This window comes from Amblyomma americanum, chromosome 11 (genome assembly GCF_052857255.1).
Source record: "Amblyomma americanum isolate KBUSLIRL-KWMA chromosome 11, ASM5285725v1, whole genome shotgun sequence".
NCBI classification, from domain to species: domain Eukaryota; kingdom Metazoa; phylum Arthropoda; class Arachnida; order Ixodida; family Ixodidae; genus Amblyomma; species Amblyomma americanum.
The window spans coordinates 40,530,670-40,589,782 of record NC_135507.1 but is presented as its reverse complement, the minus strand read 5'-3'; the positions used below and the strand labels follow the sequence as shown (position 1 = coordinate 40,589,782).

The window sequence follows — 59,113 nt, the reverse complement described above, 5'->3', positions numbered from 1 at the left end:
AGGACAGCAGGAGAGCACACACACGCCCAAGCGCCAACTTACATCTTAATTGTTTGGCTGCCACTACGCCGAATTTACACGAAGCAACACGCCCCAGGCTGTAAACAATACTATTGTCCATGAGTTTATAAAGCGGACAACAACGGCTTAGTCTGGTTACAGATCCAGTTTTCCTCTCGTTATTATTAGTTTCTACGAGAAAAAAAAACCATGAAGCTTTGGAAGGCTTTTCAATCTGATTACCTTATCTTCGAAAGTGCACAAAAGTCTATTGAATGACACATTCATAATGACGGGGCTTTTTTTAAGGCCATTGCTAAACGAAAACTGGCAGAAGTAATCCTACATCCCTGACAACGTCCCCCACTCAGATAGCCTTCAAAATGAACAAATTTAATGTGTATAGAACTCAACAGTTTGGAAGTGTGGATGGAATCATTTGGCTCCAATGTTTCTTTGCACAAAGGCATTCAAATAAATGCATGCGAATGCATTTTTAATGCATTAATGGCGGTAAACATGCCCTGCTCGATACAGCACCGGTAACTACCTCTTACTCTTAGTCAAAGAAAATCTGCTAGATTCTTCGATGTTGTCTGTAGATGAATGAATGGGAACGGAACCAAATCACTGAAATTATTTTTTGTTCATATCGATGTTTCGTCTCTCTCACCTGTTGGCACCAAGCCCTTTCTTCCCAAATTTTTAGAGTGTGCGGTGTACACGCTGTTACTCGGCCCTGGACCTGTCATCAGATGACCGCATTTCTGTTACCACTTTATGCTGGTATATTATTTTTCACCAGTATGAGCGCGTAACTAAATGCCCTCACCTGAATAGAAGAAATGTCAGTAAAGTGTGATCATGGCTGCAAGGTGCACTAAATCATGCCACTTCTCTGCTTGCGTATTGCGTTTGATCCCATTGATTGCAGCAATGCGCATAGTTAAGGCAAGGCTGAGCAATGGGTGCTCTTGGCACGCCAGACTAGAGGTATAACCTGACGTCAGTGATAGCCCACGCAGAGAAACAATATAACGGAAGACGCGCACACAGGAGCAAGAAGGTTTTGAGCACGAGTGGCATTCCATTCTTCTCATCAGGCAGATGACAACACTGCTCTGTGACCAGCGTGTTAAATACCTTTCTGACAAAGACACTCTGCGTCTCACATAGTGAATATTTTGCCTTGGAAAAATCCTTTGCAGCGAGGAATTGATGAAACTTTTGAAATATTGGTAGGACCACGAGAAGATTGGAAATTTACATCGCATATCGAACCTGTTTGTCGTTCTGTTGCCATTCGAGTAAAATAAAAAATCGAGTTTCGATAATCTCTGTAGGTTCGAAAAATATCCAAATGTTCGGCAGCAATCGATAATCTCGCACTATTATAAATCAGACCGTAGGAAGACCACAATATCTGGGTAATTTATCCGAGGACACGGTTTAAAGGGCCAGAAAAACATTACGAAGGCACCCTCTCTTTTTCCTTCTCCACCGTATCACCACTTTGACCTACATATTCGGACACAGTTATGCTTGGACAATCTGTACATCCCCCTATACGACACATGACGGGAAAATCGTGACGGGCTTCTTCTTAGAAGACACAAAACACGAAAGCCTGCTGCTTTTTTTTATCCTTCCATATTGCGTTACATACTTAACACACACACTCATGGCTCTCGGCCTGTCGCCTTCATAAGACTCTTAGCATCGACCCCGCCATTTTGTGTCGGTCAATTGTGCCATGCGTAAAGTCAACCTGGGAAATTTCGCACGGGGTTTTCATAAGAGGACCGACTCAGAAGTCATCGGCAGGCCCAGCGACAATGTAAAGATCGCCGCGTATTGTTGGATTGTAGCCCGTGAACATCACCCGTGCTTGTGACGGCAGGCATTACGACGATTCGAGTCACCTTTTCGCGGGGCCAAAGAATAGCCTGGCCGCGCAATTTCGGTTTCTTAGCTTCGCTGTCAGATACCGGCGACTGCGGCTTACGGTTGCGCATTCTCCATTCGTTCCAACCTATCTGCGAGCCATTTTATCACTTGCGCGTCCTTGGTGACTTCTATTTCTTTTCAAGGGCAGTACCACCTTTTGAAAATCAACAGCGCACGTCGTCAATCTCTTTACACGATGAGGGCTCCTCACTTCGTTTAACCACAATTTTTAAAGCTTTTCTCTTTTTACCTTGTGTGGGGGAGCGGGAGCTTAATGCTCGGACTCGCCCCATGAATAATTCAGCACATATTCCGCTCCTTTCAAGTCAGTATTATTAAGGTTATACTACCCATCATGCTACTTTCAGTTGCCAGTGGCCGCTATGAGCATAGCAGGCGCAGAATTTCGCAAAGCCACCCTGCCTCAGATTCAAAGTGAGAAGGAGCTAAATTTAGACTGAAGGTTCCTAGTAACGCCATCGTGGTTCGCCTGTCTCTTTCCTCTACCGGCGTCACTGCGGGTGTTGCACTTTATGATCTTGGCGCCGTTGTTACAATTTTTCCGCATCTCAACTACCCACGTCACTATTCCCCTGCCGTCGAGTCTTTAGCTCTTGTTCCGCGGGTGCCTAATCGTAGTTTGTGTTCAAGTTTGTAGAGGCGTTCGCTAACTTTTTCCTTGTCCTGCCGGGGAGGACCCATGTTTTATGGCATGGTAGAGCACCGATTTCGCGACGCCGCGCGCACAATCCACTAGCCACGATTCACATACTGCATATGCACGGAGTACACGCACATGAGAAAACACTGCGTTAACATCGTACCACAGATGTTGCAGCGCACGATGAAAAAGTAGAGATTTAACGGCGCCGTACAGCCGCACGGCAGGTACGGCAACGCGCTGCCGTTGGTATCATTGTTGTGCTTGTCTAGCCACATTTACGTACGCTCTCAGCTACCGTTTTACCGTGTTTGCCCTACGGCGGTGTTAAAACTCTCCAACACTCACATTACAGATAGGACAGGCCGGCTCATCTTCACACTAATAACTATGTCTATAGTGTGCTATCTCTACAACGTAACCGTTGGAAAGGAAACATCCCGCCAGTCGAAAAGAAGAATTCAGTGTGTAGTTGTGCAAGGGGAGCATCGCAAATGTGAATTTGGTGAAATATTTTTTGTTAGGAAAAGAAATGCCGAAGTAACTATCACAGATATCTCGGTGGACACCCGAACCGCGCCGTAAGGGAAGGGAGGAAGGAGGGACTGAGAGACGAAAGGGAAGGAAGAGGTGTCGTAGTGAAGGGCTCTGGAACAATTTTGACCACGTGGGGATCTTTAACGTGCACTGACATCGCACAGCACACGGGCCCCATGCGTTTCGCCTCCACAGAAATGCTGCTGCCGCAGTCAGGTTCAAATCCGTATACTCCAGTTTTTCTTTTCCAGTTTCAGATACTGAGCGGAAGCTAACTAGGTAAGAAATGCACTGGCATTCGTCACACCGTAACGCTTGTGACCCCATAGAATTTTCGCATAAACGGCGCTTCCCTTCAGGTTCTTCTAAGAGGCAGGAGCACATCACCCAGCACCTTCCTTCGACTTGTGGCAATAAGCTTTTGTCGGTGGTATATAAATTACAGGAAACTGGTAATTAAGTAAACAGGCCGCAATTTTGGAGCAGACAGTTCTGTGCCGGGCGTCCAGAACAAAATCTAAAAATGCAATTTTACTGATGTTTTTTAGTACCATGGATTTAGTTTTCACCTCTAATTTCGTTTTCGGAACTCGCGCATCTAGCCACAACTTCATAATTCATTCCCAAGTGAATTAACGTCCTCTGTAGTGATATTGTTATAGTTAGGGATGATTCGGGAGTACAAACGACACACTTGAACAATGTTTTCTGCTTGAATATACTTTCCAGCTTGGACTTCTAATACCGCTATTAGTACGTTTTCAGACTTTTTTATAGCATGCTTTCTTAGGAAATTGTAGAGATTAAGCAGCGCAAGGTTTAAAAGCTCTAACCGTACAAAGTATTCTTTTAAAATAACCAGTCATTTTTATTAATTAAAGCGAAACAGATGAGTTGGGCAAAGGCTTGCATTTAAAGAGTGAAAATGTTTCTAATTTGTGATAACTACATAGAAAGCTGTCACTTAAAGACTTAATATGTGTGTGGGCTGAGTGCACTTACAGTAAGCTGTTTTGCGGATGCTCATACGAAAACATCCAATGCTCACGCATTGAATGTTGCACAGCAGCATGTTGCACAGCTCTCTTCAGCGGAGTGCACTTATTGAAACCATGGATGGCGGTTTGGCGTTCCTAAGCACTGAATATTGTGCGAGACGCTGATTTCTGCAGGTGGATTCCCTCGCCACCTATCAGAAAGCGCGAGAGAGCTGTGAGTGACCCAGGGAGCCAGTTATCAACTTCGCGCGTCTTAAACTCTTTCATTTTCGGAGCTAGTTTACCAATTGTGCGCAGGCGCACTATGTTTTCGTGCAGCATTTCAGGAACAATGCTACCAAAACGATGTCCACGCCAACGCATGCGACGCACATCTCTCTGTTACAACCGTCACATAGCTCAAAACGCGAAGATTAATTTTATAGCAGGATTAGTTGATGAAGAGGATGATGAGTAATGCACGGAGCGATAGCATTGCAGTTTAACAGAAGCGACCAAGGCAACAACAACAACAGAAGCCGTGTTCGGCGTGCGGCGATAGCCTTGTGCTCTCGCGTAGTGGTCAGTGACGCTGATCTGTTCAGGCCGCCGCGGGTTAGCATCCCAGTCGCGGGTATTCATTTGATCTATTTTTAGTTGTTTGTTTATTTATTAATTATTAAAAACTCTAAAGCCACTCTGGTAGTGGGTATTACAAAGGGGGGGGGGGGGGGGCACAAAACACAATAATGACATTTTCTGAGAAACGAATGCGGCAACAAAAAAAAACACCATAAAATACGCAAATGCCAGTGTTATAAGTGGGATTAAGGCTCGCACAATACAAAGATAACACAAGATGAGAATAAAGCGTATAAATTGAAACAGCTGGGATTTATAATACTAAGAGCAGCAAGAAAGGAGAAAATTTGGAAAACAGTATCCAAATGTACGGCACAAGGTGTTAGATTTGTCCTGAACAAAAACAAGTAATCCTGAATAGCACAGAGATGGCACATTCTGATATGAGTACGCTGCATTTGATGAAATTGATTGGCGTGAATTTCAGTGGCAATAGCTGATTGTAGGTCACTCCAGTAAACTATGGTTCTGGGTTTGAAAGATTGTGAATAATGAGCCGAGGGACACGCCGGTAATTTGACTTTGTAAGGGTAATATCGGCGACGAAAAATCACGTGGGGTGACTGAAAGAAGTCATCGTGCAAACGGTCATGATGATAAAGTTTATGAAGGAGCGATAAACGAGCGTGTTTCCGTCGTAGTGATAGGAGATCTAATCACCACGTCTTTTTAAGGATGTAACGCTGGAGTACGGGAAATAATCGGGAAAGAAAGGAAACGCGAAGCACGGCTTGGCAGGGATTCAGTATTACGTATGATGTAGTCTTGGCTCAGGTCCCAGATGACACATGCATATTCAATTTTAGGTCTGATTAACGTGTTTCATGATTCCAAGAGTACGGTTAGCAGATGCAAGAGTAACGTTGATGTCATGATGCCACATTAGATCCATTTACAAATTGATTCCTAGGTATTTCTGTGTGGTAGTAAAAAGATCGACAACGTTGTTATCTATAAAGTATGAGGTTGGAATACGTGGAGGAGTGTTTAAATGACCTGAACTTACGTTCAGTGTGATTTAAAGTTATTTGCCAGTCTGAACACTATTTAAGAACTTACGTTCAGAGTGATTTAAAGTTATTTGCCAGACTGAACACTATTTAATTACTGCTTTTAGGTCTGATGGCAATGCTCGATGGTCAGTGTCAATAGAAATTTTACGGTAAATTACTTTCTTTCCCTTGGCACGAAGCCGCATACACTGCAAAACACTATTCATTCTATTTGGCTCAAACCTCGTGAACCACAAGCATTGTAGGATCTCGCTCGGGTTTTAGCTATTTTAATATTATTCCCGCACTAATAATGAAATCGTTGTTCTGTATCCGAAAGATAGCTGTTTTATAACTACTGGTTTCTTTAATAACCTTAGTTTGAGAGAAAGAATTCAACAATCATAAAGAAAGCAATATTGGTTTCATTAAATCACACCTGAAGGAAAGCTTCAATACTTCGTTTGCAAAAAAAAAAGCATTCTTCAATAGCTAATCTTTGAAACCGATTTCTCTTCTAAAGCCTGAGAATTTTGAGTATTGAACAGTTTCTTCTTGTCGGACTTGAGTACAATCCTTGCAGCACGGCTTATATTCTATAGCAAGTACTCAGTTCCAAGGAGGTCACCTAATGCTCAGCTGCGTGCTAACCAATTAGGCCCGTCTCAAAAATGACTTTAGAAATTAATTCTAAGACAAGTGCTCAAATCACCGCTTCTGTGCGGAAGGAGGCTCCTCAATATTTTGGGAATTTAATCGAATGATAATCAAAACGCCGTTTTTCTGTTGTTTTCAAAAATCCAAAATTTCTGTCCCACACCATTTTATGAAATTTGGTATAGGAAGACAAAGCAGGACTTCTCTTGACGTCTGACGACTGGTAGGTACAAGGCATGCGGATATCCAGCGCGGAAACAAGGGGTGAAGGCGCTCCTGCTCTGGAATATGTCAGGCAAGTAGTTTTACTCCTTGCAGGAAATATAACACAAGCACTTACGCGGCAGCTGTTCTCGGCTTCCCTGGTGAGAAACGTTTCAGTGCTGCAAGAGTGTGCACTGCTAGGCAGGAGAATGTAAAGCGAACCTCGCACACCATAAATCCTAATGTTTTCTTTTCCTTCTGTGCAGTCCTTGTTCGCGTCGAAGGTTGGAGAAGAATAAAGTGACCGAAACTATAGCTTTTGATGTCACCACAATGGACGCCCACGTCTCACGTTCAGGCGGTCGCTAGGCAACAGTCCCTCTGTCGTTTCTGCAACTGTGGGTCACCTCTTCCCCCGAGTTTCTGAGATAATCACAATGAGACCGGGAAAGCTTTGAACGCTTATTATCAGTGGAACACTGAAGAAGTAAGTGTGAAAAAATTTTTCAAAAATGAAGAAATTTAAGCGTCACATGGCGAATGGCAAAGCTAAACACGGAAAAAGCCGTGTGCAGGACTAGGAGCGTTATGTATAGGGCGTAATGGGTCGTTCACATTGAGTGAAGAGCAAAGGTGAGCAGCCTTGTCTAGAGCGCCCCGCCGGTACGCTGTGCAGTAAGGCAGCGCCATCTAACGTCAGGCGCTCGGCTCCAGTTAGACGCCCACTGCGCCTTCGCGGCAAAATGAGCAGGGTGTCTGCTCTTCGTTTCATTGTCCTGTTATTTACTTGTGCTTTCCCTTCCCGCCACCAGGGCCGCGCTGCATGCTTATACGGCTTTAATTGGGCTTGTCCACGGTGGCAAGTGCAGTGCAGGGCCGCCATGATATACGCGTGTAACGAGGCGGCCGGGCAGGAGCGCGCTAGTGAGGGCAGGTGACCACGCGTTTTTGGCTACGCACCACGCTATGCGGCCGTATTGTGTGTTCACGAGTCTATTGCGCTGTGTGTTCAGTAACGACAAATTGTGCATTTTGTATCCGTACACAGCAGCGAACTTGGCTATCTCTGCGAGTGAGTGCACAGGGCCATGGGGGTTGTTACGCCGGTGTGGACAGGTAGGACATCGTGCCCCAGATGTGGACGGTCGTTCTGCACTGGAACGAATGCTCAACACGTAGCGTGTATCCGACCTGCAGTGCGAGAAAAGTAACCACATATAGTACTGCACTATTACATGAACGCAAGTGTGTGCCGACTGCTGCAAGGCAGGTTACCTCTGTGACTGAGATAAAGAGAGCCATGTGGAAACATCCCCCGTGGTTAAGATGTGATCAAACAAATCGGCAGAAGTTTTCTTTGTGGTATAGTTTTTCTCTGCTGACCTCAGTATTGTTTTATCGTTGATACGACGTCGTTGTGTCCATTAGACGATTCGTTTGAAAGCAGCAAATTTTAAGTTTCGGTACTTCGCTGCGCTAGATTAGTGGTGCGATGTTCTGCAACAGAGTAAAAGACATTATTGGCGATAAGGAATGAAGCACGGACGATGGCCCAGAATTCCGGCCGTACTCTATGTGATTCTGTACAGAAGATACGCATCGAAAGACTGAATGCAATAAGAGTCCGTGAAAAAGATGTAAAACATTTTTAGAATTATCTAGAAGGCGCAGTTAGTCCAAATATAATACTGAGAGAAAAATGCCGCTCAAGTACTGCAGCTAAGTTCAAGCAAAAGCTGCAAGAAGGCTGCGGTATCAGAGGGATTGCGCCCCTTCACAAAGAATAGCTCTTGCAAAGAGGCCCAGTCCTATAACAAACATATCAGCTGGAACGTCAGCTGCATGCTAAGTTCGCAACTTATGTTATTGCGCTTCCCGATATAACGAATGTTATTGCATGGTTGAAGTAGTTGGAGCTGCATGTGTTATTTAGCCCTGCCCTGTACTCGTAGTTTTTCATGCATCATTATTTAATTCGTTCAGTCATTCCTTCATGCCTGCTCAATTTCTCTGCTCTTATTTAAATAATCGATTTTGAACCTACTACCTTGCTTTGTCCCTGTTCCTCTTTGTTTCTTTTCAATCGCACAGTGATACATCAAATCTCAGTTTCTGATGTTTTTTTTTTTATTTTGGTGGTCTGTATTCCACATCTCTGTGTCACCTAAATAAATGTGCGGCTCCTTTTTTTAAGCGCATCCAGGCATTTTTCCCGTCGTATCAGAGAAGAAGCACTTGTATTTATGCTGTAAACGTTCTGAGACACAGCTCAAGCGGTGTCGCAGTAGTACCAAAAACAAAAGCATTTACCAAGTGCAAATAGCATCATATCTTTGACAAATTTAATTGAAATAAATTTAAGAGCAAACAACGGCTCGTACTTTAGTGCGCTAGCACAAGGGCTACCACTCCTGGATTTCGCCGTTCTCAGTGCGAAGCCTCCGCGTGCACATGGGTTACCATAGAAACTCCTTCCCCCAGCCCGGCGTCCTTTCGTAGAGAAACGTATGCGGATGGACGCGGCGTCGGAAGAGGAGGAGGCAGGAGGAAAGAATTTTTTAGACCGAAGAGTGTTTGTGGCGCGCAAGCTCTTGGGCCACCGCACGACCCCACTGCACTCAGGCGTTCATGGGTCCATGATGGTCCATGACGTCGGCTGCCCGGTCTGTCGCGATCATCTGCGTGTCCGGGTCCGAGGTGCGCTACAGCGCTTCCCATTCCTCCCAGCTTGTCGCGTGCTGCGCGCCCCGCGGGGATGGATCCGCAAGGCATTGGAAGAGGATGTGGGTGAGGGTGGCGTGGGGTTGGGTGCTGAAGGAAGAGGAACAGAATGCGGAGGTTCTCACTTTGGGTCGCACTGGCCATGCGGGCTCTGAAACGAAAGAGAACGAAAACCCAGGAGCCGTAAGGCTCTCAGTGTGCAGGCATACAGCGAAAGCTGCACGTGCAGGTGCAGAGTATGGGCACGGTAGACGCGAGGTATAGTGACGACTGTTCCTCTCAAGACCGTTTCAGTGTGGCACCTTAGAGGTCTATCCAAATCTCCCGGTATGAGCGGCTAAGTTCGCGCGAACTAACCCACACCCATCACTGCCTTTTTGTTCAGTATGCTAGCAGTAGACAAATATCTCAACGTAAAATGTCCATTACCAAACGACACGATTTGGTCACGCACCTTAGTCGAATTTATCCAGACCAAGCTAAATACCCCGTGATTTTTACTTGCGTATCAGCAAATTTTTTAAACAATTTGCTAAATAGCATTGCGTCAGAAGTCTTTCCAGTAGCATAAAATTAGGTTATGAAAACTGGCTTCATTTTACTACGTTAGATAAGATAAACATAGTGGGTAAACAATAACCATAACGTACTTTCCTTAAGACAACCGGATTTTCGCTACCTTGTTGTTCATTCTTGTGCGATAGCAGCGTAACTGTAGCATAAATTGCATTTTGAATGTGGATGCTTTATATCCATGAAGTGCACAAAATATCGGATGTCTGAATACAGGACCCCTTTAAAAACTTGCACTGGAGTTATGGGGTGCCCCTTTTTAAAAGTAGTAGTGTATTTATAGCTTGCAAGGATGGTCTACTTGGCAGCCTGCGCTCAAGACCATGTGGTCAGAAGTAATGTTTCGTTTGGTTTATGGGGGTTTAACGTCCCAAACTGACGAAGGTTTTGAGGGATGCCGTAGTAAAGGACTCCAGAAATTTATACCCCCTCGGGTTCTTCAACGTGCGCTTGCCTCGCACAGTGCATGTGCCTCTAGAATTAGAACTCGGGGCATATTTGTAGACTGTGCACCGCCAGTTCTCCATTTTACAAAATCTTCATTTGCTTTAATTACATGCACACTCAGCGCTATGCTTGGTGTTTCTGTAATTCAGATGGGCACGTAGGTGAAAGTTATCGGCTGAAATTGGCGCCAGCTGCTGTTGCATTCTGTCCTTGGCGCGGATATAGCAGTATTACAACGACCATGCTTCCCATGAAGGCTTCCGTAAATCATTTCTAAAGGGAAGGTTTCTAGATTTGCTCGTGTTCGCAACTAGTTTTGCATTCCCCTGCAAGCTCAGGGTCCACTTTAGCATGTAGCCCAAGCGTGCGTCAGTTTGTTGCACCGTCCACAACACACGCATCACCGAAAAAATATTTTATGCTCTTTTACGTGACTCGTTCGCCAGCTGCGCGCTATGCCGTCCATTTCACCCTTCTAACCTAAACGAAAAAAAATGCATGCGCAGCAGGCTCTTGCATGATCAGTGACTTAATCTTTTCATATTGTAAATCATTCGGCACCTGCATTCCGCACTATAAAAAACGCTCTTCAAGCGTCATGGTGAGCTTTCTCTAGAAATTGAGGCAGGAACCGAAGCCTCAATTAAAACCGAGGTTTAGTAAGCACCGTATTGAGCATTCCTCACAAAGGAAAACAGCGCCAACTTGTCAAGGGCTCATAAAGGGAAGACGAGACACTGGCGCTGCCTCTGTGTCCTTGTGATGTTTGCGCTGTTTTCCTTGGTTATAATTAAGCAAATATCTCGAGATGTGTCACTCATGTTCATTTCTATTATCTCCATCAGCCAAAGCTTGTATGCTGCACGATAGTGGCATGTCCTACTGCTCAACAATTAGTGCCGTCGTAAAAAAAAAAAGAGCACCGCTCTTAGCAAAGCAGATTGCATAAACTCATCACCCCAACGTATGCTCTGCTGCCAACTGCTACGTATGGCTTTATATGGCATCCACTCCGCTTTTACGAGGCACCACAGCCTCTCTTATGTCTACATTACGAGCCTACTCCATGCCCATGCCTTCATCTCGATTCCAGCCAGTAGACCTGTTAAGTCGGGAAAAAATGCCCTGAACCGCACTTCTCTCCTCGTTTTTTTTTTATTGTCAATCTCATTATTAGCCTTTCTATGCGTCTTCACCAGCGAAAGTGTGTATACTGCACGATAATGGTATGTCCTAATGATCAGACCTATCCTGTTTCATTAAAGTCCTCCTCCTTTTGGATACGTCACCGCTGTATCCTCAACTGAATTTCAGGTCTCTTCATTAGTGTCTCAGTCACTGCCGCGTTGGCAGTATTGACGGGACGTAACTATTCTTAAGAAAGTAAAGAAAGTTCAATGTTTTCCGATTTATTTTTCCAAGCAACTCCTACGTGAGATCGTCCGTGTTCAGCTGCAGCGTGTCTCAAGGGCTAAAGAAAAGCAGCCAAAGGCAGACTTGAACACGGATTGGTTATATAACCGAGAGAGAGCGAAAGCGGCTGATTAAATGCATATATAATTATTGCTGGAGCGTACTGTCCCGCTCCTGCAAGGCATTTGATAGTCAGCGAAGAAACTGCGCTAAAACTACATTGACAAGACAGTGAACGGGAGGACAATAATCTGCTTGTGACTCTCACATTATCTCTGTCATCTGTTATTTCGGCGCAGTGTGCCCGTTTCATTATTTTTTTTGCGCCCGGAAAGAGGCCCACAGGCTTACTATTCATAAACGTAAGCTTAAAACACCACTGCGCAGCGTAAATTATTACAAACGATTTTGTAATTGCAGTTTTGGTCTCGCTAGAACCAGTGCTGAAGTACGACTTGACATAAGGGTTTTCATTTTTCATTTTCATTTTATTACCTTAAAGGCCCCAAAAGACGGGTGTTACATAAGGGGTGGCAACAATTAAAAGTACAAATTCACAATAACAGGAAAGTTTTTACATTTTCAGCGAAAAGACTTGGGCAATGATGGTGGCAACGTTATTTGGGAGGCCGTTCCAGCCAACACGATCCCATTCCACTAGACACATTCGTGATAATGACGGCGTTGCCGGCAAGCGCTTGTTTTTCCTCGAAAAAAAGATTATACCAGGACGACACAAAAATTGGGGCTAGTCCGCCTTTGACTTGACGTAGTTCACAGCTAGTTTCGCTTGTAAAACTTCTAAAAAAACGCAGTAAATTCAGCCTTCAGTAAGACGCAGGTGCGGTTCAGTTGATAAAACTCATGCGGGGCAAGTTATAATTTTTTGCCCTTGCGAATGCTAACACTCATTGCAGAATTCCGTGAATAAAAATAAGCTCACTCAATGAAGCCTCCACAGAACCTAGGCAATGCACGTCAGGTGTCACATGGCGCATGGCAAATCCATAATTGCATGAATACTTATCCTGCCCTAATTGAAATAATCGATCACTATTCCTCTCTAGCTGCTTTCAGAAAAAGAGCTAAATCCTATTTTTTTTTTTGCACAATTGTAAGACTTTCTGAAGGTTTTCTTGTGTGCTTGTGCTTTGTGCTTCCTGCGGGGTGTCATTGAGTTTGCCTAACAGGGATTTATGTACTTTCATCAGTAATTGATGCATATTTTGGAACTTGTCCTGACACATTCTGTTTATTGTGTAAAACAAAGGAGTTTTAAACGGATTGATATTTACCGACTTGCATGCTTCGATCTAATTTGATTTGCTGCCAGACCGCCGCGTTGGCTCAGTGGTTATGGCGCTCGGCTGCCGACTCGAAAAACGAAGGTTTGATCCCGGCCACGAAGGTCAAATTTCAATTGAGCCGAAATTTTAGGGTCCCGCGTACTGTGCGATGTCAGTGCAAGTTGAAGAGCCCCAAGTGGTGGAAATTTCCCGAGCCCTTCGCTACATTGTCCCTCATAGCCTCAGTCGCGTTGGGACGTTAAACCCCCTAAACCTAAACCAAACCTTATTTGCTGCCATTGCCTCTCCAGTGAAATTATGTTATTATATTGTGTTAATTTTATGTCGAGTACCAGATGTTAGTATCAGCTACGGCTGCTTTTGTGCTTGTGTTGCCGAGTTATGAAGGCGCAGGGGCCTAGTCAGGTGGTCCTCGTTACGCCTTTTGCCTCTCTTCCATGGCTCTATTGTCAAAAGCATAAAGAAATCAAATTAAAATGTGGATATGAACGAACACGGCTTTATTGTTTCTAAATAGGCAGCTACAGCTTCGAAGCAATGTTAGGTAACGAGGAAACTCTTCGACGTAGCGTTTGGTAGCCGAAGCGAATAAATTCCAGCATGAAGGAGGTTTCACAATGGTATCACGCTGTTGAAAGCTTCTCGGTTCGCAGCCAGATACCCTTGTCCGGAACCAATAGGATGAAGCTGGCACGAAAGCTACCCGCCGTCTGAAAAAGTGGGGCATAAATTCAGTATGACAACTTCATTATTCTTTTACACAGCTTATCCTTCTTGCTTCGTTGGCACTCTGTTAATAAGTATAAATTTTTTCACAATCTTATAATTACAACTAAATATCTGGAAAACTGAATTCTTCAGCATATGTCAATCCATGCACAGTATATTTTTTCCTTACTGGACTGTGTGAGCTATTTTTCATATTGTGTCAGTTACATAAGCCAAAGAAGGCCCCATCGCAGCAAAGTCAATCAACATATAACAAACGAATTGGGTGTAATCTAAATCAGGGAATGGTGAAGCAAGATAAAGAGCGAATTAATGATTGAGTATTTAATTTCAGGTGTGGCACATGGTCTGAATAACCAGGCCCATAAAATACCGGATAATTCAAACTCAAGCGAAGAAATTAGCACACAAGCTATACAGTTTGCTAAATATGAGAACATAAAATAGCGAGGCAAATATAAAATTTAATTACTCAGTCTATGAGGCTGAAAAAGTTCATGTGGAAAGGTGTAAGCGTGTAAGTGAAAGGGTAAGAAATTTATGACCAGGGAAGGATATGGCCTGTTTCATCAGGCGTGGTGGCTGTTTAAGCGAGAAAATAAGGATAGATGATGCGAGCGAGAGGTGATATGAGTGGTCTCCGGTATAAAGTAAATGGATGTGTAGTTGTTGCCAATAGATTGAGAGCGCCGGCGCTAGTGGAGGAATGTTATTAGTTGATAAAGGAGAATGCAAAGGTGTCAACGTAGAAGGTAAGTACGAATGAAGTGTGCAAGAATATTGATTGTTAATGTGCTCAGGAACAGAACAGGTATCATGGACGCATGATCGAAACGAAAGGCTACTACTGAGTGACTGAATGAATGTATAAAAGAGCCAGTAAAGAATGAATGTGGGTGCAGGTGACAATAGTTGGGAAGGATCTTTTGACATGAAATCTTGTATGTGGGGGAACGTGCCAATAAGAGGATCGCTACTCTATCGAATCTTTATTTACCTTTGGTTCTCCTTCACTTGGGGTCAACTTATGCCGGGAGACTAGCGTGGCCAGCGTTACCCTCATAATGAGCTCCGAGTACCGCGATGCGATGCAATTCCTGGGTCCAGCACCGAAGGGTAGGTATGCCATTGGCGTTATTTTATGCTTGTTTTCACTGCTGAATCTGTATTATTCGTAAGAAACAGAACAATTAGGGGAAATTCTCCACATACTCTACCGGCTCTCGTAGAGCTTGGTATTTGCAAAAACAAGTGGTTATCATTTCACAGGGAATGAATACCTGCAATTTTTATCCTGGCTACTATACCTATTTTCGGTCCACAACACGATTCACTCGAAAAAACGTTACCCGCTGTCTTCCATAATAGTCATTTACTTATGTAACCTGCTCGGTACAATGACAGGGTAGCTTATGCAAAATAATTCGCCAAGTATGCGGAAAATTCTAGAATTTTACGTATTTGGCGAACATGCGGCAAACTCTACTTATACTGTGGAGGAATGTCATTCCTGGCTCAAGGAGTAGCCACCTGCACAGAACATATTTTCACAAGTCGAGCTTTCTGGGGGCAAAAATTTTGAAAATTTCAAAATTTTAAGACACTCTTACGGGAATATAGAAGGTAAAGGTCCAATATTCTGATATGTAGAAAAATTTTTTTTTGAAGTGTTTCATTGGTCGCATCGAACAGTTACGACTGTCACAAAAAACCAACTGGGAACCGTTTTGACGATAGCAAAAACGTGAATAGAAAAAAAAGTGCAAGATTACCGTCGCGTGTTCTGTGAGTATATTGATTGCTACAGTGACATCTTACATTATATGAAAAAAATGCATTCATAAACGGTTTCCTGCTCAAAAATGTTTTTGTCCAGAATTGCTGAGTATGTCTGCGCCATTCGGGGATGGTGAGGAAGGAAAAACTTCCTTCGGCCACACCTATATAGCTGCATTAATTATGTTGTGCGCTCATCCGAGAGTAGCTTTACGAGTGCGAATGTAGACATTGAAGTCCTTTTAGAGTTTAAGGTATTTAGACAGAAAAGATAAACACTTCTTCCCATTTTTTTTAGAGAAAGCCGATTGTACATCCCTCATTGATACGTTGCGTTTCCTTCATATGGCAATTGTATTCTTGGCGCATTTCAGTCCATTCAACAGTAGATGGACTGGTGTGTTCTTTTCCAGCTATTACTATATCACACAGCTTTCTTTCGATAACGGCATCGATTGTGCAGTCTTTCGGAACCAATACCTCCCACGTGCTCCTGTTAGCACTATGACGCTAAATTCATTGCCACCAGGGGTGCTAGCGCTGAAAACAGTCCCTAGCCGTGTGTTCATCTGGTTTCCTTCAGCTTATTTAGTGGGTGCCCTGGTACTTTACTCGTACTTTTACCGCTCCAACTTACTGCAGTGTTAATCTTAGGCACTGAAAAAAGTCTCTGCCGTTTTCTTTTTCTTTTTATCGGACCGAATCTTAATTGCATGGTTTTTCGTTATTCCTTTTATTGCTGGCGCCTGTACGTTCCCTCATGCGAATTGCAACGAAAGCTGCTTGTTCCTAGTAGCGCAGAACTGGCAATCATGGTGAGGCTTTAAGTGTTATCATAACAAGCACTGAGACAAAGTGATAATTACGTGGCGTTAAGTTCGACTTTCAGGAATCGGTTTCATTCACCGCTCTGAAAACAAGTTTTTCCTTGCAACTTCTCAACTTCTTCAAATTGAGCTTCCTGTTTTACAACAAAAATACGCAGAAAAGGAAATCGCATTGGATAGAAATATTGCAAAAGCGCTGCAGCCGTTTGCATTTCCACTAGCTTCAGTTATTCGTTTTCCCACCTCGTGAGTGCTGTATCCTAACTGATAATGAGCTTTAACGATGAGGATATAACCCAGAGCTAAATGTCGGCATATCTTTCCATTAAAGACTCTTTTAAATCCGTTATTCGACTTACTGTCCTATGGGAGCTCCAAGAAAATTATAAGAGTTCTTTGGTTCTTTGCGTCAGTCCGTGTTGGTTGTTGAAACCGTAAGGCCTTGTAATTATTTTGGGCTACGTTTGCACCTTTTTATTCCTTCATGTATAAGCTAATATTTAGCATTTAAGAAACTGTTGGGCTCCCTTAAATGTGTTTTATTGAGCAACGCAGCTCCGTATTATATTCCCCTGTTGTGTTTCAATGAGTTTCGTTATAATAGCGGCAGGGCGGCGCTGTTCTGCATCCTTCTACAGAAGCTACAGATAATTTTCTCTGTTAGTATGCAATTGCTTGGCCTAGTCCTGCTTCATGTTAACGCTACTACTTGTGACAGACGCCGAAGGTTAAATAACGGTTTAAAGCGTACCTGTCAGGATTGAATTTCTCCGGTTCACTCCAAAACTTTGGGTCGTAGTGCATCCTGAGCACGGGCACCCCTATGACAGTGTCCTTTGGAAAACGAATGCCTTTGTATTCGTAATCCTGGTCGCAGGCACGCTGCACAAACCTAGAAAAAAATTTACATTCTGTAAACGGCTGAAATACAATAAAAGGAAAACGGAGTAAAAAGTAATTTTGGACTCGATTGACTGGTTACTGATTCTAATGATATCAGAACACTCTCGCCGGAAACAGAGATTTCATTTTCTAGAAGCCGCAAACAACAGCAACAGCGTCTGTATCACAACGTTTGACATGCATGCAGGGAAGGAGAGTCCAGCCGCTGCTAAGCGGCGGTATAGACAAGAAAAGAATAACTCTTCCGATCCTGAGATTGTCGTCTGGTAGTTGGCTTGAACCGAATAAGAATGCTGGAATCTGTGTGCACGTGAAACAAGGTATAATCGCTGTCAGACATCTCCCTTCGATGACGGTGAATAATAGTGAAACCTGCTGTGTTAGGCTTCTGGAAAGCGGCATTATCATCCAAGGAGTCTACGTGGCACCGGGAGCATCTGTCAAGCAGACCATTGATGTGGTTATTACGTGTATACCAGCCTACGGCACGGTTTCACAGTTGTGTGTGACTGAGTGATTTCAGCAGGAAACAGGACTCTCTTAGTCGTCAGTGTATGAAATAAAAGTTTGACTTTAATTTAGCTTCGGACCCTCAAGTGCAGACTACAGAATGAGGAACTACTGTAGAGCTTGCATACTAAACAGGCTCTACCAAATCAAAGTACTGTATCGACAAAATTAAGACCACTGCATGCTACTTCACAGATCATCGGGCAGTCTTCGTCTCTGTCAAGCAAAGTAAATAAAAGATGTGTATACCCAACGTCTCTCATTGCTAAACACAACAAGCTTAGCCAGGGAAACGTACCTCTCGCTACGTATATCCTGGCATAGTCGAGCTAAGCCACTGCCAATGTTTGTTAAAAAATTAACATGCCAACAAAGAGGCAGAGGAACATATTTTCGAGTAATTATTCAAGGAAATAGTCCTCAGTTTCCTTTTAACGCTTGTGCACTTAAGTTTTATGTATTTAAAGACTAACAGCTACTTGAGGTAACAGGAAAGAACTAATGGTAATTAAATGTGCATGTCAGTGGACTGCACAGGCTGCCTTATTATTTTCATTTTTACAGCAGCTTGAAAGAGCAGCTAGTTTCCCTCTACTTCTCTGGCTAATTAATCTAAAAAAGGTACAGGAATGAGACTAGGATATTGTTAGTCTCCGAGCCTTTAAGACGGAGAAAACAAAGAAAGAATATAATGACAGATAATTTTGTGATGCTGTTGCCAATTCTCATGTTTTAGTTATTTCTCTATGCATGAAAATTCGCCTTTACGCATGAGGGAGCCGTGAGAAGCCGAATCTCAAGTGTAAGAATCACATTTCGGTTGTAGGTTTTCTTCCTCACAACGATGCCTAAGGCATGAATATGCATGGATGGCCACGTTATGCTCGTCAACAACCGTCCAACAATTTATTATCGAGTTTCTTCGTTTACATGTTTCAGTTTCGGTTCCAACAGCCGAGCGAGTAAGAGAAGGCACAATATAATCGTTACTTCGTTTTTATTAAGTACAGCATTTATGCCAGCCTGTCCCAAAAGCAAGACCTCAACGAGTGAAGAAGCAGCGGTCTTTATCGCAGTTTATATTGAGCTTCATGTGACCTATGTCGACCTTTGACGTCACAGCCATCCCTCGACACTTGGAACGAAAGCCGAAACTAGTTAGAGAAGAAATTCGGAATGTAAACATTTATTGCTGGTACACGTATACCACATGGCGATCCTCGCATATTATTGTCTTGCGCACCATTATTTAGAAGAAAACACGGAACAAAACAATGTGTCTACTCTCCTTTAAGCGCTGCAGTTTGACCATTTTACGGGTGAAAACCTTCTCTAGTCGCAGCTACAGCCGCAGGATATTGTAATAAATGTCCTTTATGTCCTATCTGTGCCCAGAATCCCCCTCCTCCCGCCTTCCTTTTAGCTCCAAATGCTGTCACATTTACACCGCAACCTTTAACTTTCCTCCCCGTACATAAATCAGCCAACTGAAGCGGTCCTGCATTACACATAACTCGCATACTGCAGCGCGTCTACGCTATCTTGATTACGGGTGCATTGTTTCTTAACTATGATGTAAAACTAAAGCAGGATCCGGAAGGGCGAGGGAATGGAGGAAGGGAATCCGTAGAGGAAGAGGAGTTTAGGTTAGGTTATTTTTGTTTAAATTTCCAAAGCGACTCAGGCTATGAGGGACGCCGTATTCAAGGGCTCCGGAAATTTCCACCACCTGGGGTTCTTTAATGTTCACTGACATCGCAGAGTACCCGAGCCTCCAGCATTTCGCTTCCATCGAAATGCGTCCACCGCGGCCGGGATCGAACCTGCGTCTTTCGGGTCAGCAGCCGAGCGCCATCAACACTGAGCCGCGGCGGCGGCGGCGGCTAAGGAAGGGGAGTATTGGCGCCCATCACTGAAAGCAGTAGTTAGTGGGAACGGTTGTTCGTTTGGAACAGAGCTGGCTGCAACTTTTGTAAGCAGGGCGATGCTCTTTAAACCGCGGGGCCATAACGCGGAAAACTTTGTGTTTAAGAAATCGAAAAAATTAAATGTACTTGATTTAGTTATTATTTAGTGCTTCGAACGCATTCTTTTGGGAAATTTTGTTTCCTACGTACACTGTACTTTCTCGCAGCAGACGAAAATAGGTTCCAGTCCTCCTTTTTGGTTTCGCGCTCAGAGCTTCGTTTGAAAATGCCTTACCCATGAAGTGAAGGGTACATCCGTAGGGCTTCTGATATCACCTGACCGAGATATTCCATTCCGCATATGTTGTCGTACGTCAACTCCCCCTGCGCAATAAAAAAGAAAACAGCAGGTCGGCATTGCATTAAACATTTCATACCGTCATACAAAACCTCTGTCTTACTGCTGAAGACTTGGCGGTGTGAGTAAATACGAAGTATAGTGTATAGAGCTAGTATTTCGTGAGTAGGTAAAAATAAATCGCGCTCTGTTATGCTCACGGATTCCTAAATCAAGTTGCGTTTTACAGTCCCCATTTCAAACTTGTGCTCTTGGTTTAGTGTGGCAGTAGCAGCGAACAGACACGCCACTGGTCTCGTTTCCAGCAGCAAAATTTCGGGACTAGTTTATTCATTTGTGGCTCGCGCTGGCTTAAATTTGGGCTTTGTTAGGGTCGAAAAGTCAAGAAGCCTGTTTACTTGCGTGTTTTGTTGCTCACGTAAGACAAATTGGGTCTTCGCGCAACATGAATTCGGGCATCTAATATAAAAACCCACGAGACACAAAAGCTTTTTGGTGCTTAACAGACTGCATGGTCACATTTAAGGTGTGTCGATCATCATGAACCAGGGTTTAAAAATAGTCTTTACTATTTGCTTTCACCAGGGCAAATGATGAGGCAGTGAGAGCCTTAGGGCTCTGGAAAACACGTTATTTCTGCTCAGAACTTTTTTTACAGATATGTGGCGGGGCATAATCACCACAGAGAATAGATAAGCAGGAACAAACAGGAGCTAACTCACATCTTTTGTCATTGCTTCCCTAACTTCCTGTCTGAGACGGTCTTGAACGTCTTGATGCATTGCCAGGAGGTAGGTGGCAAACGTGAGTGGTGTAGCAACTGCATCAATCCTGGAAGGAGATACTTTAAAAGTTTATTATCGCATTCTTCGAGCGACTCAGGTTCAAGTACTGCTGTCCTCGGAGAAGTAAACCTCGTCTTTTCGAAGCAAACCCATTGAAGTCTTAAAAAGAGAGCAACGTTTCAAGACGCAATATTTTGTGTGCACACGTATGCTGCTGAACACAAAGTTCTTCTTCTTTATTTATTAAAAAAAAACTGCTTGATAACCACTCAAGCTCACAACAAATTTTGTTCTGTTCTAAACGTAGCGCATCATTGATCGCGGTGAGATTTTAAAAAGTCCCGTCTGCCCAACGCTAATAACCGCACGCGAGAAATTTTAATTTTTTACTTCTCTTGTTCTCAAAGAACGCTTTGTAGCAAGGTTTGGTACGACTCTCTAATGGTGATTTTTTTGTTTTCTGTTGGTTGTTGCACGATGTACTGTACAGCAAACGTGTTCGGATATGCTATAGTGGTTGCCACTTCTGTCAAGGATGGGATGGCATCGTCAGAAGAAAATGCATTTAGCCTTCTCGCCCAGGACAAATTCTGGATATTTTTGCCCCATATAAACTTTTCTACTGATACCACTACTAACACTGCAATCCGACATGCCCACAACTGTAGATTATACCTGGTACAGTGGCACAGTGTCATCGTCCTCTGGAATCCAACCCAGCACTTCTTCTACAGCTGCTTGCTGCAGCTTTCCTTGAGGAATAGGACAGCCAGGACGTGCGCTTGTCATTAGTCACATATATGTGAAACGTATTTTGCCTCCTTTAATGGCACGATCTCGGTGGTAGTGACTGCTTACAAGACATCTCTATTTTACTGTGACTCGAATTGTTTGCTACACAGTGGTCAGATGGCTTAACTATACAAGGCTCCCCTTCTTTATGAATGTTCATTTCGAACGCGTAACAGGCTTTGCTACAGGATAAAAGTATCGACAGCAGCTTGGGTATGTTGGTTATTAATTTGCAATGAAACAGCACAGAAAGTTGGAACAAGACAGGTCTGTCTCTTGCCCTGTCTTCTTTAAGCGCCTGTCTCATGTGCTGGCTCGTCGTTTTGCGCTGTTCTATCATAAATGAATAACAAATATGCTCAAACTGCTGTCCTGGCAAAGTTCATTTCTTGTTCTTCGGGCTCTTTTCAATAAGAGGATCGTGACAGCGCCTGCCTCCTGACTTGTAACTTCGTTCTGCGCTGTTCAAAAAAAAAGGAGAAAATTTAAAACTTGTTTCGCGCCAGTCATAAAATATGGATCTCAATCATCTTTGACACCTTCATTGTCATTACGTTTTCATACTTGACTTCATTCTAGCGATTCTCCAAGACGTTACCCGGCAATTTTATGTTTTACATTTCGCGGAAAATACAATGATTTTGTTCCCTCTAGCCATGGGACTTTGAACTTAAGGAACACCAAAGCGTAAAAAAGAGCCCAGAAAGATTGGGATTTTCTACTAAAACTACGCATTCCAAAATTGGGTAATTACTGTCAGATGTCACGAGAAATGTGTTCGTTTGTGATTTAATAAGCAATATTAAAAGCGGTATGAAAACCATTGGCTTTAAATATTATTAAATGAGTTCTTCATCAAGAAATCAACAAATGCTGTGAACAAGGACTATATAATCTGCTCCTGAGAAACTGTCCACCAGTTTAATTGAAGCTTTCATGTCGAGCTCAGTAAAAGGTTTTACGAGGCGGGATAGCGTCCCAGAGCAACACAGGCGGTGAAGGACGCCGCAGAAGGGCTCCGGATAATTTCAATAACTTGGGGTTTTTTAACGTGCACTGACATCGCACAGTACACGGGCCTTCCAAGTTTCGCCTTCACTGAAATACGACCACTGTGGCCGGGATCTAATCCGCGTCTTTCCGGTCAACAGCCGAGTTCTATAACCACTGAGCCACCGCGGCGGCTATTTGTGCTTCGTACATGCATTGCACCAGTAGCACGAAACGCAGCGCACAAATTTAAAAGCGACGCAGTGCGGTAAAAAAGAATGATGGAAATTGGCATGGCGAACAACGACCACGTATTTTTTCTCCGGATGTCTAATTTTTTCTTCTCTTATTCCTAACTTGTGGGTGTGAGGGTACATGAGCGATTTTGCTTTATCCCGGAAATGGAAAATGCCCGCCGCGGTGGCTGAGTGGTTTGAGCGTTTGGCTGCTGATCCGGAGTACCAGGGTTCGAACCCGACCGTGGAGACAGGGTTTTGATGTAGGCAAAACGCAAAGGCGCCCGTGTGCTGTGCAATGTCAGTGCACGTTAAAGATCCCCAGGGAGTCGAAAATATTTCGGAGCCCTCCACTACGGCACCTCTCTCTTCCTTTCTTCTCTCAGTCCCTCCTTATTCCCTTCTCTTACGGCGCGGTTCAGGTGTCCGCTGAAAAGTGCATCTGCAGTACGAAAAAAAAGCGCTAAAAAAGGTACTCACGCTGCGATTATGAATAGGGTGCCGTTCGCCAGTGTTCGAGTGCGGCATGTTAGATGCACCTTCCTGTCCCCAGCTTAAAAGATAAGTGATAAAGCGCATGCGTTTGCCACCATCAGCACAAAGTTCGAATTACACAAGAATGGTAGAAAAATATGCCAACACCAAAGTGAGAAAACATTTCCAGCAAAGGGCTATAGCAATTCATGTCCATTCGAAGAGTCGGTGGAACAATTACACTTAATCGTAATGCGTCCTATAAGCACATTTGTCCGCCATAAATGCGTGTTCATCATCTAAGTCTTGTTTTTGCTAAATGCTAGGTAGCAGGTAAAGTCCCGAGCAGAACCTCAGCATTTTCGCGGAGGTGCAATCAGGATACTTCTATGATACAAATGTCTGAATTTCTGGCGGACGAGAACAGCAGCAGCTTGCCGGTAAGGCGTTCTTGAAAGACGGATTGAGAGTGTGGTTTGCGGGAGCTGCTGATGTTTATTATGGCACATGAAAGAATGGGAAATAAACTGCCTGAATTCCGCGCTCTGGACACTTTTCAGCCTTATTTGTTTTTATACAAGATTTTTTACTTGCACAATTCATTCCGTTACGTAAACATGCAGCTTTGAGTGCGGCAAACAGCTCATTGCCAACGTAATGACTGAAGAACGACCAAACGAAGTCGAAATACGCAAGGCGTTGATAGCATAAATGATGGGTTATGAAGGGAGATAGTGCAGATTAAAGTGCAGGACCCGAAAGAATAGAAGTAGTGGGCGGCAGTGATGAAGCAAGACGAGTTGTTCATGCATTTTTTAATCTTTTTTGGCAGGCTTTCACCACTGTTGTCTAAGTATTCCTTTCTTGCAATGCGAATATCTGTCCCCAAGTGCTGTCGACGCCATCTGCATTCAAGGTCTTTTTCAATGTTTCTTCACTAATCTTGCTGCAAGCAATATGCCGCTTCATTCTGTATGCACTGTCCATATGTAATCTTTCAAGCTCACTGCTTTAGGTGAAATATTTCATGCGGAATACCTGTCTTCCCGCCACTCGCTTCATAAACACAGTTGTACGTTTTGAACAAGGTCGTGTTTTCTAAACATTCATCAATACTGAAACGCTGCGCACACAACATCAATTTTCTTCATTCCTAAGGAAGTCAAACCGTGAACTCACATTTGCTTTCTTTCACTGGCTCAAAATTAATTTGTGGGCTGTCTTCGGATTCAGCATTCAACAAGATTTGTAAGAGATCCGCTTTTTTGGCCTATTTCAGGGAGAGAGATCGTAATTTTTAATGTATTATTTCGGCTCAGGTGTACCAAAATGAGGCGCTGCATAGGATAGACGGACGAAAAAAAGGCAACTGCCACTGACACAAAGGGAACAATAAAAAACTGTTATCAATTATAGTGGTGCTGAATGTGGCAGACAATGAAGTGACTAGATCTCGGATAGCAAAGTTTCACAGAAAGTGGAAAAAATTACATGCGCATGCACCCTCTAGCACGCGAACCCACAACCTCCTCATATTCATTGCAGTGTTTTATATCTACTGCGTCAAGGCTGGTGCAGTTTCACTTTCTGTTTGTTCTTCTGAGTATACGTTTTTCTTTGCCAAAGAGTGTTCACCAGTTGCACCCCGCGAGCAAGCGGCGCATGCAGAACATACTCTCATACCCTAAGGTTTGGTGCTTGTTAATGTTCGAGACTTGGTCACATGCAACACAATAAAACTTGAATGTAGAATGTGAGAGCGCTGCCCATGGCATGCAGAGGCAGTGAATGTGGATTCTATAGGTTGGCGGCATGTGGTCATCTATTTCATTCTCTGTACACTTGCAGTCTAACTAAAATATTTACACAACAAATTCTTCACTATGATGCACAAAACTAAAAGCAAATGCTACTTGCGAATGTGTATGCGACCGTTTGCTATCTTTCATTTGTTTTTAGTGCTGTGTTTGAGACCCCCTTGAGAACGGTTAGTTTTCACGTGTCATTTTTCGCACACAATCGCGCATGCAAAAGGAAAAAAAAGCCCAGCTTTGCTGAGGGAATCGAAATGCAAAAACATAGCCATCCAGATAAGCTGTAAGCCATACTTGAGTCCTGGAATACCGGAGCACCGAGTTCATGAGCATCCTCAGAAGCAATTTGAATCAGCAAACAAAAATGTTGATGGGGCTCAGCGTTCTGAAGTCCAGATGATGCACTACGATTGGGAGCAGAGCCTACACTGTGAAAGAGTGGCTTTTTCTCGTAGATAAGCTTGAAGCCTACAGTACAGCCCAAGAAAATTTACAGTTGCCCTTAGCAAACAACGTGAGCGATTTTTACTGTATACCTACCACGCAACATTAGGCCTTCTCTGGATTAGCGCAGAGCATAGCGGAGCATAATTTAACAATGTAACAGATATTTTTAAGTTTTTTCCTCGCACAGTATGGGACCGGAACGATGCGTTACTGACAGTTACTCAGCATATTTTAAAAAATGAGTAATTTTGTGCTTGCTTGTTCTTGATTTCTTCATTATTGCTTTATAAAATAATCGAATGACCATCTGCTTGGACCCAAGTGTCTGCAGTACATACTAAAAAAAAAACTAATAAGTAAATAATTGCTTTAAACGTCGTACTTCCAAATTGTTCAGGGGCTGTAAGTGTTAAGTGGTGAATTCAGCTTTAATAGGCGTGGAGTATCTTTGCTTTATTTGGGAGATTAGTTAGTGTTCCCACTAAACAATAAACTTTCCATTCAGGCCGGGGACAATCACATGCCGACGGTTTAAATTTTACCAGACATACAAGCTGTGTGAGCATTGGTGCATTAGGAACTATAGCCAGCTCTTTTAGGGTAGCTATATTCCTAAGTACTGTAGATAGTTTGCTTACAATTATCTGTTGTTTCAAACTGACAGGCAGTGTTCTCTGGTCATGATTCTGTATATTCGCTGTAATAAGAACATCCGCGAAGTATATAGATAAAAAATAAGCCCCTTTTTTAATAATCAGTGAGAAGATAAGAATTCCCCTTTCCACTATATTGCAGGGTTCTCTGGTCATGATTCTCTATATTCGCTGTAATAAGAACATCCGCGAAGTATATAGATGAAAAATAAGCCCCTTTTTTAATAATCAGTCAGAAGATATGAATTCCCCTTTCCACTATATTGCTTGGCTTAAAACTCTTCTTCCCAAACATTTCCACAACCCATTGTCACAACCACTGATAATAGCTATCGCAATGAGTAAAGAAACTCACCCCATTGATCCTTCGTCGTTCTTCGAAACGAGGGCCAAAATACGCAAGAACGGTGTCCATGGGAACACCCCGGGACAAGCCGTACTTGAGCAGTGGCTTGAAAAGGAACGGCAGCTCAGAGATGGAATCTGCACGAATGACAGCAAACGCAAATGGCGTGCTTTTAGGCGTGGCACGTTGAAGAAAATTAGAAAAAACCTATTTCTCCATTTCGAATCTGACCTGCACAGCCGCCGCGTGCCACCTTTGCAGACCGTTTGCTGCGCTGGCACCAATACGCAAGTCTCAATTCTCCGATCTTTGCACCTTCACAATGAGGACGTGACGCACGCCGCATGAAATGCAAATCTACAGTACAGTTTCCACCCGCCGCAGTGGCTCAGGGGTTAGGGCGCTCGGCTACTGATCCGAAATTCCCGGGTTCGAACCCGACCACGGCGGCTGCGTCTTTATGGAGGCAAAACGATAAGGCGCCTGTGTGCTGTGCGATGTCAGTGCACGTCAAAGGTCCCCAGGTGGTCGAAATTAATGCCAGAACCCTCCCCTACGGCTCCTCTTTCTCCATTTCTTCTTTCACTCTCTCCTTTATCCCTTTCCTTGAGGCGCGGTTCAGGTGTCCAACGATATATGAGACAGATACTGCGCCATTTCCGTTCCCCCAAACCCAACGCACCAACCAACAGTACAATCTCCACCTGCGGCTACTTTAAGGAGAGCATTCTTGGAAGGAATCTGGAAACGACGAAAGCCAGCCTCTGACCTGATTTGCTCAAAAGAATCCTGAGAGAACAGGATCAGCCCAGCACGCGCTAACGAACATTTTGCGTCGATTCTATATTTCGAGCAAATTCTAAATTCTGCGACAAAAGCAGTGAGGACGGAAAGCGTTGAAACTATACGTCTCCTTCTCCAGAGATTGTACAGATTTTGTCAGAACTTTGGAGCCCACCCAATGCTGATTGGTCGCTTTGCCGCAGGTGCGACCGATAACAGCAATGTTTCGTTATGAGACGTTCAACCACAATATGCCCGGTGCTCGGGACGCGACTCGCCCTACCGCTGGGCTCCGTGATAATGCCTGACTACACATCTTACGCATAAGTCCTCAGCACTGAAATGTGATCTGTCTCTCAGAACATGGTTTTATGGTTTATGGGGTTTGACGTCCCAAAGCGACTCAGGCTATGAGAGACGCCGTAGTGAAGGGATCCGGAAGTTTTGACCACCAGGGGTTCTCTAACGTGCACTAACATCGCACAGTACACGGGCCTCTAGAATTTTGCCTTCATTGACCGCCGTGATCTGCATCGAACCCGTTTTGTGCAGCGCTTCAGAACATGGCATGACCTGGCGTGTAAGATTGCATTTTTGGGCACAGAGCGGAAAACAATTACTTCCAATTATTTAGTATTCACGCGGGCTCTTCTGACGGGCTCTTCTTGCAGCAAGCTTTCCTAAAATGCTGCAATAAATGTTAGTAATCCCTGAAGCATTTTTGAAGAGCCAGTTCTGCGTAGACTACTGTATGTGGCACTATGCTACTGGAAAGTTAATCATCGCAAAGAAAACAATACTACGTGAATGACAAAAAAATGGCCTTTTCTGACATTCGCACTAAAAACCACATTTTCGTCGTACGCTCTATGCTCTCACTGGAGGTGTTAAACTGTCTTCTCTAAATGAGCCGCAACACTACATAGTCGATTATGGAGTGTAATGCTATCAATTCTACAAACGAAAAGTCAGCCCATGCTATGTCTTTGATAATTGCATGTGCAAAGGCAGCAAAAACTGGGTAGGGCGAAACGAAAACGACAAGTCAAGGGTTGTACACACACGAGCACTCAGTCACTTTTGTGGAACAAGTATTTTTGTATAGGTGACCGTGTTTCACGCTAATCCTTTATCTTGGATGTCATTTCTCAGATTTGTTTATGATTGCCCACTTTCCTTATATTTTGCTTTATTGATAAGATTTCGGTGCTAAACGTTGGCAGTCTAGATATTGTTTTAGATATTTTAGATTAATGAGGTGCTTGCCAAACCTTCACTTATTTCATCCACTTCTGTGGCGCCGTATTGTATTCTTGATTCTATATTCGGCATTCAAAATCCACGACATACCTATATAGCAGGTGCCTCGAAACTATTCGGCTTGAGGGCCGCAGTGTCAATTTGTGAAGGCGATGGGGGTGAGAAATAATGAAGATAAATAAAAATCGATTGCAAAATATCAATAAATACGGTTTTCGGGTATAAATAATCGCTTCCGCCACACTTTAAACGCTTTGTTGAAATTTCAAGGCAATGAAGAACAAATATGGAGGATAACTTTCAACGGTATTACGCACTATTACACAGAAATGCAGATACAACAATATCGAAACGTACCGAAACATACCGAAAATTTAGTTATTCGTTTGCTCATTGTAGTAGGATGAGATTTGGCGGACATTAGCTCTTGCATCATGTAGTTATGCTTGCAGTTTTTCCGGCGGACGGCATGTTCGCAAACACTATTTGGATACCTCCCCAGCATTCCGCTAGGGTCCCACGCCGTGCGGATACTACATTCTATCTCGTCTATACCCAGGCACAAAAAGCCACGCCTCAACTTGTGTTAACTGACTGCGCCGAGTTTATAGTTAAAGGTGTGAACCCTACCAAACTGTAGACTAAAGACCGTGAAGCTCAGCTTGCGTGGCCGCGTACGGATTGAATACGATCACGAATAACACCTCCGAACCGATGCATCTCCGTGGCCTGGCCTCATGGGCGCGTAGGGTCGGGATCCACACACCACTTAGGGAGTGATGTCCGCCCTCATGCTTTTGTAGCGAGAGCTACACTCGGCTACCAGTCGAGCATTTCGTGGTGGCTGGAAGAGGGCAGTTGTGCGCACGCGCAGTTGCCATGGCAACTAGAGAGACCCCACAGCTGCGCCGCGTTCTTCGTCGCCGCCTCGCCCCAAGCCGCTCTATCACCCGAACCGCGCGTCGCAGGCGCAGCATTGCGTATAAAAGGCAGAGATGTAATGGGCGGCTGTATCCCAACGTTTGACATGCGTGCAAAGAAGGAGAGTCCAGCCGCTGCTAAACGGCGCTATAGACAAGAGGAGATTAACTCTTCCGATCCCGAGGTTGTCGCGTAGCACTTGGCTACTGAACAGAGAGAGAATAAGCGTATGAAGGCGCAGAGAGCAGCGGAGACGCCAGAACAGAGAGAAGAACAGGTTGGCAAACGGAGATGCCAGGCTGCCGATTGTAATAGATGGCATATAGCCGCTGAAATGGGGCCTGTGGAAGACGGCGCGTAGCCGCTGACATGGAGCCTATATGTCTCTCATTTCTAAACATACAGTGACCACAACAAGCTCAGCCAGGGAAACGTACCTCTCGCTACGTATATCCTGGCATAGCCGAGCTAAGCCACTGCCAATTTTTTTAGCTACTTTGGGTTGATGTGGGCCACAAGTTTTCGTTTGGAGGCACCTGCAGTACTGCGCCGTAAGCAATACCAAGTCATAGAGATTAGCCTCTTACTGATTAGCACCATCTTGCTCTCGCCGAACATGCCCGTGCACTGGCGGCACTTGAGGAGAAGCTTGCAGGCCGCCTCGTCCCCTCGCTGTACGTCTGTACGGGTGCCGTGAAACACCCCCATGGCCACGTCCATTGCCAGGCGAAGCACGTGGTCGTGCATGTTGACTACACCGTCCTGCTTTGCCGCGGCCACCTCGATCATGTCCGCAAAGAGGCTGGCACGATCTTTCATTATGATCACAGCCTGCGAAGAGGAAGCGAAAATTGGACACATTATGCTGCTATCTCTTGGCGAAACGCCGTCTTCTGCGTTTCATTAGACTCTTTTATCCTTTTTCAGGTGACCAACCGAATGGTCACATCAAACTCCAAAATTCTTGGAAAGACGTTTCTCAAGCCCTTCCCCCTCCTTCAGCGCTTAGTCTGTGTGGACACTTGATATGCTTTGTACTTCGTTGAATGACAATGAACAGAATAGCGAGAACGCGATTGATATGAACGCTTTCGGTAAAAGTAAAACCTTAAGTGTTGGCCCTGTCTTAGGTGTCATGCATTGCAGCGTTTAGAAACACCATCGTTATCATCCGACTAACTGCGTCCACTGCACGACAAAGGCCTCTCCCATATTTCTAAGTAACCCTTTTTTGTGCAAGCTTCAGCCACCTTATGTGAGGAAACTTCCTAATCTTGTTCACACGCCTGACTTACTTAAGCACCCCGTTAGGCTTACTCTGTCTGGGCACCCCGACCGTTACAGTTCGTTTTCCTTGTCTTTGCATTACACTCCGTGTCATTGTTGAATGCTTCTATTTGTTTTTATTATGATATTAATAATTCGCGTTTGTTTACTGGCTTCCATTGCTAATGTCTTGTTTCTTAACGTTACGCATATCACTTTCCTTCGCATAGCTCACAGCGTTGTGCTTAGCGCAAGTTGAATCCTTTGCGTTAGCCTTCAAGTTCCTGCCCCACAGGTGAGAAGCTATTGCTGTCATGTATGTTTCTATTGACGGTTATTGGTATACCGATGTTCCTCACCTGATAGTCCCTGCAAAATGCACTCCACTCCAATCATATTCGTCTAGTTACTTAATGCTCGTGGTTCGGATTCACGGTGAAAACTGGCCCTTAGCAGAGATATTCCCTCAAAACATGTGCACACAGTTGACTATTTTGTTCTCTGAACACGTTGTGACCTTAACCGAAATCAGATGTTATTGTGGCGCGTTTGTTCAAAAAATAATATTCAGAGGCTTCGTTTCACTTAAGGTAAATTCGCGTTGGCGTCAGAGCAAAGCCATAGCTACTGCTTCCACGAAATGTGTCAAACGTTTGGCTCTATTAATGAATATTTTTTTCGTTGTGTTTGACACAATAACCGCTTTACATACCAGCCACACTAGGCAGATATAATTAAGAGCCCACAGAACCAGTGAATTACTGAGCACCGCTAACAGAACAGCCTGCGTCTTTCATTTACCGGTGCTTATTTTTTCCTATCCGTTAAGCTCTTTGTGACTCATACCACTTGGCCTACGTTATCGCATCTATTTGTTTAGTTCCTATACTTTTAAAGCTTAGAGGAATTCAAGTAATAGAACGTTGAAAACGTTTTTAACAGCTGAAGTTCATGTGTAGCCTAAATCGCGTATTTATAAAACGACTGACTTAGCAAGCTTCCATGTACGTGTTCAAATAAATAAAGAGTTAATGCCACACGGCTGCCTGTGGTATGCGGAACGCAAAGCGCAGCAGCTGTGTCACCACAGTACAGCTTCAATACTTAGCGCGCCTATGTCAGAACTCCATAACCACCTGTGCGCTGTTTGTTGCTTGCAGCAGGAACAACTGCCACGACTTGTCTTGCAACAGTTCATTACGAAAATCAGTCGGCTAATGCCCCGAGTCTTCCTCGCTCCCGCGTTAAAAATAAACAGGTGCTAGGGGAAAACAAGCGCAGCAGTTTATTTAGCACCTTTGCTAATCCGATACCGCCAAATTTTTTTGTGGGAAGCAGGATATCCCTGATTGCTGCCCTGTTCAAGAACACGACAGAGGTGATCCTAAAATACACCATTTTTTGTCGTCCTGTCGTTAGGACTGGTTTTTCTGTAGTATTGCGAAGCAGTCTTTTGAATCTTCGTAAATGGTTTTGTCTCCAAGAGAGGAGATTGCACAATACTCGAGAAACTCCTGTTGCTACTCCTATAATTTCTGTTGTCCAGTTCCAACATATTGGGGGGAAATCTGTTTAGAGTGTACAGAATTTGCTGCTCTGTTTTTAGATAGTGTGTGGGTTATTCCGCAGCATTTGTAAGGGACGAGAAATAACAGTGGGAAACGAACTTGTTTCATGTAAGAACCCTTAAATGCCGGTGAGATCAGTCCGCGAAGCTCCTTCCAGTCCTGTCCAAACACTCTCGTAAGCCGCACTTGGTTGAGCAGTAGAGGCTTCGTGACCAACGTGAAAACCTGCAAAGAGGTCGCAAGACATGTGACAATCTCAATGGAACAATGCGCAATCATCATCATCATCATCAGCCTGACTACACCCACTCCAGGCCAAAGGCCTCTCCCATGTCTCTCCAATTAGCCCCATCCTTTGCCAGCTGCGGCCACCGTATCCCCGCAAACTTCTTAATCACATGAGCCCACCTAGAGAGAGAGAATGAAAAGGAAACGCAGGGAGGTTAACCAGATGCGAGTCTCCGGTTTGCTACCCTACACTGGGGATGGGGGATAGGGGTTAGAAAGATGACAGAGGGGAAAACGCAAAAAAAAGGAACGTGCACACATGGAGACACACACACACAAGGCGTTCCAGTTAAAGTCTTTCACACAGGCCGGTAGATTGTAAGAAGCGCAAAAGCGCTTGCACAGCCTTCTTCTGCGACGGTAGGTCCTTTCGATGTTGTTGAATTCTTTTTTCGGATAGCGGTTGGTCGTCCAGTTGGTCAGGCTAAGGCATGCCCTCTGTGGACTGTACTGCGGGCAGGAGAACAATATATGGCCAATTGATTCTTCATGGCCGCAGTGGTCACAGGTTGGGGTGTCGGCCATCCCTATGCGGAAGGCATAGGCTTTAGTAAAGGCAACACCCAACCAAAGTCGATATAAAAGCGTGGCGTCTCTACGGCGAAGCTGTGATGGTGCTCGAAGACTTAATGTTGGATCAAGTGAGTACAGTCGCGTATTTCTTAAATGTGGCTCATTCCATTGCGACTCTGTGCACTGCCGAGCAAGTAGGCGGAGCTTCCGTGCCGCGTCAGTTCTAGAAAGAGGAATTGGGATGTGGCGCTCCTCAGTATGGGCTGAGCGGGCAGCGGGATCCGCCCGTTCATTGCCGTTAATCCTGCAGTGACTTGGAAGCCACTGGAACGTTATTTCATGGCCGGCATCACTTATATGGTGTAACGTCTATGTAATATAAAAGATTAGTTGTTCATGCGGTCCACGTCGTAGAGGTGACAGTAGAGACTGCAGTGCCGCCTTCGAATCGCAGAATATTGTCCATTTGTGTGGCGGTTCATCACCAATGTGATGAAGGGCAGTTAAGAGCGCTGCGAGCTCTGAGCCGTCGATGTTGTCGCGTGGGTCGTCTTAAATTTGATTGTTGTAGCTTTCGCTGAAATGACGATTGCCGCCGCGGAGCTGCTTGGAAGGACAGATCCATCAGTGTAAATATGCGTTGAGTCACGATAGTTCTCGTACAAATGTAGTAGCGTGAGCTGTCTAAGAGCTGGTGATGACAGATCAGCTTTTTTCGAGATACCAGGTATTGCGAGGTTGATTTTTGGCTTAACGAGGCACCATGGAGGGATCGAAGGTCTCGCAGCCGGAGTGAAACAAGCTGGCAATGATTCATCATATGCAGTTATCGTTTGGCTGAAAGATGTGTGTGGCCTGTCCGCTGGTAGAGAGGCTAAATGGTGACGAGGATTCCTGGCTAGATGCCTTATATGGTCCTGAGTACTTCAATTTCAATGTGGGTCTTGACAAGGTGGTATCTAGCGATTGCTATCGTAGCCACTGTTGAAGCACTCTGAGGCAAGCCTAGACAGATCCGGAGCACTTGACCCTGGAGACTTTGTATTGTGCGTAGATTCGTTTTGCCTGTCTTGTTTATTGCTGGCAAGCTGTATCGCAGAAATCCTAGAAAAACCACCCTGTACAGTTGTAACATGGCACTAAGCGACATTCCCCAGGTCTTGCCAGCGAAAAACTTGAACAGGTGGCAGATGCCTGTCAACCGTTTTCTCACGTATGATATGTGTGAGCTCCATAACAAGACCCTGTCGATTATGACACCTAGAAACTTGTACGATCGGACCCGTCGTATTAGTTGGCTATTTATCATTACAATGTAGTTTGCCATGGGTTTGCGCGTAAATGGCACTAGTGCGCATTTCTCGGAGGAAATTTCCAGGCCTCGATTACGGAGGTAGATAACAGTTTGTGTGGCGGCTCTCTGAATTCTCGCTCGCAACTGTAGGCGTGTTACTGCAGATGTGCATATGCAGATGTCATCCGCGTACATTGATAGCCTAACTGTGGTTGGCACGTGCTCAAGGAGAGCAATTAGTGTTAGATTAAATAACACGGGGCTAAGTACACCGCCCTGGTGGACGCCCCAGTAGCTATAGTGAAGAGAAGTATGGCCTTCCTCGGTGCTTACAAAGAAAGATCGCATGGATAGATAGCTCCGTATTCATTGAAACATCCGACCACCAACTCCTACCTCTGCGAGAGCAGAGAGGATGGCTTCATGCGTAACGTTGTCATACGCCCTTTTAACGTCGAGGAATAAGGATGCGCAGAGACGCTTACGGCATTTCTCATGTTGAATGTAGGTCACCAGCTCGACGACGTTATCGATCAATGATCGACCGCGTCGGAAGCCCGCCATGGCATCTGGGTAGGTGTTGTGGTACTCCAAGTACCACTCCAATCGTCCTAGGACCATCCTCTCCATTACTTTGCCCACACAGCTCGCCAAAGCGATCGGGCGATATGATGAGAGCTCCAACGGCGACTTGCCAGGCTTTAGCAGTGGAACAAGGCGACTTGTCTTCCAGGTTGTTGGTAGCGTGCCATTTCTCCAAGATTCATTGTACACCTCAAGAAGAACTCCTCTCGCTCGCTCCCCCAGGTGACACAGAGCTCGGTAAGGAATTCCGTCAGGCCCTGGCGCTGATGTGCGGCTACACAAACCTAATGCTGCCTTAAGTTCGTGGATCGAGAATGGTAGATCCAACCGGAAATCACGTGGTGGCGGGTAGCTGCTCGAAGGTGATGAAATGTTGGTAGCTGTGAGTTGGCCGGATAATCTGCGCAGAAATCCTCTGCAACGTCAATCTCCGATCTCTTTTGAGAAATGGCAAGCGCCTTGAATGTGAATCGCTGTACGGGAAGTGTCCGCAGCCCGCGCACTGTTCTCCATAGTTGCGATAAAGGCTTGCGTGGATCTAGCGACGCACAGAACGCAGCCAAACATTGCGATTCGAGCTTGTCTAACCGGTGCTGTATCTTCTTTTGCGTGCGCCTGGCGGTCCGTAGATCTTCCATTGTTTTCGTACGTCGGTACCTTCGTTCAGCACGTCGTCGGATTGCTCGTAGTCGTTCTAGTTCCACACCAAAATCATTAAGTTTCGAGGAGCATGTTAGAGTACACATATTGTCTTGCACCTCGCCCTTGATTGCCTCTTCCAAGTCGAAAGATGAATTGGCGTCGCAGTGTTCTTCCATAATAGACTCAAATTTAGGCCAGTTCATTCTTTGGATCGTATCCTGTGTTTTGGGAGCGGTCAATCCTCTGATCTTGATGTACGTGAGGATATGGTCGCTTCCGTGCGTCTCTATGTCCGCAAACCACCCTGCACGTGTGACTAGGCTTCGTGAGACGAAAGCCAAGTCAAGACAGCTGCTGTACGTGGAGCCACGTAAGAACGTAGGACTTCTATCATTCAGCAGCCAAAGTTCATTACTGGAGGTGAAAGATACCAGAGCTCTGCCTCTTGCGTTGATGATCCGACTTCCCCAGAGTGTATGATGGGCGTTGAAATCTCCAATGATGACCCAGGGATTGGAAGTTGAGGAAAGGATGTCTCGTGGTCTTTGGTAATCAAATCGACTTGATGGAGATAGGTAGGCGCCTACAAATGTAAAGGCCAGACTCTTTTTCCTTAAGTTTAGGCATATATATTGATTACTGTCATTAGGGGGTACAGGCTGATGAGTGTAGGTGAGGTCACGGCGAATAAACACCAAAACCTTGCTGTTTTCATAAACAGCTGACGACAGAAATGAATCATAATCAGAAAGCCTGATTTTGTTCGATAAGTTTGGCTCGCAAATGACGATAATAGGAAACATATTGGCGTACACGAAGCGACGGAAATCCGAAAGGCATGCTTTGAGAACGCGGGCATTCCACTAAAAAATAGTTGCTTGTCGGACCTCTTCCCTAAAAGACCAAGGCTGTGGAGCCATGATCTACTCAAGGGTTGCAAGAACCGGACTAAGAGCGTCCAGTACTTGAAGCGCACTTCTGGCAGACGGTGTGTGCATGTTGCTTAGCAGCACGCGAATGGCATTCATTAGAAGCCTAATAAGTGCTATCACTTGCTCATCTGTATTCCGCGACTCCTCGGATACAGCACCTTGCTGTACGGGGTGCGGCTTCTTCTGCGGCTCTTCTGGCGGTCGTGTACGCGGAAGTGGCGGCCATTCCTTTGTGGAAAGAGATCTGGCTGTTTTCTCCCTTCCAACATCGGTGTTCAGAGTGCTGGAAACGTCCGCTGATGATGATGCTTGACGAGGTGACTTTTCCTGAAAGCTTGTTGTTTTCCGCCGTGAAGACCTTCGTCGGTGACGTCGTCTTCGCCGTACTTTCACAGCGGCCTTTTTGTGGGTATAGTTGTCTGTCACCATTTGTTTAAAAATGGTAATCTCATTCTTGATCTGGGGACAGTCTTTGGAAGAGGCGCAGTGATAACCTTGACAGTTAGGACACTTCAACGTGGTTTCGCTGCAGTTGTCTTCTCAGTGGGGTTCGGCACATCGAGGGCACACGGCCGAATTTCTGCAAACACCCTTCACATGTCCAATCTTCTGACAATTGAAGCATTGCATAGGTCTTGGAATAAATGGTCGAAACTGGTGGCGAAAGTGGCCGACCTTCACGTAGGGTGGAAGGCAATCGCCTTTGAAGGTTATCCTCACACAACGTGAGTTGCCGAGGCGACCAACATGCGCAATCACGTTGTGTTCGCTTGCTGGTTTTATGAGAATTGGTAGGTCTGCATTAGATATTTCATTGTCAATGTCATAGATGACTCCTGTTATTGTGGCACCATTCGTTGGCACGATGGATCGGACCTTGATGTTTCCCAGCTGCGTTATATGTTGTAGTATGGTCAGTGCGCTCGGATTCATCACATCGATTGCCAGGATGTTTCGCCTAGTGTTTATCCTAACATCCTTGATCTCATTTGGCACGATGTTTTCTAGATACACGGAGAGTGCTTGCCTGTTGACGACGCGCAGGTTGTCGGTGGCGTGCTGTGTCACAAACAGGATGGAGTGAGGCCATCGCTGAGGAGCTGTTTTCACAGTGTCCGAGCTGGACGCCGAAGATGAGTTGATAATTCTTCGTTTGGCCTTGCGGTACTGGACAAGTCGAAAGGTGTCTTCCGAGGACTCGCCACCTGATGCGCAGTACAGCTCTGTGTCCTCGCTACCACTCGACGTATTTCCTCGCTTCCGCGAACCGATGTCCGCTGGTGAACGGGAACCGGGAGGATCCTCGGAGTGTTGTACATCCATCACCGCGATGGAGGGTGCGGTAGACCCCACAGGTGCAGTAAGAAGTCCAGAAAAACACAGAGACGGGCGAGATGTGTTCCGCAAGAGAAGCACTTCGTCTTCTTCCCGAGCCCACCTAACTTTTTGCCGTCGCCTGCTACGCTTACTTTCTCTTGGAATCCGCTCCGTTACCCTCCAGGACCAGTGGTAATGTGGCCTTCGCATTACATGCCCTACCAAAGCCCAATCCTTTCTCTTGATTTCGACTAGGAAGTCATTACCCCGCGTTTGTTCCCTCACCCACTCTGCCCGCTTCCGGTCTCTTAACGTTACACCTATCAATTTCCTTTCCATGGCTCGCTGCGTTGTCCTTAACATAAGCTGAACCCTTTTCGTTAGCCTCCACGTTTCTGCTCCGTAGGTGAGTACCGGTAAGATACAGCTGTTGTACACTTTTCTCTTGAGGGAAATTGGTAAACTGCCATTCATTATCTGAGCGAACCTGCCATATGCGCTCCACCCTATTTTTATCCTTCTAGTTATTTCCTTCTCGTGATCCGGATCAGCTGCCACTACCTGCCCTAAGTAGACGTATTCCTTTACCACTTCCAGCACCTCGCTACCAGTTCAGAACTGCTATTCCCTTGCTAGACTGTTGAATATTACGTTGTTGTTTTTTTGCATGTTAATCAGCTGGCTTTTTTTCATCTTTTCAGTTTCGCAGTCTCGTTTCCGAAAGCCGACGCATCAGCCAATACAGGCGAACAGGGTGATACAACTCAGCATCAACAGCCAGCTGGCGACGTTCTTTGATGTGGAGGACAATAGCTGCCACCGAGCACTTCTACAGCTCTTGCTCATTGCAATGTTTGCGCGACAGATCACTACAGAAGGCGCCACACTTCGTTCAGCAGGGTATTTCAATAGCCGCTAAGCCACAACGGCGGGTGAAAGCTGAAATCTGCAACCATCCTGCTTCGAATGACATTTCGCACTTTTTTTTGTTCTACACTCACTGGCCTACACAAATGAATGATACATTCGTTGCGTGATGCAGGATTTTTGTGCGATTCAAGCCCTTTATAATACGCACATCTATTCTCACCAACTTCTGATCCATCTATAATTGCTAAAGGCAGCCCGTGGCGTTTGTACTGATTTGTTCCAAGTAAGGTGCTTTGCGGCTACCATATAATTCAGAACTGTTTTTTCATCAAAAAGAGGAAAGGAGTAAGCTTTTAAGGAATGTTGGTCTTGCTTTCAACATAAAAAATTTTAAACTAGCCTTACGCACATGGTTTTCTGTTCTCTAAAATGTTTACACAAGGTCAGTCATTTTGTAAATAGTAAAACACAAGGTTTCCACTCATGACGTGTGCTATTCCTTTGAAATTATAGGTCCCTTTTAGTTTCATCAACACCACCAATTCGTATTGGTGTCTCCCTCGTAGTGAACTAATAGTCGCTGGTAGTGACCGTATTCTATGCCGCAATAAAATTAAATCTTCGTTTCCTTGTTTTGCCTACCTGTCTTTCGGTGATTGTTTTTCCGTCTCTGACAAACACCTGCTTAATCATTTCTGGGTCACTTGTGAGCACCGCCGGAACAGATCCATGAAAATACCTGGATACAGGAAAGGAATGTTTCAAGGGAAGGTCACTCTTGTCGATAGAACTTTTCAGTTCTGTAGCTCCCTCTACATGTTTACACGATAGAAAAGCTTTGCTTTTCGATTTGCAAAAGATGCGACTCTAACAAAGTAGCGATGAGAAGGTATTTTAATGCCGGAAGAGCAGGTTATTGTAAATAAATTTTTTAAACTCGTATTATCTCCATTTCATGAAGACTGTTTTGAAATCCTGCTTTCAAATAGATGCAACTGCCTATGATTTTTTTTACTAACCTTCCGTGTGTGCTTCTTCCTGCGGTGGTTAACTTTCTACAGAGAAACCTGTTTCATGGATTTAGATCAAACACTTTTTCTTTAATATTTTACTTAACAGCGGTCGCATGGAATGCCTCATGTCCAGCAATTTCGGACAAAAGTTCTGAAAATTCAAAAATTCTAGAATTCTTTTACGGCAATAATTCAAGGTAGTGGTCCCTTCTTCTGATATGTAGCAAAATATTTCTTTTAAAGTGCTTCGATCCTTCGCATCAAACAGTTAAGACTCACATAGAAAACCAATAGGGAACGCTTTTGACGACAGAGAAAACGTTAATAGAAAAAGAAATTCAAGATTGCCCTCGGGTGATCCGCAGATATATTGATTGTTATAGCGAAATCTTACATTATATGTAAAATCTGCTTTCATGAATGGTTTCCCGTTTAGAAATGCTTTTGTCCAGAATTACTGGGTGTGTCTATATATGTTCCTATGAGGTTAATTTAGCGAGTCAGACTTGCACTCCCAAATTACACTGTGGACTTAAGAGAGTTCAAAACTTCCACGGGGGACAAACAAAATCCACGAATATTATATCTTGCAAGCAAAGCTTCCTCTGCCAAACTTGGCATCTAACTTCCTTGTTTCTTTGTGTTACTTCTAGAGGTAATATAGAAAGTTTTGTTTTCTAAAAAATACTGATAATCACAAATGTCAATATAAAAAATATGCCTGTCGACAGTCCCTAAAATAACGTCGCGAGCTGTGCTTTAATTATTCGCTGCATTTTATCTATGTTGTCTCATGCGGCATTGCCTTGTAATGAACTTAAAAAGGCTTGTTATCAGAATGCTTGGTCAGAATATCGGCCGGAAACCTGCAACCGATCAACAAAAAGGAGACCTACCCAACAATGTCGCCGTACTTGGTAGTCCAATCATCGAATGTGGCACCCATTCCCTGCAAAATTCACGGAACGTGCACCTGCCTCCAGATAAGACCGTAAATTGACGGTTGCGACTTCACAGAAGTAAATAACTGCGAGGCTGCCCGTACTAAAAGACAACTACTTGCTTGAACATTTACTCTTAACTGAAGTCATTCGGGTAGGAGCCATGCTTGAAAAAGTTATGCCGCCACCGTCTGGAAGACGTTGAAGTAACGAGGGTTAGCAGTTTGGTAACGAAATCTATCGTCCATGCGATGTATTACCACATAATTAGGCTACTTTTCCATACCTCACGGCAAGCTGGCGCCTACCGCCTTGTGAGCTGCCGAGTGCTGATATCACGGCCGCCATGTTAAGCCTTACAATAACCAAATATTAACCTAATTAGGCGATATTGATGTCTTACAAGTTCTACTCATCGAGCCAGTTACGAATATGCCATTAGTTAGATTATGACGTCATCAATTAAATACAAAGAGCTAAATTGAAATTAACCATAACCAAATCATAACTTCATTTCGTAATATTGGTTTCTAACGTGTTCTACTCATCTAGAGGATTCAAAATATCTAATCCGTTTTATGATGGCCTCATTAATTACTGGGTTATAAGCGATTAAGCATAGTACGTGACTAGTTATTTATGACATCACAAAATCAGTGACCTCACCAATCAATCACCAATTCGATATACTAGTGACGGCACCAATCAATCGTCAATTGCGTTGCTAAAGCAGTTTACTATGGCGGCCGCCATCTTGAATTCCTCGGACAGAAAATTTCACGCCGAAGGGAGGTGGCAGCAGACCCCCCAAGAAACGAGAAACGTGATGAATAAGAGCTAACGCTCGTAAAAGAAACGCACTCTCGAAGCGTGCCTGCGAAATTAAAATAACCTGCTGGTTTAGATTAAATATTTAGGAACTGTAGTGAAGCGTATGTCGCCTTAGACGGGCGATGTTATACTACCTTGCCAAGCAGCTCCTCAAGGTTGCCATATATAAAGCTGGGAGAAGGACCGGGTATTCCAAGTCTTTTAAACAAGGAAAACCTCCATGCTCGTTGTGCGCAGAACCTGTAAAAATTGTCCCAAAATGAGAACAACCGTAGGTAAATTTAATGAGCAGCACGAATACCATGGCTGAATAGCACGCTGAATGTATCGCAGCTGTGTATCCGGGGCCGACTTGGGCTACAAAAAGTGACTATCGCAGAGGCTCTCGCCTAACTCTAAATTCTAGTAACATTTTCTTTGCACTCGCCTAAACTACTGCTTGTGAAAACATTTCGATTTAGTGCTAACTGCCGGAATTTTTATCATAATTACAAACACATAATCATTAACGAGTGACGGAGGCACCCCTTATAACGCATGACACGTAACCATCATCTCGGTTCACTTACCCCGTACTTCGCTTGAAATGTCACATTTAAATTTTCTATTTTCCCGACTACCATCAGCGTGTGGAATTCACCGACAAGGTCAAAGTTAGCTCATTGTCATTCTGCATAACAATTTTTTAGTTGTTCTTTTTACTTTTTCTCTTGCATCTGCAATATCTACATACTTATTTGTTCTGCTTGGATCTGTAACATTATCTGCAGTATGAAACGAAATAAAAATGAAATAAATAATGTTGTTTTTCCAGTGAACTATGTTGAAGACAACGCAAGACAAATCTGTGGTTATCTAGTGTTCATTGCAAAAAGACGTTTTCGGTCAACGCTCGCTTTCATAAGGCTGATGAGTTTGAAGAGGAAAATTTAGATGCTAGAGGCGAAGCGTGGATACCGAGCAGACGTCTTTTTTCGGGTCACTGTATATAGCGCTACCAACGCATATCATACCCGGATCCAAGGGCCTTGCTCACCTAAAAGGGTTTATGGTGGTTTAAAGTCCCAAAGCAACTCGGGCTGTGAGGGACGCCGTAGTGAAGGGCTCCGGAAATTTCGAAAACACCTGGTGTTCTTTAACGTGCACCGACGTCGCACAGTACACGGGCCTCTAGCATTTCGCCTCCATCGAAATTCGACCGCCGCGGCCGGGATCGAGCCCGCGTCTTTCGGATCAGCAGCCGAGCGCCTTAACCGCTGAGCCACAGCGGCGGACCAATTACTGATAAGTCCTGTAACTCAAACCGACATTATCAAGTACTTTGGTATTCATAGCTCCAGTGACCTATCCTGGACCAGCCTTATTACTCAAATAGCTAACTCTGCCAATCACGTCTTTGGGTTACTTACGACGCAGCATTGCCATAGCATCCCCTTAAGTCAAGCTAATTGCTTATGAATCGCTCGTCAGACCGAAACAAGAGTACGCACATTCTGTGTTTGATCCTCACCAAACTAACCTGTCTAATTTACTGGGATCTATTCAGAATCGTTCTTCACGACTAATTCATTACAAATATTAGTATCGCGCCAGTGAAACCCAATTTAAATCCCAACTTGAACTTCATGCTCTAGCATCTCGCAGCAAACGTGCTAGGCTTTCTCTTTACCATCAGGGTTTCCACAGCTTGCCACCCGACAACGCGCTCATCCGTCCAGCCCATCGTTCATCCCTCCATAGCCATTCCAAAGCCGTCTACCCTCCGTGCGCCCATACCCCAACATTCCAAAACTTATTTTTTCTCTCTACTGCGCTATAGACTGGAATGACCTTCCCGGCTGAATCGCAGATCTTCAACAATCCAATACTGCCATCGAAAACCAATTTGTGTCATAACTACCGTACTCTCCGCCAACCCCTCATGCAAAACCCCTTAAGCGGGACCATTGAGGACCTAATGAATAATAAATAAATAAATATGAGGACTACAGGTCGTATGTATCGGACTGCTGAAGAATAGAGCTAATGCTCACGTACTGCTTCCTCTTATTACCGATAGATGTGCCGCAAAGCCGTTGCGTCTCAAATTTTTTAATGCCGTGAGGTGCGCTTCTTAGCAAACTGGTTGGCATTGCGAGCTAACAGCATTTAGAAAAAAAAGCGATTACAACAATTACCACAGAAGTGATCCGCCTTCATATTCCCGAAGAAGAAAAAATCATTGTATCGGTCCCATGTACACCCAAAAATTTGATTTTATTGCAGACAGGAATACAATTTTGCATGAATGGGTTATTGGACATACAAGTTTTAAAGGATTTGGTAGAGTTTCTTCTATAGGTTGGTAGGCAGGTTTTTTTTTTTTTTAACAGCATCATCGGAACTCATGTCCCGCATATTAAAGGTAATGTTCCAGTCTACCGATATGTTGCAAAATCTTTCTTTTGAAGCGTTTCCATCGATCGCATCGAACAGTTAAGATTCCCTTAGAAAACAAATGGGGAACGCTTTTGACGATAGCTAAAACGTTCATAGAAAAAATATACAACACTGCCGCCAGGTGACCTGCGGATATATTTATTGTTGAGGTGAAACCTTACAATATATGAAAAAATTGTGCTCATAAACGGGTTCCCGCTCACAAATGCTTTCGTCCTGAATTGCTGGTCATGTATGGGTCACTGTAAAATAAGACAATGCGGGAAAGAAAGGTGGCCACCCACACGCGGCTGCTCATTAGGCTTTCCAGCAGACGAGAGTGACGAGTACACCAAGGAATGCGACGCACGCGGAATCCATGAGTGAGCACAGCTGCAGTCTACTGTGAATATTTCTACAGTGATAGCAGTTGCCGAGCTACAAAGCTAGACTATATGCCAGGGGAGTGCTGTCTGGATCGTATTCTCGCGTAAAGTCTAACCGTCAAATGTTACGCTGAGTAGGAAATAAGTTCTAGGAAACCAAACGATCCAGTGTAAAGTAAAGAACGTTGGTCGGCCTGCAATACAAAGTGACTAGTAAGTGTTATTTCTCTTAATCACAGAGAGGCCTTTCGGGGCACCTGAACCTGAAAGCGGCTGAGGTGAGTCGGCGTTTGTTCCCATTATATGTATGCAGCTGCCAATGCCAATGTACAGTATGCTTCCTGTGTTTTTCATTCTTTTCGTTCGGCTTTTCTCTCCCGTGAACTTGTTTCCGTTAACCTTCACAGAGACTGCAAAAACACGCCTATGAATCCACACATGCTTAGAGCGCTTAAAATTTGTTGCTTTGCTTTGACGTCCATAAAAAATGAGGCGGCGCAAGTGCTGATCGCATAAACCGGTGCCCACGGTAGGAAAATTCTCAATAGTTGGAAGTTGCAGTTGTCCCGTCTCGCTTGCTATGTGTTGTCTTTTTCGGCGCTACAACCCTTTTCTGGAAACATGCACCAACTAGCCCCCCAACAAGTATTACTCAGTTCCCAATAAGCGACTTGTTTCCGTTCTCAGAACGGTACGACTTTAAGCACACCACCTGAGGTCCATGATTCTCTCCATGGAATGGACTCGCAGAAAAGGGATTGCAATTGTACAACGAATGCTGAAAACACCACGGAACTTAAAAAAAAGGCTTGTGGTTGGAATCTTAAGGCGACAGCATTTAATGGCTCGTTGTCCGTCCGTCCATCCGTCCGTCCATCCGCGAAATCTAGCACACTTTAGCTGTCAATAAAATGACGTGAACTAGAAACGAAAAAAAAATCCTTGTGCACGGCGGCATTCGCCAATCGCTTGTTAACAACATCCCTGTCCAACACCCCGCGTACATCACAATGCGCATGTCTTCTTTACGAAACTCCTGAAAAGTAGTCACTCTCGAAGCGTAACTGCTATGAGAAGTCATAGAGTACTCACTGCGCTGCCACGTAGTCTGTTTTTCAACAAGTTTCAAACGGCAGGCATGGTATGATAAGCCTCTCAAGTTGCTTGATTTGTCTAAACCATATTTCTGCTCTTATACTCGGGCACTTCAATTAGATTTCTTAATATTTTGATTTAAATTTACATTTTGTCAAGCAAAGATGTATATAAGAGGTTGGTCCATGGTTATGTACGCCCAGAGGCCCGTAGCAGGTCGAACAAAGAAAAAAAAATCGCAAGGAAAGAACTGTTTCACCTACGGCTGCTAGATTTTTTCTGTGCGTTCACGAGATCTCTATCACATGAGATATTTGTTTAGACTAACGCTGACATAATTAGTTTGGGCAGATGAAAAAGAAATAAGAATATTGTTGCGCAGCCCGGTTAACGCGAACAAGCCGAAATTATGGTTAGGTATGACAAGGATACTATCGTGAAATATGACAATGCGTAAAATATGACAATGCTGGAAGGAAAGGTGGCTATCAAAACGGGTCTCCGCATAGGGCTTACCAGCAGACAATAGTGACGAGGACGCCGAGTAGTGCGATGCAGACGGGATCCATTAGCGAGCGCAACTGCATTCTTCTGTGGATCTTTTTACTATAGTGCCTGTGTGCCGAGCGCCAGCGCTGTGCAATGGGAGGTGGTGGCGCCGTTTGACATGAAAGCCCACCAATGGCGACAGGAGGCGCTGCTTGTCGGAAGGGTGCTGCCGCAGCAGACGACGCGGTTTTATCGGTTCGGAAGAGAGCAGCCTGTTCTTCTGCGTGCGTGATTAACCTGCTTGTGAGCGTATTTTTTGTTGAGCAAGGTGTAGTGTGGCTGCTTGCACATGCAAGTCATCGCGTCCGCTCCTTCGAATAGTTATAATAATTGTAATTGGGTTTGGGGGAAAGGAAACGGCGCAGTATCTGTCTCATATGTCGCGGACACCCCTGAACCGCGCCGTAAGAGAAAAGATAAAGGAGGGAGTGAAGGAAGAAAGGTAGAGAGAGGTGCCGTACTGGAGGGCTCTGGAATAACTTCGACCACCTGGGGATATTTAACGTGCACTGTCACCGCACAGCACACGGGCGCATTAACGTTTTTCCTCCATAAAAACGCAGCAGCCGCGGTCGGGTTCGAACCCGAGAATTCCGAATCAGTAGCCGTGTGCCCAAACCACTGAGCCACCGCGGCGGGTCCTTCGAATAGTTCTGTGATGATTCTTCGGTTTTGTGCGCGCGTTCTGTGCGCGCGTGTGTGCGTTCTGCGTTCTTTCGCCGTGTATTCAAATCATGGAGTGAGCTCTAGATTGTTTTTTCCCGTGCCCATCACTAAACGAGTTACGTGTGACTGCACAAAAAGATGTCAAAGCCAAAGCGACCGTGCTAAGAGAAGAATTGCTTTGTGCCACGGTGTAAAAGCGGTGTACCGCTCGAACAAGGAGTGCGTTTCCATGTTTACTGCACCATCTCATACTATTTGCAGAATGGGAACAAAATTTCAAAAGAGAAGACGGAAGGCTGACACCAGCTGTTGTGGTTTGGGAGAAACATTTTGAAAGCAGTTTTACCGAGCGCATGTTAAGTATTACCGGAGTAACCAGCTTCCACGCGATAAACCGCTTCTGAAACCCGCCACCATGCCTACGATATTCACGCATTATATAAAACACATTGTGATTAAAATATCAGCAAATAGGAAAACTAGACATCTGCGCGAGCAAAAGCTTCCAGCGAAGCGTCACAGGCGACCAGCGTCGGAAGCCTCTGAGTTGTGCTCAGCCATTGTGAGTGCCGAATTGGTGACCCTGGAGCGATCTGATGCCGACAACGGAGCTTTAGTAATTGAATAGTGCACCACACGCTGTGGTTTTAAAGATGCAAGCACTGATGAATTGGTGAATCGCAAAATGATTGTGAACTGATCTGCCGTCCACTAGCGAGAGCTATTCTACAACGTCTCTATTACAGTGGCATGGATGGAAGTGCCATTTTTTTCAGTGGATTAATTAGCTTACGCCTATTGTGAAGTTCTAGAAAGCAACTTTGCTTGATGGACAATCAGCGGTAGCCGCGGTGTATCTGAGGGGAAGAGAGAAGTCAAAACATACCGTAATAATGAGCTTGCAAAGAGGCCGAATCCTTGATCAAGGAGGTGTTCTTGACAAATCTTTGTGGTGGATGTGGCATAAAGCCGGTCTCAGGAAAGCACACTACCAACAAAGGCATGTTTTTTGCTGAGAAGTGCTTATTACCTATACGCAGTCTGATGGAGAGTCTGTAAGTACCAAAGAATTGTGGCTGAAAGCCAAGCACGCGGAACATCTGAATAAAAGCCAGCAAAATTTACTGACGTGTTTCACCGGCTTTGATAGAGAAAATGTTGCTGAAAAAGTACTGTAGATAAAAAGCTTATGATGTATCGGCTCTAGAACGCATCTTGACTGTTCCCTTCGTAAGCACCGGATGTTCGAAGCTTGAAGACAAGCTGAATTCATCGAAACTTTCGCGCATGCGACAAGCCCTAAATATGTAGCTTCAAGTCAGAGACTCAAAAGAAACACTATAACCTGCCTCTATGGCAGCTATGGTTACTTACGGCTTAACTAAAGCAAAGATGCAGCACTTATTTTGCTGATGTCGCGAGAACGAGACGGCGCGATCCGCACCCTCCCGACTTGCAGCGCTCCACGCGGCGGCCGTCGGCATTCATCGCTCTCGGTGCACCAGGGAGTCCACGGTTGGCTCACTAGCCAGTATAATGTAGGCAGTACATTTCTGCAGTGATGGCAGTCGGCGGACTGCAAAGCTAGTCTGTCTGCCAGGCGAGTGCTGTCTGGATGGTATTATCGCGTCAACTCGGACCGTGAAATGATATGCTGAGTGGAAAACGGGATGTACGAAACCAAACTGCACATTGTAAAGTAACTACCGATGGTCTGTCGGCAAAACACTGTCATTAATAGGTGCTATTTCTCTTAACCAAAGAGGGGCATTTCGCGGCACCTGAAAGAGGGTGGAGATGAGTTGGCCTTAGTTCCCATTATATGTGTGCAGTTGCCAATGCCAATGTAGAGTATGCTTCCTGTGTTTTTCATTCTTTTCGTTCGGCTTTTCTGTTCCGTGAACTAGTTTCTTTCACCTTCACAGAGACTGAAAAAACACGCCTAAAATCCACATCTGCTTAAACCGCATAAAAAAGGTTGTTTTGCTTTGACGCCCATAAAAAATCAGGCGGCGCAAGTGCTGGTCCCATAAATCGGTTCCCAGGGTCGGAAATTCTCAAGTAGTGACCTTTTTTCGCTCTCAGAACGGTACGACTTTAAGCGTACCACCTGAAGTCCACGATTCTTTCAATCGAATGGACTCGCAGAAAACGGATTGCAAATTGTACAGCGAATGCTGAAAACAGCAAAAAGCTTAGAAAAAAATTCTGGTTGGTTGGGTTTTCTGTACCCTGCGTATTTGTATTGTTATGCTGTATTGTATTGTTTAATTTCTGTACTCTGTGTTGTATTTCAAAGTGCGAAAATATGTTTGTGCTATTGTAACCGCGTAAGTATTTTGTCTAAAGAAAATGTGGTTCTTCTGCTGCAGGCTGTAGCCAAGTGTGTGGGCGCTAAGACCTCGTCAGGCTCCCGAGCCTTTAGCCTAACGCCACCCGCAGGGATAAACTTTATTACTTCCTGCAAAATAAAGTTACTTACTTACTTACTTACTTGCTTACTTAGTTAAATCCTTCAATGGTTCATCGTTGTCCGTCTGCGAAATCTGTCACACTATAGCTGTCAATCAAATGACGTCAACTCAAAAATACAGAAGAGGGTTGCAGTATCGCAGCAGCACTTGCTCACGAACAAGGTATCATTCAAAAGGGAACTGCCTGGAATCTGCGACGACTACGACCGCGAACCACAGTTCCGCTGCTCGGCAAAGCGCGTTCAAGCCGACGCAGGACTCTTACCGACATCAGCGCCGACCTCGTCAATGTCGCAACTAAGAGTACTTAGACGACTCGCGTAGAAGAAGGAATTTTGGAGAAGTTTGACTGGCGTCTGCGACTCTCGACATCAGCAAAGAGCTTGTTGAAGTGGCATACACAGTACTGACATTCGTTCATGTTGTAGCCTAGTTTCCTTTATTAAGCGAAGGAGGACACATTGGTAGCTGCTTCACCGCCCAGAAATAACAAGCCATGCGCTTACTTCGTGCTTTTCATGCAGCAGAGATCATATTCATCGCCTTGGCATCCATAAATTTAGCACGGCACTAACGCGTCGGGTTATTGATCTCGTGTTATGGCTCAAATGTCATGTTTTATCATCCCTAAACAGACGATGCAGTTTGCAATTGCAGCTGTGCTTGGTTCTATTCTTGGAGAACACATAGTTGAGAAAAAAATCACTCCATTCAGATTCGCAGGAGCAGTTCAAATTGGTGCGATCTGCATTCGTCCAAAGTGCCTATGGGACGTTTCAAAACCCGTCAGATTCATTGGAGGAGGCTGCACCGTCAGGAACTATGCGATGTTGTGTGTCAAAGAGAACCTGTAGCTTCTGCTGCGAGAAGATAAAAAAAAATACTTTATCAAGTCTCATCGCTGTATGCTTATTCAGTTCCTTGTTAATATTTTCTCTTTATTAACAAACGTTACCAAGGGAACCAACTTGGGCGGTCGCCTACCGCGTACCCATCTTAGAGTGACTGTTGATTGTTTGTACTCTCCTCCCAGAGAACTTTCTTTGTGTACAATGCTATTTCCAGTTGCAGTGACGGAGTTAACAGTTGCCTACAAACGTTGCCAGGTCCAGCCTGATTTATATCGTTATTAAATTTGTTCACAGACGGCAGATGGATACAAGAAGGATACAGTTGCAGCACTGACCAGTCCTCGTACTCTACAGGCAGAAACATTACACGTTTTACGACTCCACAGCGGTTGAGAGTAACATAGAAAAATTATTGCGTCCATGTCTTGCGCAGTACAATAATTAGACGCAAAATAACACATTCGTAACCGGTGACGGATTATGCCCAGTTCACTATTTACCCCCGCCCGCACGCACATCAAACCACGCCCGGCATTAGCTACAAGTTGCCCGCCATCGTTCTCGCATTGTTACTTTTTCAAATTTCTTTTTCCTTCGCACAGCTGAAGACTGGAACAGCCTTTTACGCAACGTTGGTGTCATGAAGTGCTCATCACAGTTTGCTGAAACTGTAAAAGAGATCCTGTTCCTGCAACTACAAATTTTTAAATCTTGCGAACCCTTACAGGGGTCTTTAAGGTGTACGTACGAAATAACTCAACAGTCGCTGAAAACAATGGATTGGCTAATGTCTGCAATAGCATTTGTAGGTTGGATAAATGAGAAAAAAGCAGCTTAACCATTTGATACCTAAAATCCGTTTGATTACAAAATAGAACAAAACACAACGCCATGCTCCGCACATCGCGTCTACTCTGCGCAGCACCCTACTCTACATTCAGATTTCGTCAGTTCCGTTCACTTCAGTGGCATATGGTTTGCCTTTCTTCGACTTCGTAATCAATTACCTTTCCAATGAAAAAAGTTGTACTACTAGATAGATAGATAAGGAGAAGGGGGAAAAGCATGGATATTAACCAGAAAGGCTTCCCGTTGGCTACCCTGCACTGGGTGAGGGAATGAGGGGATCAAAGAAGGTAGAGAGAAGGAAGGAGAAACTCTTGTCCTACTATTTTCTGTACTGTTGATCAATAGAAAATTGTACTACTAATTTTCTATTGATCAACAGTACAAAAAAATGAAGAGAACATTACACTAAGCGTTCTCTGATTTCAGTAGCTCTTGGCATCCTGACGTCTACTCGCATATTAGTCGAAATGTCTTAGAGGTCCAGACCACAACTTCATAAAGTTCAAAAATAGATTAGGCGTACTATCTGTTGGCCAAGACAAGCTCAAACCAGCCAATATTCAATTGAGACGACTGTCCGAGTGCATAGCGGAGCCGCAGCGCCGCAATGAAAACATTCGTCATAAAAAATTCTTGCCTATGAACAAGTACACCAGTATATAAAGAATCGCATCAATGGGGTATCGGCCGTGCAAGTTTTACGGGTTCAAGGATATTATTTTTATGCAACTTGTAAGACAGGGCTTGTTAACTACTACATCCCACGTGGACCCCCCCCCCCCCCCCCCGTACATTATAATGCACATTTGTTTTTTTACGCAATTACTAATAACCAATAACTCTCGAAGAGTAAGTGCCATTCGAAGTCATAGAGTACTCACTGCGCTGCCACGTAGTCTGTTTTTCAACAAGTGTCAAACGGCAGGTATGGTATGAGCGGCCTCTCAAGTTGCTTGATTCGTCTAAACCAGATTTCTGCTCACAACGACGGACTTCCAGTGAGGATCCCAATACCAACACCTGACGCTGCGTGTGTGCTTCGTCCTTTGGCGCTGGAGCTCACACTTTCAGCGTGGAACACGGGAGAGTTTTGCAACCTCCGGCTCAAGGCACTGGACCCTGGACTGCGCCTTTGTCTTCCAGGTAACTTAGCATGTCGCGAAGCAACATTGTTATGCCGTTTATAGATCGGTGTTGCTTTTACCAACCATTATGCTTTCCGGATGAGGATGGCCGACAGCCCTGCCTGTGAAAGTTGTGGTTGTGAGGAGACCATCGCTCATCTTCTCTGTGAGTGCTCTGCATTTGCGAGTGCAAGAGATACACTGTGTTGTGCCCTGGACCGCGTCGATCCTCGCCCATTAACAGAGCAAAAGATCCTCGGTCCGTGGCCACAGCAGTCGACTGCCCTCAAGGCATACAAGGCAATCTTTGCCTACTTGAGAGCGACTGGATTGAGTGACAAATTGTGACAGCGTTGTGCATGTGTGTGCGTTATGCCTTTTCCCCTTCTCTCTTCCTCCTTTTAGTCCCCTAATCCCTCTTCCCCAGTGCAGGGTAGCCAAACGGAACACCTTTCTGGTTAACATCCCTCCCTTTCCCTCCTCTTCTTTATCTATCTATGTCTTATTATTTTGATATAAATGTACATTTTGTCATTAAATTAGGGGTAAATAAAAATTTGGCGGTGCATGGTTATGTAGGGCCAGCGACCCTTTGCAGGAAGAATAGAAAAAAAGTTGTAAGAAAATAGCTGTCGGACCTACGGCTGCCAGATTTCGTGTGTACGTAAGCTCTCCGTCGCTTGAGATATTTATTTGGACTAATGCTGACACAAAGCACTTTCAGCCGATGAAAATGATATATGAACAATGTTGCACAGCCCGATTAACGGTGGCCGGCCGACGTTATGGTGAGGACTGACAAGGATATTATCGTAAATTATGATCCGCTGTATATTAAGACAATGCGGGAAAGAAAGGTGGCAACCCAGACGAGTCTGCACATAAGGCTTACCAGCAGACGAGAGTGACGAGGACGCCGAGTAGTGCGACGCAGACAGGATCCATGAGCGGGCGGAACTCCATTCCTCTGTGGATGTTTCTACAGTGATGACAGTCGGCGGACTGCAAAGCTAGTCTGTGTGCCAGGCGAGTGCTGTCTGGATCGTATTATCTCGTCAAGTCGGACCGTGACATATTATGCTGAGGGTAAATGCGATGTATGAAACCAAACCGCACAATGTAAGGCAGCCACCTGTAAACTGCCTGCAAAGAACAATGATCAATATCTGCTGTCTCTCTTAACCACAAAGGGGGTACTTTCGCAGCGCCGCGAAAGCGAATGGAGATTAGATGGCCTTAGTCCCCATTATATGTGCGCACGTGTCGAGACCAATGTAGAGCAGCGCGTCCTGTGTTTTCTGTTTCATTTTTTTAACTTTTGATCTTTCTACAACGCGAACATTTTTCGTTTCCCTCGATAGAAAACAGAAAAGCTGCCTTGAGCGCTCATGTTCACCCAGATCCCTGAACATTTGTTTTTTTTTATTGTTTGCAGTGACTGCCGCAAAAACTTGGAAAGCACTATGGTCTGGTGGTTTAGATAAATGCAAAAGCATTTGCGTTTGAGCGTCAGAAACTTTCTTTTTCTCCAAGCCATCGTTGTCACGTGACACTTATCATGCGACCCTTGGATGACGTTGGAAATTTTTTCTGCAAGCATTCGTTGTGACGTGACACTTATCACGTATTCCTTGGATGACGTCGGCAACTTTTTTTTACAGGTCCTCGTTTTCTAACATCAGTACACATCCCCAACACACTTTACCGTCATACAAACCACAATCGGTTCACATCGTGCCCCTTTAATACTCTCGAACCAACGACCCTTCCTGGCATATGCGTTGCGTGCCCACCTGGCACCCAGAGTACCTGGGTTCGAATCCCAATGCCAGCGAATTGCTTTCTTCGAATGAGGACACATGACAGGTACCACTTGCTGCGGGCACATCTTGCGGACTGCTTGTGGTGACGGACTTTCTTTCGTATGGGGAATAATGCTTCCGCATAAAAATGAAGCAACCACCCTATAAATGACTCCACGCATGCATTAGATTTCTACTCACTCCTTTACTGACCCTTTCCCGAAAGTTCTACCTCTATATTCTAGAAGCTTTTCGTACCGGCGTAACCGCCTGTTGGTAAGAAAATGAACACCTATGAGTTGAAAAATTAGTTACCGATCAGCTTACTGTCCGTTGCCTATAATGTATTTACCAAGGTAATGGTTAATATGGTCACGACAACCTTAGACTTCAGTCAGTCAAATGATTACGCAAGCTTTCGTACAGGATACTCAACAGAACACCCTATTCACAATGGGTGAAATGTGGAGAATTACCCCAACCCCTGCATATACTATTTATAAATTACGAGAAGGCATTTGACTCAGTCGGAATGTCAGCAGTGATGCAGTCAATGCGAAATCAGCGTGTAGAAGATGCTTATGTAAGCATAACGGAAGATATCTTAAACCGCTGCACAGCTACCACAATCCTGCATAATGACAGCAATAAAAGGCTAATAAGGAGTAGTGTCAGGCAAGGAGACACGGGCCCGTATTCCGAGTTTGTGTCATAAGAAAAAGCGTCATAATCTGCCGCAGCGGACACACAGCTGATTGGTCGAAAAGCCGGAAGCGGATGTGGTGGTTCTAATGCAGCGAAAAGGGTCGAAGAAACAGGACGGTGGCGTCAAACACACAGCGTACGCAGCCGATGCTCGGCAGCCAACATGGCGGCGCACTCTAAGTGGAGCCTCTCGTTTTGAAAAGAACTCGTAGATGTTACTTCGTTTTTCGGCCCGTGAACTGGCTATAAACAGTGTACGGGACTTTCACTTCGTCTTGTCTTGCCGATAACCAATTGGATGAACAATAAATTTGGCCTGTTTTGTATTTCAATGAATGATTCGGTAGCTTCTAGGACTAACGAGCACCGGTTTGTAGCAGCAATTGTTTTCTTCATTCAAACCGGATGGCGCCACTGTCACCGGAGTTATCTCGTCTGCGCCCGTTGAATGATTTAACATAAACCATTATGTCCCGCACATTGTTTGCGTTCACTGCGCGCACACATGTATTTCCTATTCTAAAACTCTCTATTATGTGTTGAGAGAGAGAGAGAGACACTCTTTAATGAAGAAACAGAGAATTTAGCCGGCGTTTCAATATCGCTGGCATGCTACTCTGCGTAGGGAGGGGAATTTGGGAGATAAAGACTGAAGGAGAGCAGCGTGGAAGAGGTGGAAAAAAAAACGACGATAAAATGCAGCCATGAAATGGGTACTAAGGATGCAGTGGCGAGTATTGATGTAACCTATGGAATGATGGAGTGCATAGTCCGACGAATGGGCTGACGAAGTTCACTGCAAGAATGCATGAAGGTAACCTGCAAGTGAATTTAGAGCTTATCGAGATGTCCAATGTCTTTTAAATATGTAAAAAGAAAGTTCATTGCAAGTCTCTGTTGCCTGAAGCAGGCTAAGGGGCCTAAAACTTTGTCCATTGTTAGGGGCACTGGGCAGAGCTTCTGCATGCAATGTTCATAGTACGCACGCTCGTTAGCATACGCAGGGCACTAAAGCAGGATATGTTCCACAGTTTCTATCGAAGCACAGTTGCACAATGCGGACTGTTCATTTGTCCAAAACGATATCGCAGGCCATTTGTATATGCAGCATTCAGACGAAGTCGGTGATAAAGTGTTTCGAGTTGTCGAGGAATTCTGGGTGAGAGTCTTGATCTAAGATGTGGGTCGATTGAGTGAAGAAGTTGGTACTGATGTGTCGGCTAACTCCAAAGCCGATACGTTTCTTCGTACGCAAAACTTTTAGCCATTTTGGACGCATCAGATTTCGTGAGAAAACTTCGAATGTATCTCTGATGTTGATGGCCCTTACGGGCCGCTTCATCTGCTTTTTCATTAGCCATAATGCCACAGTGAGCAGGTACCCACTGAAATGTTATGCAGTGGCCTGCGGCAATAGCTAAATGATGGATATACCCAATGTCCAGGGAAACTGGCTGGTGATTCGTTTTCCTCAGCAGGTTGGCCAGGATCTGCAGAGATGCTTTTGAATCGGTGAAGATAACCCAACGGCCGGCGGTTCGGCGCAGGATGCAAGAAACAGCTTCCTTAATGCCGTGAAGCTCAGCTGTTGTAGAGGAGGTCCTCCGCTGCAGCCGGTAAGAAAGGGCATGGCCTGTTGAGGGCACATAAAGGCCACAAGAAGAAGTTTCTTTAGTAGTTGAACCATCGGTGAAGATATGGGTGTGCTGCGTATATTCTTCGATTAAGTAGGCAAGAGTAGCTTGCAGAAGTGCTGCCTGTGGCATGCGGCTCTTTGCATTCACACCTGGAACAGACTTCTTCACCTTTAGAGGAGAGAGTGTCCATGGAGGAAAGGCCAGAGGTAGTAGTTTCTGAGGCTGATTAATAGTAGGAAGGGGCAGGAGCTGCACTGCCTCGCCAAAGCTAGAGTTGCTGTGAGTTAGGTGGACACGGTGTAGGAAGTGCTTCTTTCCTTGCAGGACATGGCGGAGATGGGTACGCATAGTTTCCTGGGCGGCAATTACCTCTAGTGGTAGACATCCTGCCTCCGCTACTGTTCCTGATGCAGAGGATCCCTTTGGGAGGCCAAGACATATTCGCAGGCAGTTGTTCCGTGCGGCATTGAGAGTCTTATTGCTTGATGTAGATAACCTTTGAAGCACTGGTAGACAGTAGCGCAAGGTTCCTTCAACGTAGGCTTTTTCAAGCAGAAGCATTGATCCGCAGTTGCTACCCCACCTTGTTCCCGCCGTGAACCTGAACACTTGCGATGCTGCAGTAATCCTCGCACGGCGTTTTTTGATCTGAGGTGACCATAACAGATTATAGTCGATTACAACACCCAGGAATCGCTGAGATCGTACATATGTCAGCGATCGTCCGCCTAGGAGCAGCGGATATCGGGCCATCGTTTTTCTTGTAAACGCCATTGCAACACTTTTTTCTGGCGAGAGACGAAGACCTCTGGAAGCCAGGTACATCGAAACGTGCAATAGTGCTCTCTGAAGGCGTTGCTGGGTAATATAGTGCGAACGTGACGCGGTCCAGATGCAGATATCATCAGCATAAATTGTTATGCGGACCCCTCGCGGAAGGTGTCTTCTTATGTGAATAAGTACAATATTGAACAGGAGAGGGCTGAGCACCGCTCCCTGTGGTACGCCCCTCTCCACTGCGTGAAAGCGTGTTGGACCGTTTAGAGTGGTAATAAAAATTTGTCGTTCTTTTAAATAATGCCCAATCCACTTGTATAGCCTTCCTCCAAGGTCAAGACTGCCAAAGGCTGCGAGAATCGCATGGTGAAGGACGGAGTCAAAAGCGGCCTTGATGTCTAGGAAAACGGCTGTTGGGGTGTACCCAGCATGAAGGTACTCCTCAATTGATGAGACGAGGGCAATGATATTGTCAGTCGCAGACCTGTTTTGACGGAACCCGTTCATTTCTTGGGGGAATTCATTTCGGCTTTCTAGGAACCAAGTTATGCACTTGCAGATCATGCGCTCCATGAGCTTACCTACGCAGCTCAGTAGGGCAATGGGCCGGAATGATGCGTAGCTTGTTGGCTGCTTACAGGGTTTCAAAACGGGCACGATTTTCGCCAGCTTCCATTCCGTGGGGACCTCACCAGCCATCCAGGAAGAATTGTAATACTCCAGGAGTCGAAGACGGGAGATGTGGGGTAGCTTTGCAATGGCGTCATAGGTCACCTCATCATGACCCGGAGACGTGTGCCTGTTTGTCTCCGCGATAGCTGTGGATAGTTCTTCCATTGTGAAAGGCAGGTCTAACGCTGGCACTGCCGCCTTTGGGATGCCTGTGTGACCATCTGCGGAGAGTGTCGAATGCCCTGACCCTGCCGACAGCAGCTTGCAGTATCCTTCTGAGACTTCTTTTATAGATTTTTGTTCGTGAAGGGAGAGTGCAGCGAAAGGGTGGAGTTGTTGAAGTGGCGTGCGCATACCTCTAACTATCCGCCAAATATTGGTTACTGGTTTGCGCACATCCAGCGTAGAACAAAAGTCACGCCACTTTTGCCGACTGAGTTTATCTATGCAGCGTCGAATGTGACGTTGTGCCCGTCGGCATGCACGTAGGTCATCGAGGCTTTTTGTGCGCAGAGCTTTCCTTTCAGCTCGCCTGCATATAGCGCAAAGCCTTTGGAATGTGTCATCATTTGAAGGTAGGTTATCATTTTTAGCTGTAAGTTGTGTACTCGCCCTCAGGCAATACGCAATTGTCGATGCTAATTCCTCATTGCGAGTTGCCGCAGTAACTCCTCTGCTTACAGCGTCCTTGTATGCGTCCCAGTCTGTAGATTTTATAAGGAATTTCTTTGGGTTCCTCTGCGCATGGAAAGCCGATATGAGGATTGGGTAATGGTCGCTTCCACGTGTCTCCAAATCAGTGCACCAGCCAAAGTTGTGGGCGAATGAACTTGTGACAAATGTCACGTCGATGCTGCTGGTAGTCGTCGGGCCTCGGAGGTAGGTGATGCTGCCGTCATTTAATGGCTGAACTGAATGCTTGGAGAGAAGTTTTGCAAGCTTGGCACCTCGGGCACATCTATGTGAGCTGCCCCAAATTTCATTATGAGCATTGAAGTCTCCGCAAATAATATGCGGAGAGGGCGTCCTTGCTATCAAGTCTTCAAGTCTCAAAGCATCAAATGGCGTGCCTGGCTCAAGATATACTCCAGTCAGAGTGTACTGTTGTCCGGCAATAACTGTGACAGCGCATACGTATTCATTGTCGCTGTGAGGCGGGATATCAACCGGTGAGGCCGGGATATCCTTGCGAAAGCCTATCAGCAATCTGCTGACGTTATCTGGTCGTTGTGAATGATGGAAATAGTATCCATTGAGTCGGAAAGTTTCCTCGACGCGTGATTCACAGATGACTATGAAGGGGAAGCGGTACGCTCGCACGAGCTGTCGGAAATCTGAGAGTTTAGAGCGTAGCCCGCGAGCGTTCCACTGGAAAATGGTGCATGTACGAAAAATGTTGTGGATTGTCAGCTGCGGTGAAGTTCTCGCTGTAGAAGCCATGATTACTGAAGTGTGGTAT

General features: G+C 45.0%; 1 protein-coding gene across 3 annotated transcripts; it reads right to left on the bottom strand.

Annotated features, from left to right (window-relative positions):
- Positions 1 to 13,565: 13,565 nt before the first annotated feature.
- LOC144110065 (cytochrome P450 3A31-like) lies at positions 13,566 to 53,167 on the bottom strand. 3 transcript variants are annotated; one of them, XM_077642872.1, is made up of 14 exons: positions 52,954 to 53,167; positions 41,784 to 41,889; positions 40,774 to 40,826; positions 39,507 to 39,603; positions 32,523 to 32,648; positions 30,177 to 30,420; positions 26,635 to 26,762; positions 24,545 to 24,635; positions 23,372 to 23,444; positions 20,811 to 20,919; positions 20,026 to 20,114; positions 17,162 to 17,302; positions 14,805 to 14,970; positions 13,566 to 13,788 (listed from the first exon to the last, which is right to left on the bottom strand). In XM_077642872.1, exons 1-14 carry the CDS (start codon positions 53,022 to 53,024, stop codon positions 13,702 to 13,704), a joined length of 1,581 nt encoding a protein of 526 aa, XP_077498998.1. In that variant the 5' UTR covers positions 53,025 to 53,167; the 3' UTR covers positions 13,566 to 13,701. The 3 variants fall into 3 exon arrangements, with proteins under 3 accessions (XP_077498998.1, XP_077499000.1, XP_077499001.1); XM_077642874.1 differs by lacking the exon at positions 52,954 to 53,167 and adding an exon at positions 46,065 to 46,197; XM_077642875.1 differs by lacking the exon at positions 52,954 to 53,167 and adding an exon at positions 44,397 to 44,544 and having other exon boundaries at positions 41,784 to 41,890.
- Positions 53,168 to 59,113: the final 5,946 nt, after the last annotated feature.

Excerpts from the sequence above, each read along its gene's own strand:
- LOC144110065 (XM_077642872.1), bottom strand. The coding sequence starts at position 53,024 with ATGGAGTTCCGCCCGCTCATGGATCCTGTCTGCGTCGCACTACTCGGC. Across the intron at positions 26,763-30,176 it reads GAGCAAGATGGTGCTAATCA|ATTCCATCTCTGAGCTGCCG; the intron begins GTAAGAGGCTAA and ends TCATTCGTGCAG. Across the intron at positions 17,303-20,025 it reads ATGTACCCTTCACTTCATGG|GTTTGTGCAGCGTGCCTGCG; the intron begins GTAAGGCATTTT and ends ATTTTTTTCTAG.